General features: G+C 33.3%; 4 protein-coding genes across 4 annotated transcripts; all 4 read left to right on the forward strand.

The window, feature by feature from the left end:
- The first annotated feature begins 12382 nt into the window (after positions 1-12382).
- Positions 12383-14359, forward strand: LOC142238954 (cytochrome P450 6g1-like). The gene is made up of 2 exons (XM_075310718.1): positions 12383-13675; positions 14028-14359. Exons 1-2 carry the CDS (start codon positions 12434-12436, stop codon positions 14325-14327), a joined length of 1542 nt encoding a protein of 513 aa, XP_075166833.1. The 5' UTR covers positions 12383-12433; the 3' UTR covers positions 14328-14359.
- A 13031-nt stretch (positions 14360-27390) lies between these two features.
- LOC142239972 (uncharacterized) lies at positions 27391-38352 on the forward strand. Its single transcript, XM_075311700.1, has 4 exons — positions 27391-28693; positions 28771-29065; positions 35582-36867; positions 38023-38352. The coding sequence occupies exons 1-4, from the start codon at positions 27437-27439 to the stop codon at positions 38323-38325; spliced, it is 3141 nt and encodes a 1046-aa protein (XP_075167815.1). The 5' UTR covers positions 27391-27436; the 3' UTR covers positions 38326-38352.
- Positions 38353-41506: 3154 nt separating this feature from the next.
- On the forward strand, positions 41507-52015 carry LOC142240819 (cytochrome P450 6g1-like). Its single transcript, XM_075312560.1, has 2 exons — positions 41507-42775; positions 51687-52015. Exons 1-2 carry the CDS (start codon positions 41522-41524, stop codon positions 51987-51989), a joined length of 1557 nt encoding a protein of 518 aa, XP_075168675.1. The 5' UTR covers positions 41507-41521; the 3' UTR covers positions 51990-52015.
- Positions 52016-52633: 618 nt separating this feature from the next.
- LOC142239973 (cytochrome P450 6g1-like) lies at positions 52634-54264 on the forward strand. The gene is made up of 2 exons (XM_075311701.1): positions 52634-53881; positions 53956-54264. Exons 1-2 carry the CDS (start codon positions 52634-52636, stop codon positions 54262-54264), a joined length of 1557 nt encoding a protein of 518 aa, XP_075167816.1.
- Positions 54265-71726: the final 17462 nt, after the last annotated feature.

Below are 71726 nucleotides of genomic sequence, written 5' to 3' on the forward strand. Positions count from 1 at the left end.
AATAATGAAATTTTAATGAAAATAAAGTATATATATTCTTGATCAGGGAGAAATTCTAAGACGATATAAGACGGACATGTCTTTCTGTCTGTTGTAATCACGTTACAGCCTTCAATAATGGAGCTATCGTCCTGAAATTTGGCACAGATTCGTTTTTTCTTTGCAGGCAGGTCAAGTTCGAAGATGGACTATATCGGTCCAAGTTTTGATATAGTCCCCACATAAACCGATTTCCCAATTTGGGGTCTTGGGCTTATAAAAACCGTAATTTTCATCCAATTTGCCTAAAATTAAAAATCTAGAGGTAATTGAGGACCATAAAAAGTGTGCCGAAAATGCTCCGTATCGGTCCATGGTTTTGTATAGCTCCCATATAGACCGATCTCCCGATTTTGCTTCTTGTTCGTCTAGAAACTGTATTTTTCTGAAATTGAAAATCTTGAGTTATTTTAGGACCATGGTTTGGTATAACCCCATCAAGACCGATCTCCAGATTTTGCTTCTTGGGCGTCTACACTCAAAACAAAAGAGTTTACTTGGGTCCAAAGATTTTGACCTTCCTTTAAGGATTTTGGTATTGATTCTGAGCCAAAGATGCGGCTTCTTTAAAATAAAGACATTTTTTAGGAACCTACCTGGCTTTAAATCTAGGATCGATGAAATTAAAATTTGATACAGATCTCATTCATCGTATTTTTATTCTCTGTTTATGATATATTAATAAAGGTATTCATGTAGAAACAAATTCCAGTTTCAAAATCCAAATTATGCCAAGTACTTTAAAGTAAAAACTGTTTTCTTAATGCTAAAAAATTTAAACCAAAGATTCAAATCCTTAAAATAAGTCTTAGCCTACATTTGAAGCATTTTTATCTTAAATTTAAATATTCAATATGTCAGTTGAGTTAAAGACGATTTCTTTAAATTAAAAATGTTTTTCTTTATTTTAAGGAATATTTGCCTTACTTCAAAGATCTACAACTTCAACAGAGGAACGCAAAATTTCGAGATTTGGGTCCTAAATTTAATGAAAAAAAAATTGAAGCAGGGAATATAAACATTCTTTTAATTAAAATTTCATTATTTTAAAGAATTTTGTCCTTAGCATTGCGTAAATTTCGAGTCCTAAAATTTAAGTTGCATAATCTTCGATATTAGGTCAATATTTTTTTCAGTGTAGAAACTGTATTTATTACCCGATTTGCCTGAAATTGGAAATCTAGAGGTATTTTGTAACCCCAAATAATTTGGAGGTGTATCGGTCAATTTTTTGGTATAACCCCCATATAGATCGATCTCTCGATTTTACTTCTTGGGCGTCTAGAGACTATATTTTCTAGCCGATTTGCTTAAAATTAAAAATCTAGAGGTATTTTTAGATCACAAATATGTGTTTCGCAAATGGTGCCTATTGTTCCATATTTTGGTATGGCCCCCATATAGACCGATCTACCGACTTTGTTTATTGGGCTTCTAGAATCCGTAGTTTTTATCCAATTTGCCGGAAATAAGAAATATAGACGTATCTGAGGACCATAAAGAGGTGTGTCGAAAATAGTCTGTATCGGTCCATGTTTTGATATAGCCCCTATATAGACTGATCTCCCGTTTTTATTTCTTGGGCTTCTAGAATTCGTAGTTTTCACCCAATTCGTCTGAATGTGGAATTCTAGAGGTATTTGAGGAACATTAAGAGATGGTGAGTTTTGGTACATGTTTTGTTCCATATTTTGGTATGGCCCCCATATAGACCTAACTCCCGAATTTATTTCTAGGACTTCTGGAATCTGGCTGACCACAAATAGGTCAGCCGAATATGGTGTGTGTCGACCCATGTTTTAGTATAGCCTCCACATAGACCGATTTCCAGATTTAACTCTTTGGGCTTCTAGAAACCATCCATTTGGCAAGGCCTGCATATAGATCGATTTAACTTCTTGAGGGTACACCCAAAGAAAAAATATTTTCCTCCGGAATGAAATTTTAGACAAACGAAATTCCCCTTTCATATAAAGTATTTTCGTTTAGAGCAAACTAATCCGAATTTTTGATAAGCGATTCAACTTGCTTGCCTAAAAATTAAACTTTGCTTGCCTAAAATTTCGTTCCTCAGAAAAGAAACCACTTCTTTCAGGGTATAGCAGGCGCACTGACCATGAAAATTGAATTGAAACTGAAAGTAAAATTTCCAGATTTTGCTCATCGTATTCATTTAAATAATGGCGGAAAAATCTACAGATTTAAGATTTCAAATCAAGGCGTTATTTTATCATATACACGATATGTCTATGATTTCTCTAAAACTCAAACAAAATTGGTTCTCATAAATCCACAATCTGATCTGGTCTTCATAGGTAGAATCTTTAAATTTTTTCTTTGGGAAGCGTACTGGTTTAACTGATTTGCTTGGGAGAAGATTTGTATTCAAACCCCCAAAATGCTATATATTATCAAGTAACCCGCTACGACGAAGAGTTTTCAAAGTAAACTATTATATTTGATTCATTGTGGTGGGTATTCAAGATTCGGCCCCGCCGATCTTACTGCTGTATATACTTTTTATACCCTGCTCCACACTGTGGAACAGGGTATTATAAGTTAGTGCATATGTTTGCAACACCCAGAAGGAGACGAGATAGACACATGGTGTCTTTGACAAAAATGCTCAGGGTGGTCTCTTGAGTCGATATAGCGATGTCCGTCTGTCCGTCTGTCCGTCTGTCCGTGAACACATTTTTGTAATCAAAGTCTAGGTCGCAGTTTTAGTCCAATCGACTTCAAATTTGGCACAAGTATGTGTTTTTGCTCAGAATAGATCCCTATTGATTTTGGAAGAAATCGGTTCAGATTTAGATATAGCTCCCATATATATGTCGCCCGATATGGAATTATATGGCTCCAGAAGCCAGAGTTTTACCCTAATTTGCTTAAAATTTTGCACAAGAGGAACAATTAGTACTATAGTCAAGTGTGCCAAATTTTATTGAAATCGGTTCAGATTTAGATATAGCTCCCATATATATCTTTCGCCCGATATGGACTAATACGGTCCCAGAAGTAAGAGTTTTACCCCAATTTGGTCGAAATTTTGCACAGGGAGTAGATATAGCATTGTAGCTATGCGTGCCAAATTTGGTTGAAATCGGTTCAGATTTAGATATAGCTCCCATATATAGCTTTCGCCCGATTTACATTCATATGACCACAGAGGCCAATTTTTTGCTCCGATTTAGTTGAAATTTTGCACAGGGAGTAGAATTAGCATTGTTGCTATGCGTGCCAAATTTGGTTGAAATCGGTTCAGATTTAGATATAGCTCCCATATATAGCTTTCGCCCGATTTACACTCATATGACCACAGAGGCCAATTTTTTGCTCCGATTTAGCTGAAATTTTGCACAGGGAGTAGAATTAGCATTGTTGCTATGCGTGCCAAATTTGGTTGAAATCGGTTCAGATTTAGATATAGCTCCCATATATAGCTTTCGCCCGATTTACATTCATATGACCACAGAGGCCAATTTTTTGCTCCGATTTAGTTGAAATTTTGCACAGGGAGTAGAATTAGCATTGTTGCTATGCGTGCCAAATTTGGTTGAAATCGGTTCAGATTTAGATATAGCTCCCATATATATGTTTTTCTGATATCGACAAAAATGGTCAAAATACCAACATTTTCCTTGTAAAATTGCCACTGCTTAGTCGAAAAGTTGTAAAAATGACTCTAATTTTCCTATACTTCTAATACATATATATCGAGCGATAAATCATAAATAAACTTTTTCGAAGTTTCCTTAAAATTGCTTCAGATTTAAACGTTTCCCATATTTTTTTACTAACATTGTGTTCCACCCTAGTGCATTAGCCTACTTAAATTTTGAGTCTATATATTTTGTAGAAGTCTATCAAATTCTTCCAGATCGAGTGATATTTAAATGTATGTATTTGGGATAAACCTTTATATATAGCCTCCAACACATTTGACGGATGTGATATGGTATCGAAAATTTAGATCTACAAAGTGGTGCAGGGTATAATATAGTCGGCACCGCCCGACTTTAGACTTTCTTACTTGTTTTCATTACATTTAGGACACAAATTTTGTAAATTTGCGTCCCTCCGTTAAAGTCGCATGTCTTTGAACTAAGGCTAATTTTCCTTATAGTAAATAAACACATGTTTGATTTAAAGATTTTGTCCTTAAATTAACTGATATATTGAAACTTTAGATTTAAGACAAAAACGCTTCAAAAATAGGCCAAGATTTATTTTGAGGATTTAGTGTCTTTGGTTTAAAGTTTTTTTTTTTTTGAGTTAAGAAAACCTATTTTACTTTGAAATATCCTTTATAATTTGGATTTTTAAACTTTCATTTCTTTGTACGAGAGTACCTTTATCCTAATTTTAATTTTATTGGACTTAGATTTAAATCCAGATAGGTCGCTAAAAAATTTCTTTATTTTAAAGAAGCCGCATCTTTGGCTCGGAATCAATACCAATATCCTTAAGGGAAGGTCAAATTCTTTGGATCCAAGTAAACTTTTTTTGGGTGTGGGGGCTATTGTCACAGCCTAGACCTACGGTGACACACATAAGTATTGGTAAAGCACCTTAAACCACATAGTTGTCAAGGTATCTGCGAAAAAATATGCCTACTAGAAATATTGATTTTAAGTTCCGTAAAATATAAACCGATCCAATTATGTTAGAATTACCTCCTGAGTCGATCTAGCCCATATTGTCCGTTCGTCCGTCCTTCATATATTTGGTCTTCACAGTATTCCGGCTGCATTTATTAAGCGATTTTGATGAAATTTGGTACACTGTCAAATCTGATCAAATTTAGATATAGCTCCCATATACATTGGGTTTCTTAACTAACCGATCGTCGCCAAATTTGACACAAAGTAATCTAATTTAACACCTTTTTAGTGTGTAAAATGTCATCGAAATTAGTTCAGATTTAGATATAGCTTTCATAAACGAGTATATGTATTGCCCGAATTTGTCTATAATAGCCTTATTTAGTAATCGCCAACCTTACTCAAAGTTAGCTCAGGGTAATGTATTACAATATTACCCTAATAACCTTATTCTTGACCATAATGCTTTCATTTATTAACAGATTTTACTCAAATATTACTAAATTTTGTCGGTAATGGATCAGTCCCCGCCCACAGTGACGCAATGGTTACAATGCCCGGGCTACCACTATACCTAACCTAACTGCGACACTGGCTTCATCCAATGGTCGAGGGTATAAAAACGTAAGAGATTTGTTCTCATCGCTCTCTAAAATTATTGTAATAAATATAAAAAAAGTTTAAGCTCGTGAATTGCATTATCAAGTTTTCTGATTTAAATGATCATTGACACCAAACTTTTTGAATAACAAGTATATGCAGCAATAAGTTCGGCCGGGCAGAATCTTAAATACCCACCATCATGAATCAAATGAAATTGTTTCCCCTGGTGGTAGCGAGTTATTTGGATCAAACCATGGACCGATACGAATTCAAGGTTGCCACAGTTGGTAGAATTCTAGCAAAATGATAGATATTTTACTGTTTGGTAGATTGGTAGAATTTTTGATGTTTTGCAAAATATTCCTCTCCAACTAAGAGGTACTTAAATTTTCTATAGAATTAAAATTTCGGCAGAATTTTCTATAGAAATAAAATTTTGACAAAATTCTTATGGAAATAAAATTTTTGAGAAAATTTTCTGTACAAATAAAATTTTCACAAAATTTTCTATAAAAAAAATTTCACAAATTTTTCAATAGAAATAACATTTTGACAAAATTTTCTATAGAAATAAAATCTTGACAAAATTTTCTAGAGAAATAAAATTTTGGAGAAAATTTTCTGTAGAAATAAAATGTTTACAAAATTTTCTATACACCCAGAGAAGGAATATGATCACCTCAAACATGTTTTAAGAGCAAAATGTTATTTTTGGGTGGTGACCATGTAACATGGTTTTCGCAACCATGTTATTTTCTCGGAAATCATGTATCTGATTTCGGCAAGCAGGTTATATTTGACGATAAAATAATATTTTAGTGACAAACATGTTACATGGTCACCATACAAAAATAACATTTTGCTCTTGAAACATGTTTGAGGTGATCATATTCCTTCTCTGCGTGTAGGAATACAATTTTGACAAAATTTTCTATGGAAATAAAATTTTCTATGGAAATAAAATTTTATATAGAAATAAAATTTTGACAAAGTTTTCTATAGGAATACAATTTTGACAACATTTTCTATGGAAATAAAATTTTCTATCGAAATAAAATTTTAACAAAATATTCTATAGAAATAAAATTTTGACAAAATTTTATATAGAAATAAAATTTTTACAAAATTTTATATAGAAATAAAATTTTAACAAAATTTTATATAGAAATAAAATTTTGACAAAATTTTCTATAAGAATACAATTTTGACAAAATTTTCTATCGAAATAAAATTTAAACAAAATTTTCTATAGAAATAAAATCTAGACAAAATTTTCTATAGAAATAAAATTTTGACAAAGTTTTCTAAAGGAATAAAAATAAACTTTTATATAGAAATAAAATTTTGACAAAATTATCTATGGAAATAAAATTTTAACAAAATTTTCTATAGAAATAAAATCGACAAAATTTTCTAGAGAAATAAAATTTTTGAAAAAATTTTTTGTAGAAATAAAATTTTTACAAAATTTTCTATAGAAATAAAATTTTGACGAAGTTTTCTATAGGAATACAATTTTGACAAAATTTTCTATGGAAATAAAATTTTGACAAAATTTTATATAAAAATAAAAATTTGACGAAGTTTTCTATAGTAATACAATTTTGACAACATTTTCTATGGAAATAAAACTTTCTATCGAAATAAAATTTTAACAAAATATTCTATAGAAATAAAATTTTGACAAAACTTAAAATAGAAATAAAATTTTGACAAAATTTTATATAGAAATAAAATTTTGACAAAGTTTTCTATAGGAATACAATTTTGACAAAATTTTCTACGGAAATAAAATTTTCTATCGAAATAAAATTTTAACAAAATTTTCTATAGAAATAAAATCTTGACAAAATTTTTTATAGAAATAAAATTTTGACAAAGTTTTCTGTAGGAATATAATTTTGACAAAATTTTCTATGAAAATAAAATTTTGACAAAATTTTCTATACAAATAACATTTTGACAAAATTTTATATAGAAATAATATTTTGAAGAAATTTTCTATAGAAATAAAATCTTGACAAAATTTTATATAGAAATAAAATTTTGACAAAATTTTATAAGGAAATAAAATTTTGAAAAAATTTGCTATAGAAATAAAATCTTGACAAAATTTTCTATAGAAATAAAATTTTGACAAAATTTTATATAGAAATAAAATGTTCACAGCGTTTTCTATAGGAATACAATTTTGACAAAATTTTTTGTGCAAATAAAATTTTCTATCGAAATAAAATTTTAACAAAATATTCTATAGAAATAAAATTTTAACAAAATTTTATATAGAAATAAAATTTTGACAACATTTTCTATAGAAATAAAATTGTCTATCGAAATAAAATTTTAACAAAATTTTCTATAGAAATAAAATCTTGACAAAACTTTCTATAGAAATAAAATTTTGACAAAATTTTCTATAGGAATACAATTTTGACAAATTTTTCCATGGAAATAAAATTTTCTATAGAAATAAAATTTTGACTAAATTTTCTATAGAAATAAAATCTTGACAAATAAAATTTTGACAAAGATTAGTATAGGAATACAATTTTTCCATTCGTTTTGTTTTGTTATTGTTGGTTTTGTTCTTTAAGCATTGTTGTTGTTTTTTTAAGCTGAAATAAAAAAAAAACAACAGGAATACAATTGTGACAAAATTTTCTATGGAAATAAAATTTTGACAAAATTTTCTATGGAAATACAATTTTCTATATAAATAAAATTGTAACAAAATGTTCTATAGAAGTAAAATTTTGACAAAATTTTCTATAGATATAAAATTTTTACAAAGTTTTCTAAAGGAATACAATTTGGCAAAATTTTCGATGGAAATACAATTTTCTATAGAAATAAAATTTTAAGAAAATTTTCTATAGAAATAAAATTTTGACAAAGTTTTCTAAAGGAATAAAAATAAAATTTTATATAGAAATAAAATTTTGACAAAATTATCTATGGAAATAAAATTTTAACAAAATTTTCTATAGAAATAAAATCGACAAAATTTTCTAGAGAAATAAAATTTTTGAAAAAATTTTTTGTAGAAATAAAATTTTTACAAAATTTTCTATAGAAATAAAATTTTGACGAAGTTTTCTATAGGAATACAATTTTGACAAAATTTTCTATGGAAATAAAATTTTGACAAAATTTTATATAAAAATAAAAATTTGACGAAGTTTTCTATAGTAATACAATTTTGACATTTTCTATGGAAATAAAACTTTCTATCGAAATAAAATTTTAACAAAATATTCTATAGAAATAAAATTTTGACAAAACTTAAAATAGAAATAAAATTTTGACAAAATTTTATATAGAAATAAAATTTTGACAAAGTTTTCTATAGGAATACAATTTTGACAAAATTTTCTACGGAAATAAAATTTTCTATCGAAATAAAATTTTAACAAAATTTTCTATAGAAATAAAATCTTGACACAATTTTTTATAGAAATAAAATTTTGACAAAGTTTTCTGTAGGAATATAATTTTGACAAAATTTTCTATGAAAATAAAATTTTGACAAAATTTTCTATACAAATAACATTTTGACAAAATTTTATATAGAAATAATATTTTGAAGAAATTTTCTATAGAAATAAAATCTTGACAAAATTTTATATAGAAATAAAATCTTGACAAAATTTTATAAAGAAATAAAATTTTGAAAAAATTTGCTATAGAAATAAAATCTTGACAAAATTTTCTATAGAAATAAAATTTTGACAAAATTTTATATAGAAATAAAATGTTATATAGAAATAAAATGTTCACAACGTTTTCTATAGGAATACAATTTTGACAAAATTTTTTGTGCAAATAAAATTTTCTATCGAAATAAAATTTTAACAAAATATTCTATAGAAATAAAATTTTAACAAAATTTTATATAGAAATAAAATTTTGACAACATTTTCTATTGAAATAAAATTGTCTATCGAAATAAAATTTTAACAAAATTTTCTATAGAAATAAAATCTTGACAAAACTTTCTATAGAAATAAAATTTTGACAAAATTTTCTATAGGAATACAATTTTGACAAATTTTTCCATGGAAATAAAATTTTCTATAGAAATAAAATTTTGACTAAATTTTCTATAGAAATAAAATCTTGACAAATAAAATTTTGACAAAGATTAGTATAGGAATACAATTTTTCCATTCGTTTTGTTTTGTTATTGTTGGTTTTGTTCTTTAAGCATTGTTGTTGTTTTTTTAAGCTGAAATAAAAAAAAAACAACAGGAATACAATTGTGACAAAATTTTCTATGGAAATAAAATTTTGACAAAATTTTCTATGGAAATACAATTTTCTATATAAATAAAATTGTAACTAAATGTTCTATAGAAGTAAAATTTTGACAAAATTTTCTATAGAAATAAAATTTTTACAAAGTTTTCTAAAGGAATACAATTTGGCAAAATTTTCGATGGAAATACAATTTTCTATAGAAATAAAATTTTAACAAAATTTTCTATAGAAATAAAATTTTGACAAAGTTTTCTAAAGGAATAAAAATAAAATTTTATATAGAAATAAAATTTTGACAAAATTATCTATGGAAATAAAATTTTAACAAAATTTTCTATAGAAATAAAATCGACAAAATTTTCTAGAGAAATAAAATTTTTGAAAAAATTTTTTGTTGAAATAAAATTTTTACAAAATTTTCTATAGAAATAAAATTTTGACGAAGTTTTCTATAGGAATACAATTTTGACAAAATTTTCTATGGAAATAAAATTTTGACAACATTTTCTATTGAAATAAAATTGTCTATCGAAATAAAATTTTAACAAAATTTTCTATAGAAATAAAATCTTGACAAAACTTTCTATAGAAATAAAATTTTGACAAAATTTTCTATAGGAATACAATTTTGACAAATTTTTCCATGGAAATAAAATTTTCTATAGAAATAAAATTTTGACTAAATTTTCTATAGAAATAAAATCTTGACAAGTAAAATTTTGACAAAGTTTAGTATAGGAATACAATTTTTCCATTCGTTTTGTTTTGTTATTGTTGGTTTTGTTCTTTAAGCATTGTTGTTGTTTTTTTAAGCTGAAATAAAAAAAAACAACAGGAATACAATTGTGACAAAATTTTCTATGGAAATAAAATTTTGACAAAATTTTCTATGGAAATACAATTTTCTATATAAATAAAATTGTAACTAAATGTTCTATAGAAGTAAAATTTTGACAAAATTTTCTATAGAAATAAAATTTTTACAAAGTTTTCTAAAGGAATACAATTTGGCAACATTTTCGATGGAAATACAATTTTCTATAGAAATAAAATTTTAACAAAATTTTCTATAGAAATAAAATTTTGACAAAGTTTTCTAAAGGAATAAAAATAAAATTTTATATAGAAATAAAATTTTGACAAAATTATCTATGGAAATAAAATTTTAACAAAATTTTCTATAGAAATAAAATCGACAAAATTTTCTAGAGAAATAAAATTTTTGAAAAAATTTTTTGTAGAAATAAAATTTTTACAAAATTTTCTATAGAAATAAAATTTTGACGAAGTTTTCTATAGGAATACAATTTTGACAAAATTTTCTATGGAAATAAAATTTTGACAACATTTTCTATTGAAATAAAATTGTCTATCGAAATAAAATTTTAACAAAATTTTCTATAGAAATAAAATCTTGACAAAACTTTCTATAGAAATAAAATTTTGACAAAATTTTCTATAGGAATACAATTTTGACAAATTTTTCCATGGAAATAAAATTTTCTATAGAAATAAAATTTTGACTAAATTTTCTATAGAAATAAAATCTTGACAAATAAAATTTTGACAAAGTTTAGTATAGGAATACAATTTTTCCATTCGTTTTGTTTTGTTATTGTTGGTTTTGTTCTTTAAGCATTGTTGTTGTTTTTTTAAGCTGAAATAAAAAAAAAACAAAAGGAATACAATTGTGACAAAATTATCTATGGAAATAAAATTTTGACAAAATTTTCTATGGAAATACAATTTTCTATATAAATAAAATTGTAACAAAATGTTCTATAGAAGTAAAATTTTGACAAAATTTTCTATAGAAATAAAATTTTTACAAAGTTTTCTAAAGGAATACAATTTGGAAAAATTTTCGATGGAAATACAATTTTCTATAGAAATAAAATTTTAACAAAATTTTCTATAAAAATAAAATTTTTGAGAAAATTTTCTGTAGAAATAAAATTTTGACATAATTTTCTATAAAAAGAATTCACAAACTTTTCGATAGAAAGAAAATTTCACAAAATTTTCTATAGAAATAATTAACAAAATTTTATATAGAGATAAAATTTTTACAAAAATTTCTTGTAGAAATAAAAATTTATACACAATTTTTTATAGAAATATAATTTTGAAAAACTCTTCTATAGAAATAAATTTTTTTACAAAAATGAAATTCTGACAATATTTGCTAAAATTTTCTATAGAAAAAAAAATAGACAAAATTTTATATAGAAATAAAATCTTGACAGAATTTTATACAGAAATAAAAATTTGACAAATTTGTATATACAAATAAAATTTTGAAAATTTTTTTATAGAAATAAATATTTGTCAAATTTTTTAAAATTTTGAGAAAAGTTTTCATAGAAATAAAATTTTGAGAAAAATGTGCATAATAATAAAATTTTGACAAAATAATTTACAAAACTAAAATTTTCATAAAATTTGCAATAGAAATAAATTTTTGACAAAATTGTGTATAGAAATAAAATTTTGACAAAATTGTCTACAGAAATAAATTTTTGACAACATTGTCTATAACATAGAAGTAAAATGTTGACAAAATTTTCTATGGAAATAAAACTTTGACAAAGTTTTCCTATAGAAATAAAATTGTAACAAAATTTTCTATAGAAATAAAATGTTGACAACATTTTGACCTATCTGCAAACAAAACATGAATCTGTGCCAATTTCGCGTTATTACGATAGACAGACAGATTCACATGGTTATATCGTCGTAGAATTTCTCCCTGATCAAAAATATATACTTTATATAGTTCGAAATTGTTGATATATTACAAACGGAATGACAAGCTTATTATACCCCCATCAACATTCCATGGTGATGGGTATAAAAAGCTTGGGCGAGTTGAATACGATTTCCAGTATTCGTTGCTTGTTTTTCTAGACTATATCAAACGCTTTTTAACAATGTTGCTTTGCTTGACGTTAGTGTTATTTCTAGCGTGTTACGTACTTTTCAAGCACCATTACAATTATTGGAATCAATACAAAGAGATTCCTAATGTTCCGGGTAAAATATTTAGTGGTAATTTTCGAGATTTCTTATCGTTCAAAACAAATTTTGCCTATCACCTGAAGACCATCTATGATGATCCAAAGTTCGACACAGCTGCTGTGGTGGGTGTGTATGGCCTGTATAAGCCAAGTTTATTGATAAAAGATCCGGGTATCATAAAATCGGTGCTTATTAAAGATTTCGATTGTTTTCACAATCGTTTTGCTAAAATGGATGAAATTCACGATCCCTTGGGTACTAAAATGATGTTCTTTTCCCAGTATCCCTTATGGAAGGAAATGCGAAGTAAATTTAGTTCAACATTTTCCAGTGCGAAAATGAAGCTCACCTATCCATTGATACAGAAAGTTGGCGAAAATATTTCAGCTTTTTTGGATAAGCAAGGTCCCGTGTATCGTACTGAAATGAAGGAGTTTTGTTCCCGCTATACCTCTGATGTTTTAGCCAGCACTATTTTTGGCGTTGAATCCAATTCATTGACAAATCCTGAGGATGAGATTATGAGAGAAATTAGTTTGCTAACCTATTTCACTATGAGAAGGGCTTTTGATTTGTTAATCGTTTGTTTTGCATCGAAACTAAGCCGGTTTTTTGGATCCAAGATCATGTTTGATAGAACGGAGTCATTTCTTAGAGCCTTTGTCACCCAAACTGTCAGCGAAAGGGAATGCAGTGGATTGAAACGTAATGATATCATTGACATTTTTGTTAAACTCAAAAAAGAAGCCCACCAAAATGGAGACAATATTCCTAAGCTAATGGAATGTTTGGAGGCTCAGGCGGGAATTTTTATGGCCGGTGGTTTTGATACTTCTTCAACCACAATGTCCAATTGCCTCTTAGAGATGGCCAAGGCTCCAGAGTTACAAAAACGATTGCGGCAGGAAATATGTGATGCTTTTGCAGCGGAAAATGGTCAAATCTCTTATGAATCCATTGATAAACTAACTTACCTAGATATGGTGGTAAATGAGACCATACGTATGTATCCAGTTTTTCCAGTATTGGAGCGTCAATATTCAAAGCCAGATGGACGAGATAAACCCTATACCTTAGAACCATATTGCAATTTCTCTCTGCCTGAAGGGATGCCTGTTTTTATTTCTACCTATGGCCTACACTATGATCCAAAGGTAATTTGATTGAACATTTTTGGGAAGAAGACTTTGCGCGTTTAAGACGAATTTTGCTGTCGACAAAAAATGTTATTTATTATTATTTTAAATCTCAAGCAAATTGGATGACAATTTCTGCTTTCATAAGATCAAGAAGTCAAACCGGGAGATCAGTTTATAAGGGGGTTATATCAAATCATGGACCTATATATACCAAATTACGCACAGCTCATTCGGCACACTAATTTATGGACCTAAAATACTTTTAGATTTTGAGGCAAATCTGGCAAAATTTGGGGGTGTTTCGTATTATATATCATTAAATTTCGCACCTTATTTATTATAATCGGTATTGGTTTTTTTCTTTCAGTATTGGCACAATCCAACCACTTTTAATCCTGAACGTTTTTCCGAGGAAAACAAACATTCCATAAATCCCATGGTATATTTACCCTTTGGAAATGGCCCCAGAAACTGTATTGGTGTACGCCTGGGTATGTTGCAGGTGAAAACGGGTCTTCTTTACTTTCTGCGAGATCACTATGTGCGTGTGTATGAAGAAACTGTTATAGAACCCGAATTCGATCCAAAGGCAACCATATTACAAATCAAAGGTGGAATTTATTTAGAAATAGTTAGAGATAAAATGAAAGATATGTTAAATAAATAATACAGTAACTAAATATGTTCTTGGTAAACTAAGATTGCAAATTTCAATGGAAACCCACAAGGCAATTATAAATCTAAAATTCTTTACGAACATCAGTTCGATTTAGCCGTATTGTATATAATCGCCAATTTTATATGAAATTCTTCTCAAGAAGAGGAAATTAAAATAAAAAAAAAAAAAAACAAGTAAGGAAAGTCTAAAGTCGGCCGGGGCCGACTATATTATACCCTGCACCACTTTGTAGATCTAAATTTTCGATACCATATCACATCCGTCAAATGTGTTGGGGGCTATATATAAAGGTTTGTCCCAAATACATAGATTTAAATATTACTCGAATTGGACAGAATTTGATAGACTTTTACAAAATCTATAGACTCAAAATTTAAATCTGAAGCAATTTTAAGGAAACTTCGCAAAAGTTTTTTTATGATTTATCGCTCGATATATATGTATTCGAAGCTTAGGAAAATTAGAGTCAATTTTACAACTTTTCGACTGAGCAGTGGCGCTTTAACAAGGAAAATGTTGGTATTTTGACAATTTTTGTCGAAATCAGAAAACATATATATGGGGGCTATATCTAAATCTGAACCGATTTCAATCAAATTTGGCACACATGACTATATTACTAATTGTACTCCCAGTGCAAAATTTCAAGCTAATCGGGATAAAAATCTGGCTTCTGGGGCCATATAAGTCCATATCGGGCGAAAAATATATATGGAAGCTATATCTAAATCTGAACCAATTTCAATCAAATTTGGCACACATGACTATACTACCAATTGTACTCCTTGTGCAAAATTTCAAGCTAATCGGGATAAAAATCTGGCTTCTGGGGCCATGTAAGTCCATATCGGGCGAAAGATATATATGGGAGCTATATCTAAATCTGAACCGATTTCAATCAAATTTTGCACAATTGAGTATACGACTAAGTGTTATGTTTGTACAAAATTTCAAGAAAATCGGTATTAAACTCTGGCTGCTGGGTCCATATTAGCGCATATCGGGCGAAAGATATATATGGGAGCTATATCTAACTCTGAACCGATTTCTTCCAAAATCAATAGGGTTCTATTCTGACCAAAATTAGGAACATGTGCCAAATTTGAAGACGATTGGACTTAAATTGCGACCTAGACTTTGATCACAAAAATGTGTTCACAGACAGACAGACGGACGGACGGACAGGGGGACATGGTTATATCGACTCAGGGACCCACCCTGAGCATTATTGGCAAAGACACCATGTGTCTATCTCGTCTCCTTCTGGGTGATACAAACATATGCACTAACTTATAATACCCTGTTCCACAGTGTGGCGCAATATGGGAAACATTTAAGTCTGAAGCAATTTTAAGGAAACTTCGCAAAAGTTTATTTATGATTTATCGCTCGATATATATCTATTTGAAGTTTAGGAAAATAAGAGTCATTTTTACAACTTTTCGACTAAGCAGTGGCGATTTAACTAGGAAAATGTTGGTATTTTGACCATTTTTGTCGAAATCAGAAAAACATATATATGGGAGCTATATCTAAATCTGAACCGATTTCAATTAAATTTGGCACAAATTACTATATTACTAATTGTACTCCTAGTGCAAAAATTCAACCAAATTGGGCCAAAACTCTGGCTTCTGGGGCCATATAAGTCCATATCGGGCGAAAAATATATATGGAAGCTATATCTAAATCTCAACCGATTTCAATCGAATTTGGCGCACATGACTATACTAAAGGATGATACGGTCAAAATTTGGTCAAGGGAAAACGCGTGTAAATCGGTGAAATCGTTTATTTAAAAAATCAAATTAAATTTCTTTTTCACGTACAATTAGTATAAAATTCAGGAAAAATATTCAGTTAGGCTTTCGCTTTTCCAAATCCGAATTGCCGGGCCTCACGCTTGACACCTGCCATCAGATTTTGTACAGCCACCTTCTTCGCCGAAGAAAGCCAGTTTGCCTTGAACTGCTGCCATTAGCGTAGCTAGACAATTTTCCTAGGGGGTGCCATAGCCCCCCTATCTAAAAATTTATAGACTGAACTTATAGGTTCAATTATTGTTTTACTTCATAAACAAGAATACAAAAATAGACATCAAAATAATATATAATAAAGCAACTAAAAGTAGTTCCACACTTTTCCCAGCAAAAAATTGGGATTTGTTTTAAAGGCACAACTTTAAAAACACTTCCAAAAATGTCCTCACAATGAAGTTAATTATATTAACTACACAGGAAGTTTTTTCCTTCAGTTTTTTTCATATTTTAATGCGTAATTTTTGTTTTCTTTTTTCAAGTAGTTTAAAAAAGAATAAGAATAAATAAAATGGTAAAAATTATTAAAATTTTGCCACAAAAATGCTAAATCCATTATAGAAAAATCGATAATTTTTGAAAATATTCAAACAATCGTTAGAATGCATTAAAAATCATAAAAAAATATAAAATTCTAACAAAAGGTCGACCAAAAATCAAATAAAAAACGAATAAATAAAAATTATTTATTTGGGAAAATATCACACAATTTTTTAATTCGTAAGAACGGCTGTTGAAACGGTGGACATTCGTTCTATGACGAGTTCCTATTACATTCATCGCTTCTCCGCCAATTTTTGCACCACTTTCGGACCCAAAAAGAACATTTTCACTTCTTTTTTGGCGACGCTTTTTTGCAGCATTATTAAGATATTAATTTATGATAGAATAGTTTTAATAACAATTACTATTATTTAATTAAGATGACTAAACCAGACTAAACATATAATAAAGGAGCTTTACAGCCTGTTTCTGTATGTCGAATGAGCTCTGTGGATCGACTAAAATTTATAACCAAAAAAACAGCTGTTTCTATGCATTTCAGTCGATCGATTGAAATCGTTCGACATACAGAAACAAGCTGTTAATTATTCAACTAAACCATAAGTTCAATCACAGCTCTATTTCATAAATATCAGACTTCAAACATTGCCATCGGCAACTGCTACCACAACCCAAGTAATTCGATTGTGCATGAAAGTCTTTAGCGGAACTTTGTGCGGTTGTATATACTTGTTTAATTTTTATAAAAATGTAAAATCGTAAATAGGTTTTCAAATTCTGGGGGGGGGGCTAAATTTTTTCTGGGGGTCTAAGCCCCCTCCCCAGAGGCCTTCCTACGCTTATGACTGCTGCTCGTCCTTAGCAGTTTTTTGGTCTTCTTTAGGTTCCGTTTGACAATAGCCCAGTATTTCTCAATTGGGCGAAGCTCTGGCGTGTTGGGAGGGTTCTTGTCCTTGGGAACCACCTGCACGTTGTTGGCGGCGTACCACTCCATGGCCTTTTTACCGTAATGGCAAGATGCCAAATCCGGCCAAAACAGTACGGAACAACCGTGTTTCTTCAGGAAAGGCAGCAGACGTTTATTCAAACACTCTTTCACGTAAATTTCTTGGTTGACAGTCCCGGAAGCTATGAAAATGCTGCTTTTCAAGCCACATGTGCAGATGGCTTGCCAAACCAGATATTTCTTTGCGAACTTTGACAGTTTTATGTGCTTAAAAATATCTGCTACCTTTCCCCTTCCTTTTGCCGTATAAAACTCCTGTCTCGGAAGCTGCTTGTAGTCGGCTTTGTCGTAGGTTTCGTCGTCCATTACCACGCAGTCAAACTTCGTCAACATCGTCGTGTACAGCCTCCGGGATCGCGCTTTGGCCGTCGTATTTTGTTTATCATCGCGATTTGGAGTCACTACCTTCTTGTAAATCGATAGTCCGGCTCGTTTTTTGGCTCGATGCACGGTTGTAGACGATACACCCAGCTTATTTGCGGCATCTCGGAAAAAGAGGTTAGGGTTTCGCTTGAAACTACCGGCAACTCTCTTTGTTGTCTCAGCGTCTTCCGGTTTTCGATTTCCCCCCGATCCAGACTTCCTGGCTGTCGACAAACGTTCCCCAAACACTTTCGTTACATTTGTAATGGTTGATTTGGCAACTTTTAACGATTTTGCCAGCTTTGCGTGCGAGTAGCCCGGATTTTCGCGATGCGCCAGCAAAATTTTGATACGCTGCTCTTCTTGCTTGGACGGCATTTTGACAACTGAAGAGTGAATTCCAAAATCAAAATAAGAGCAACATTCTACACACACACACCTTCAAAATGAGGGGTGTTCAGGTTTCTTAAATGCAAAATTGAAAGAAATACGTCAAGTTTATATTGACCAAATTTTAACCGTATCACCCTTTACCAATTGTACTCCTTGTACACAATTTCAAGGTAATCGGGATAAAACTCTGGCTTCTGGGTCCATATAAGTGCATACCGGGCGAAAGATATATATGGGAGCTGTATCTAAATCTGAATCGATTTCAACCAAATTTGGCACGCATAGCTACAATGCTAAATATACTCCCCGTGCAAAATTTCAACCAAATTGGGCCAAAACTCTGGCTTTTAGGACCATATTAGTCCATATCGGGCGAAAGATATATACGGGAGCTATATATAAATCTGAACCGATTTCAATCAAATTTTGCACACTTGACTATACGACTAACGGCCATTTTCATGTAGCTCCGTTAGGCTATAACTGCCAGTTAACAGAAAGTAAATTGCAAATATTTTCTCTCCGGTTAACTTTAAATGAAAAATTTTCATCAGTTAAGTTCCTAACTGGCCTGTGGAATATATACGCAAGATGGCAGATATGTAGATATCACGGTTTAAAAGTTCGTTAGCTAACGTAGCACTAACGGAGCTTCATGAAAATGGGGGTAAGTGTTATGTTTGTACAAAATTTCAAGCAAATCGGTATTAAACTCTGGCTGCTGGGTCCATATTAGTGCATATCAGGCGAAAGATATATATGGGAGCTATATCTAAATCTGAACCGATTTCTTCCGAAATCAATAGGGTTCTATTCTGACCCAAATTAGGAACGTGTGCCAAATTTGAAGGCGATTGGACTTAAATTGCGACCTAGACTTTAATCACAAAAATGTGTTCACAGACAGACGGACTGACGGACATAGCTATATCGACTCAGGAGCCCAACCTGAGCATTTTTGCCGAAGACACCATGTGTCTATCTCGTCTCCTTCTGGGTGTTGCAAACATATGCACTAAGTTATAATACCCTGTTCCACGGTGTGGCGCAGGGTAGAACAAGTATATACGGCCGTAAGTTCGGCCAGGCCGAATCTTATGTACCCTCCACCATGGATTGCGTAGAAACTTCTACTAAAGACTGTCATCCACAAATAAATAGTAGTAAATATAGTAGACAAACGAAAGGTCTATTAAATACATATATATTCAATTCTTGACCGGTATATATATTGGGAAGAAATAATTACGAACCGCTATGAACTTTTGTGCGGTAATTATAGAGCCAGAATTGCAATATGGGTGTCGCTTTATATGGGGGCTATATACAATTATGAACACGAGTCTACCAAAAATGACAGATTTTTTACTGTTTGGTAGATTGGTAGAATTCTTGATGTTTTGGGAGATTTTTCAAAATATTCCTCTCCAACTATGAAATGTTTCATAAATTTTCTATAGAAATTACATTTTGACAAAATTTTCTACAGAAATAAAATTCTGACAAAATTGTCTATAGAAATAAAATTTTGACAAGATTTTCTATAGAAATAAATTTTTAACAAAATTTTCTATAGAAATTATATTTTGACAAAATTTTCTATAGAAATTAAATTTTGACAAAATTTTCTAGAGAAATATAAAATGTTGACAAAATTTTCTATGGCAATAAAATTTTGGTAGATTATTTTTGGCTCGAGTGTCAATCGTGATTTTTCTGTGATTGGGGATCGGTTTATTTGGGAGCTACATATAATATAGATCGATACGGACCAATTTTGGCATGGACAGTGGACTGAATTGTCTAAGTGAGCCTGAATCTTAATCTGGCTGCCACTTTAACCTAAACTATCGGCCATACTCTAGAGAAATGTACCAAATTTCAACCGGATCGGATGAATTTTGCTCCTTCAAGAGGCTCCGGATGTCAAATCTGGGGATTGGTTTATATGGGGGCTATATATAACTATCAACCGATATAGACCAATTTGCTTCTCTTAGAGGCTCCTCAAGCTAAATCTGGGGAACGGTTTGTATGGGGGTTATATATAATTATGAACCGATATGGACCAATGTTTTCATGGTTGTTAGAGACTGTATACCAACACTATGTTTCAATTGTCAGCCGGATCGGATGAAATTTGCTTCTCTTAGAAGCTCCGCAAGCCAAATTTGGTAATCGGTTTATATGCTATAGGGGCTAGATTTAATTATGGACCGATGTGGACCAATTATTGCGTGATTGTTAGAGACCATATACCAACACCATGTACCAATTTGCAGCTGGATCGGATGAAATGTGCTTCTCTTTGAGGCTACGCAAGCCAAATCTGGGGATCGGTTTATATGGGGGCTATGAATAATTATTGACCGATGTGGACCAATTTTTGCATGGTTGTTAGAGACCATATACCAATACCATGTACCAAATTTCAGTCAGATCGGATGAAATATGCTTCTCTTAGAGGCTCCGCAAGCCAAATCTGTGGGTCAAAGGGCTAACATATACTTAAAAGTGGTCCCAAATGGCCCATTTGTAATACCATCCGACCGACATCAATAACAACTGCTTATGCCAAGTTTCAAGTCGATAGCTTGTTTCGTCCGGTAGTTAGCGTGATTTCAACAGACGGACAATCTTAGTTCATTCATAAACTGTTAGTTTGACTAGATCGAATCAAACTTGTCGTCTCTAGAAGCTCAAGAAGTCAAATAGGAGGATCGGTGTACTTGGCGGCTATACCAAATTAAAGGGTGGTTAAATTGTAAGGGCCGATGTTGAATGTGAACCACACCTAAACGCCAAGTTTTTTTCCGAATTTTATTTGACATTTCTTATTTCAGACTTTATCAATTTGAACCATGGACGTCGTGAATGGGCAGAATGGTTCCAAGAAATGGCAACAGTGGATGAGCAATTTTCGAAGAAAATCATCTTCAGTGATCACCTCAGCACATTTTCACCTCAGTGGATTCGTCAATAAACAGAATTGTCGCATTTGGGCGAATGAGAATCCAAGAGTGATTGTCGAAAAACCAATGCACCCACAAAGAGTGACTGTTTGGGGCGGTTTATGGGCTGTCGTCATCATCGGGCCGTATTTTTTCCAAAATGAGGCTGGTCAGGCAGTTACTGTGAATGGTGTTCGCTATCGTGAGATGATAACGAACTTTTTATGGCCCGAATTGGAAGATATGGATGTGGACGATATGTGGTTTCAGCAGGACGGTGCCACTTGCCACACAGCTAACGAAACAATGGCTCTTTTGCGCAACAAATTCAATGCACGCTCACAAAAAATCGCTTCTGTAACATATACTCCCAAACATATTTTGCTTCAAGCATATATATTTTTGGGTATTGCCCAAACATTTATATGTTTGATCTCTTCCAATATATAATATGTTTGAAAGCATATTGGTCTAAACAATATATGTTTGGGTAGTCTAAGTTCCAAACATTTTGTATTTTTGCATCCAAATTCAATAATGTTGTCTTCCAAAAAACAATATGTTATTATGTGAACATATAATATGTTTGGAAGCATTTTGCACCCAAAAATATTATATGCTTAAAAAAAATTCTCCCAAACAATATTGTTCTCAAAATGTTATTTATTTATTTATATATTTAAAATCATAATGAACTATGAAAATAAACAGGTAATATAGGTGCTAACAACATAGGTTTTCGACCTGAATGCTCAAAATTTTGTTTCTGCCCAATTGTATATTGCCCCACATCTTTCTCACTTCCACGAGATTTTTTAGTTCTTAGCACCTTTTTCTGTAATACAAACATTGTAGAAGAAATTATTCAATTGTATGATTTTTTTATTTTAATTTTACCTTTTGCCGGACGGGGATTCGAACAGCGGACCGCACAGTTTATAAGGATCAAAGAAGTAGCTGATCAATTGCCCAAGGAAAAATAAAATGTTAATTTTGTAATAACAAGCAAAAACCACCAACTTAATTCAATATCGCTCCCTGTTAAATAGCGCTCCAAGCTACTAAACACATATATTTTTATAGGCTATTTCTAAATTAATATATGTTTGCATCCAAGCATATTATATTTACAAACATTTTATGTCGCAAACATAATATGTTCTAACATATTAACATATATGTCCCAAACATGTTATGCTAGTTTATGAACATTATATGCTTGCACTCAAAAATATTGTGTTTAAAAATTTGTGTTCCAAACATATAATGTTTATAGCCAAACATATGAAAAACAGTCTTTTTCATCCGTGTGGCCGTGTTATCTCACGTAATGGCGATGTCAATTGGCCGCCAAGATCATGTGATTTGACACCGTTGGACTTTTTTCTTTGGGGTTATTTGAAAGAAAAGGTGTACGTCGATAAGCCAGCAACAATTCAAGAGCTAAAGGATGAGATAATTCGGCACATTAAACAGTGGCTCTTTTGCGCAACAAATTCAATGGCCGTGTTATCTCACGTAATGGCGATGTCAATTGGCCGCCAAGATCATGTGATTTGAGACCGTTGGACTTTCCTCTTTGGGGTTATTTGAAAGAAAAGGTGTACGTCGATAAGCCAGCAACAATTCAAGAGCTAAAGGATGAGATAATTCGGCACATTAACGGCATAGAACATCCATTATGCCTCAGCGTCATCGAAAATTTGGACCATCGGATGAAGGTGTGCCACCGAGGTCGCGGCCCCCATTTGGCCGATATTTTGTTCCATACATAATTGAGTAATACCAATATATCACAATAAAATTAAATTACAATAATTTCCTAAATAGTTTGTATTTTATTCAAAATCAACATCGGCCCATTAAATTTTAACCACCCTTTATAACAAAAACATATTCGACATACCTGCAACTTCGAATAAGTTCGATGGGGCGGATGTGATGGAAGCTATATATACTCGTATATTAGAGGTGTGCACGTGAGTAATATTTTGCTGACGCACACTCACGACGGAGAAATCTTATTCACGCATACTCACGCACGCTCACGAAAAGAAAATTTGTAGTCACGCACGAAAATATTTTAAATGTTGTGTCTCACGAAAAATGTCGTGACTCACGAAAAATGTCGTAACTCACGAAAAACCTCGTGACTCACAAATAATTTTATGAGTGATTTACCTATGGAACCTGATTGAAAACATGAGTATTGTTAAAATCTAGTGCGTTATACTCAAAAACAAGTTTACTTGGATCCAAAGATTTTGACCTTCGTTTAAGGATTTTGGTATTGATTCCGAGCCAAAGATGCGATTTCTTTAAAACAGAGAATTTTTTTAGCGACCCATCTGGCTTTATATCTAGGACCAATAAAATTAAAATTAGGATACAGATCTTATTTATTAAATTTTCATTGTATTTTCGCGGTTTATTAATAAAGGTACTCACGTACAAACAAATGCCAGCTTAAAAATTCAAATTCAAAGTAAAAAATGTTTTCTTAATTCCACAAAAACCTTAAGCCAAAGACGCTGAATCCTCAAAATAAGTCTTAGCCTATATTTGAAGCGTTTCTATCTTAAATCTAAAGTTTCAATATTTCAGTTAATTTAAGAACAATTTATCTAAATCAAAAATATGTTTCTTTACTTTAAGGAAAATTAGCCTTAGTTCAAAGACATGTGACTTTAACGATGCAAATTTACAAAATTTGTGTTCTAAATTTAATGAAAAAAGTTTTTAAAGCAAAGATTACAAACTTTATTTTAACCCTGGAAAGTCATCCTTATTTTTTGTACACTAACGTCATCCTTCGTCATTTTGACTACGGCTTTTTTCAAAACGCAATAATTTGTATCGTGAGCAAAAATGAGAACCAAAATTGAGTTAATTTCCTTATTCAATTTGTTTTTAATTAGTATGAGACAAAAATTCATGAAATTGTTGTTTTGGTATAACTTAAATTTTTCATTTCCCAATCGACCAAAATGCATTTTAAATCGAAAATGAAATTATGCGTCGTCATTTTGACGAAGGATGACGGTCCAGGGTTAATTAAAATTTCATTATTTTAAAGTAATTTGTCCTTAATATATTGTAAATTTCGCTTCCTAAAATTTAGGTTGCGTAATCTTTAATATCACGTAAATATTTTTTTCAGTGTAGGATGTCGCTAAAATTATAAATGAATTCAACTCGTAAGCATTTTATGTTCGTAAGTGGGATTATTTTCGTGGCACTGTTTTTCCGAAATTCGATACTCACGCAAACTCACGAGGATATTATTTTCGTGACTCACGCTCACGCATGAAATTTGATTGGTTAATCACGCTCTCGTACACTCACGACGTTGCGGTCAGCGTGACGCACGACTCACGCGTAAGTCACGACAATTTCTTGATTTTGACAAAATTTCCTATAGAAATAAAATTGTGACAAAATTTTTTATGAAAAAAATTGTTAACAAAATTTTCTATAGAAATAAAATTGTGACAAAATTTTTTATGGAAAAAATTTGTAACAAAATTTTCTATAGAAATAAAATTTTAAAAAAATTGTCTATAGAAATAAAATTTTGCGAAAATTCTTTATAGAAATAAAATTTTGACAAAATGTTGTGTAAAAATAACATTTTTACAAAATTTTCCATAGAAATAAAATTTTGAGGAAATTTTCTATAGAAACAAAATTTTGAAAAAAATGTGAATAGAAATAAATTTTTGAAAATATTCTATATTCAAATAAAATTTTGACAAAATTTTCTATAAAAATAAAATTTTAAAAATTTTTTTCTATAGAAATAAAATTTTGGGTACATTTTTTATAGAAATAAAATTTTGAGAAAATTTTCTATAGAAATACAATTTTGAGAAATTTTTCTATAGAAATAAAATTTAGACAAAATTTTCTATAAATCGTATTCAAAATTGACAGAATGTAATCTTATAGGGTACTATAGACCATAATAGAGTTTGAAAAAAATGTGTAGATGTAAATTTTTGAAGAAATTTTCTATAGAAATCGAATATTGACAACATTTTCTATATTTAATCGATTCGATTTTGAGAAAATTTTATATAGAAATAAAATTTTGACAAAATTTTTTAAACAAATACAATTTCGAGAAAATTTTCCATAGAAATAAAATTTTGACAAAATTTTCTATAGAAATACCAAAATGGTAAATTGCTTACTGTTTGGTAGATTGGTAGAATTCTTGATGTTGTGATAGATTTTACTAAATATTCCTCTCTAATTAAAATTTTGACAAAATTTCCTATAGAAATAAAATTGTGACAACATTTTTTATGAAAAAAAAAATTTTAACAACATTTTCTATAGAAATAAAATTTAAAAAAAATTTCTATAGAAACAAATTTTAAGAAAAATTTTTATAGAAATAAAAATTTGACAAAATTGTCTATAGAAATAAAATTTTGACAAAAATTTTCTAAACAAATACATTTTCGAGAAAATTTTCAATAGAAATAAAATTTTGAGAAAATTTTTTATAGAAAGAAAATTTTGACAAAATTTTCTATAGAAAGTAAATTTTGAAAAAATTTTCTATAGAAATAAAATTTTGCCAAAATTTTCTAAAGAAATACAATTTTGACAAAATTTTCCATAAAAATAAAATTTTGACAAAATTGTTCTATAGAAATAAAATTTTGCCAAAATATTCTATAGAAATAAAATATTGACAAAATTTTCTATAGAAATAAAATTTTGACAAATATTTCTATAGAAATACCAAAATGGTAAATTGTTTACTGTTTGGTACATTGGTAGAATTCTTGATGTTGTGATAGATTTTACTAAATATTCCTCTCCAATTAAAATTTTGACGAAATTTCCTATAGAAATAAAATTGTGAGAAATTTTTTTATGAAAAACATTTTTAATAAAATTTTCTATAGAAATAAAATTTTAAAACAATTCTCTATAGAAATAAAATTTTGACAAAATTGTCTATAGAACTAAAATTTTGACAAAATGTTCTATAGGAACAAGTTTTGAAAAAAAAATTGTATAGAAATAAAATTTTAAAAAAATTTTCTATAGAAATAAAATTTTGAAAAAAAATTGTATGGAAATAAAATTTTGAAAAAATATTGTATAGAAATAAATTAAAAAAAAAAACAAAAATTCTATATAAAAATAAAATCTTGACAAAATTGTCTATAAAAATAAAATTTAAAAAAAAAATTTTCTTTAGAAATAAAATTTTGGGAAATTTTTTTATAGAAATAAAATTTTGAGAAACTTTTCTATAGAAATACAATTTTGAGAAATTTTTCTATAGAAATAAAATTTAGACAAAATTTACTATAGAAATAAAATTTTGAGAAAATTTTCTATAGAAATAAATTTTTGACAAAATATTGTATAAAAATAACATTTTTAAAAAATTTCTAAAGAAATAAATTTTGATAATATTTTCTATAGGAACAAAATTTTGAAAAAATTTTGTATTGAAATAAATTTTTGAAAAATTCTCTATTGAAATAAAAGTTTGACATTTTCTCTTAAAATAAAATTTTAACAACTTTTTCCATAGAAATGAAATTTTGAGAAAATGTTTTATAGAAATAAAATTTTGAGAAAATTTTATAATAATAAATTTTTTTAATAAAATTTTGAGAACATTTTCTATAGAAATAAAATTTTGACAAAATTTTCTATAGAAATAACATTTTGATAAAATTTTCTATAGAAATTAAATTTTGACAAAATTTTCTATAGATTGTACTCAAAATTGGCAGAATGTAATCTTATAGGGTACTATAAGACCATAATAGAGGGTGCATAAGCTTCGACCTGATATAACAAACTTATCTTGACAATCTTGTTTCATTGTTTTGAAAGACGGCTACTGAAATGCCCAATTTTTTTTTTTTTTTTTTTGATTATTATGAGAAAGTTAAAACAAGCAACTAGCCTTATCTCTAATGCTAATTCAAAATTCTTTATTAGCTTTTTGTCTTTTGTTTAGCATTCTTTAGGAAACTCTTAAGCGGTGAACGCTACAAACTCGCATATCAGTTTTCGTTGAATGCAAAAATGATTTCGATATTATGTCAAATTCTATTGACAGCTGTATTTGTGGCATTTTATGTGTGGTACAAGCAAAATTTCGGATTCTGGTTGAAATACCGGAAAATAGTGGCAAGTGTATCGGGACGAATTTTTAGTGGCAATTTAATAGATTTTCTAAGTCTCAAAACTAACGTCGGTATTAACCTCAAGACTATTTACGATGATCCAAAGTTTGCCAAGGAGCCTGTGGTGGGAATATATGGCATGTACAAGCCCAGTTTGTTAATAAGAGAGCCGGAGCTGATCAAAAACATTTTGATCAAGGATTTCGATTGTTTTTGTGAACGTTTCGCCAGAGCTGATCCCCACCATGATCGAATTGGATCCTTCAATATGTTCTTTGCTCGTTACAAAATGTGGAAAGAGGTTCGTTCGAAGTTAACTCCAGTCTTTTCAAGTGGCAAACTCAAATACATGTATCCTCTATTGCAACAAGTAGGGGCAAATCTACAAGCGTATATTCAAAAGCAAGGATCGGTGTTCCGTATTGAAGTTAAAGATTTATGTGCTCGCTATACCACCGATACTACGGCCACTACCATGTTTGGTATTGCCTCCAATTCATTGGAAAATCCAGAAGAACACATAAATATTCTAACCCGCAAATTAGGAACTTTTGATTGGAGGCGGGCCTTTAACATAATGATTATATTTTTTGCCCCTAGACTAACTGGTTTATTGAGGGCCAAATTTTGGAATAAAGATCCGGTGGACTTCCTTTCGAAAACCCTACATCATGTGATTCCAGAACGGGAACAAACAGGAGAAAAACGAAATGATCTCATTGATATTATGGTGAAACTTAAAAGGGAAGCCACAGCTAATGGTGAAAATATTGAGGATTTCATGGAATTGATGATCTCTCAGGGCACTATATTATTAGCAGGTGGTTATGAGACTTCATCGAGTACCATATCCAATACATTATTCGAATTGGCAAAGAATACAGATATCCAGCAGAAATTGCGTAACGAAATTCGCTTGGCCGTTGAAGAAGAAGAGGGTACAGTTTCCTATGAAAACCTCTGTAGAATGGAGTACATGGAAATGGTAATAAAAGAAACTCTCAGATTGTATCCCGTATTGCCAGTTCTGGAGCGAAAATATGGCAAAGCTTCTGGCCCCATGGAATCTTATTCATTAAGACCTTATTGCGATTACGATATACCAGAAGGAATGCCTGTTTACATATCGGCCTATGGATTACACTACGATCCCCAGGCAAGAATAAGAAATTTACTTAAACCTAGATACATTAAATTAAAGAATAATTAAATTATTGTTAATTTCCCTTTCAGCACTGGCCAAATCCAACTAAATACGATCCTGAACGTTTTTCTCCAGAAAATAAATCCTCCATAAATCCCATGGTTTATTTACCTTTTGGCAATGGTCCCCATAATTGCATTGGTGGACGTTTGGGAATGTTGCAAGTAAAGTGTGGCCTCTTACATCTACTGGAAAATCACTATGTACGAGTATGCGAAGAAACTAACCTGCAACCAGAAATTGATCCTAAGGCGTTTATATTCCAAATGAAAGGTGGAATACGTTTAGAATTTGTACGAGATGATATGTGTAAGAATTTATTTAGCAAATAAAACTAAATAAATCGGGCTAACGTCGAGTTGTTAATATCACGAAATCATTCCGCACTTCGCCAAAAAAATATATATAAGCTTAATATTCAGATGATTTGGTTAAAATATGGTACGTAATGTTAGAGTATTCCCTCTAAGAACCATGTAAAAACAAGTATAAACGGCCGTAAGTTCGGCCAGGCCGAATCTTATGTACCCTCCACCATGGATTGCGTAGAAACTTCTACGAAAGACTGTCAGCCACAATCGAATTACTTGGGTTGTGATAGCTTAAATAGTTTCTAAATTGTGTGTTAGTCCATACGTGGTATACGTTAGGCAAAAAAAAGTATGTGTAGGTAAGTCTACAAATAATTACGAATCGATATGGACTTTTGCACGGTACGTAGGGAGCCAGAATTGAAATATCTGGGTCGCTTATATGGGGGCTATATACAAATATTGATATGGACCAATTTTTGTGTGATTGGGGATCGATTTATCTGAGGGCTATATATAACTATAGACTGATATGGATCTAGTTAGGCATGGTTGTTAACGGCCATATACTAGCACAATGTACTAAATTTCAACTGACTCGGACGAAATTTGCTCCTCCAAGAGGCTCCAAAACCAAATCTCGGGATCGGTTTATATGGGGGCTATATATGATTATGGACTGATATGGACCACTTTTGGCATGGTTGTTAAATATAATGTACTAACCACGTACAAAATTTCAACCAGATCGGATGAATTTTGCTTCTCCAAAAGGCACCGGAGGTCAACTCTGGGGAACGGTTTATATGGGTGCTATATATAATTATGGACTGATATGAATCAATTCCTGCATGGTTGTTGAATACCATATACTAACATCACGTACCAAATTTCAACCGAATCGGATGAATTTTGCTCTTCCAAGGGGCTCCGGACGTCAAATCTGGGGATCGGTTTATATGGGGGCTATATATAACTATGGACCGATTTCGACCAATTTTTGCATGGGAGTTTTAGGCCATATATTAACACCACGTACCAAATTTCAACTGAATCAGATGAATTTTGGTCTTCCAAGAGGCTCCGGAGGTCAAATCTGGTGATCTATATATAATTATGGACCGATGTGGACCAACTTTTGCATGGTTGTTAGAGACCATATACTAACACCATGTACCTAATTTCAGCCGGATCGGATGAAATGTGCTTCTCTTAGAGGCTCCGAAAGCCAAATCGGGGGATCGGTTTATATGGGGGCTATATATAATTATGGACCGATGTGGACCAATTTTTGCATGGTTGTTAGAGACCATATACTAACACCATGTACCAAATTTCAGCCGAATCGGATGAAGTTTGCATCTTTTAGAGGCCTCGCAAGCCAAATCGGGGGATCGGTTTATATGGGGGCTATATATAATTATGGACCGATGTGGACCAATTTTTGCACGGTTGTTAGAGATCATATACTAACACCATGTACCAAATTTCAGCCGGATCGGATGAAATTTGCTTCTCTTAGAGGCTTCGCAAGCCAAATTTGGGGGTCCGTTTATATGGGGGCTATACGTAAAAGTGGACCGATATGGCCCATTTGCAATACCATCCGACCTACATCAATAACAACTACTTGTGCCAAGTTTCAAGTCGATAGCTTGTTTAGTTCGGAAGTTAGCGTGACATCAACAGACGGACGGACGGACATGCTCAGATCGACTCAGAATTTCACCACGACCCAGAATATATATACTTTATGGGGTCTTAGAGCAATATTTCGATGTGTTACAAACGGAATGACAAAGTTAATATACCCCCCATCCTATGGTGGAGGGTATAAAAATTATGTAGAGCCCTCATATAAACCCATTACGAGATTTGACTTTCGGAGCCTCTTGGAAGAGTAAATGTCATTAGCCAGTAAACAGACAACGAAATTGTTTGTAGCCTATTTAACTTTATTTTAAAGGGTGATACGGTTAAAATTTGGTCAAGGGAAAACGCGTGTAAATCGGTGAAATCGTTTATTTAAAAAATCAAATTAAATTTCTTTTTCAAGTTCAATTAGTATAAAATTCAGGAAAAATATTCAGTTAGGCTTTCGCTTTTCCAAATCCGAATTGCCGGGCCTCACGCTTGACACCTGTCATCAGATTTTGTACAGCCACCTTGTCCACCTTCTTCGCCGCAGAAAGCCAGTTTGCCGTGAACTGCTGCTCGTCCTTAGCAGTTTTTTGGTCTTCTTAAGGTTCCGCTTGACAATAGCCCAGTATTTCTCAATTGGGCGGAGCTCTGGCGTGTTGGGAGGGTTCTTGTCCTGGGGAACCACCTGCACGTTGTTGGCGGCGTACCACTCCATGGCCTTTTTACTGTAATGGCAAGATGCCAAATCCGGCCAAAACAGTACGGAACAACCGTGTTTCTTCAGGAAAGGCAGCAGACGTTTATTCAAACACTCTTTCACGTAAATTTCTTGGTTGACAGTCCCGGAAGCTATGAAAAGGCGGCTTTTCAAGCCACAGGTACAGATGCCTTGCCAAACCAGATATTTCTTTGCGAACTTTGACAGTTTTATGTGCTTGAAAATATCTGCTACCTTTCCCCTTCCTTTTGTCGTATAAAACTCCTGTCCCGTAAGCTGCTTGTAGTCGCCTTTGACGTAGGTTTCGTCGTCCATTACCACGCAGTCAAACTTCGTCAGCATCGTCGTGTACAGCCTCCGGGATCGCGCTTTGGCCGTCGTATTTTGTTTATGATCGCGATTTGGAGTCACTACGTTCTTGTAAGTCGATAGTCCGGCTCGTTTTTTGGCTCGATGCACGGTTGTAGAAGATACACCCAGCTTATTTGCGGCATCTCGGAGAGAGGTTAGGGTTTCGCTTGAAACTACCGGCAACTCTCTTTGTCGTCTCAGCGGCTTCCGGTTTTCGATTTCTCCCCGATCCAGACTTCCTGGCTGTCGACAAACGTTCCCCAAACACTTTAATTACATTTGTAACGGTTGATTTGGCAACTTTTAGCGATTTTGCCAGCTTTGCGTGCGAGTAGCTTGGATTTTCGCGATGCGCGAGCAAAATTTTGATACGCTGCTCTTCTTGCTTGGACGGCATTTTGACAACTGAAGAGTGAATTCCAAAATCAAAATAAGAACAACGTTCTACACACACACACCTTCAAAATGAGGGGTGTTCAGGTTTTTTAAATGCAAAATTGAATGAAATACGTCAAGTCTATATTGACCAAATTTTGACCGTATCACCCTTTACTGTGGTCATATGAGTGTAAATCGGGCGAAAGCTATATATGGGAGCTATATCTAAATCTGAAACGATTTCAACCAAATTTGGCACGCATAGCTACAATGCTAATTCTACTCCCTGTGCAAAATTTCAATTAAATCGGAGTAAACGATTGGCTACTGTGGTCATATGAGTGTAAATCGGGCGAACGATATATATGGGAGCTATATCTAAATCTGAACCGATTTCAATAAAATTTGGCACACTTTACTACACTACTTATTGTACTCCTAGTGCAAAATTTCAACCAAATTGGGGTAAAACTCTGGCTTCGGGGACCGTATTAGTCCATATCGGGCGAAAGATATATATGGGAGCTATATCTAAATCTGAACCGATTTCAATAAAATTTGGCACACTTGACTACACTAGCAATTGTACTCCTAGAGCAAAATTTCAACCAAATTGGGGTAAAACTCTGGCTTCTAATTGTTCTTCTTGTGCAAAATTTTAAGCAAATTAGGGTAAAACTCTGGCATCTAGGGCCATATAAGTCCATATCGGACGGAATATATATATGGGAGCTAGATCTAAATCTGAACCGATTTCTTCCAAAATCAATAGGATTCTATTCTGCCAAATTTGAAGTCGATTGGACTAAAACTGCGACCTAGACTTTGATTACAAAATGTGTTCACGGACAGACGGACATGGCTATATCGACTCAGGACTATCTATCTCGTCTCATTCTGGGTGTTGCAAACATATGCACTAACTTATAATACCCTGTTCCACAGTGTGGCGCAGGGTATCAAAAGTTGTCGTGAACTCGTTTTTAAAGGACTTTGATAGCATATGAAGAAAAAAAGCATAAAAAAACGAAAAATTTTAAGTTGCTTCCTGGAAGCAAGTACACAAAACCCAAATTTAAAATAGAATTGTGTCTTAAAAGTATCCGTACTTGTATTCTCCGCTTCTTTGGCTCGGAATCAATACCAAAATTTTTGAAGTAAAGACAAAATCTTTGGAACCGGGCATGCTTTTTTTCAGTGTATGGACCGATATGGACCACGTTTGGAATGGTTGTTAGCGACCATATACTAACACAACGTACCAAATTTGAGCCAAATCGGATGAAATTTGCGCCTCCAAGAAATTTGGTCTTCCAAGAGGCTCCCTAGGTGATCCGAGGGGATCGGTTTATGAACCAATTTTTGCATGGTTGTTAAAGGCCATATACTAATATCATGTACAAAATTTTAACCGAATCAGACGAAATTTGCTCCTCCAAGAGGCTCCGGAGGTCAAATCTGGGGATCGGTTTATATGGGGGCAATACATAATTATGAACCGATATGGATACATTTTTGCGTGGTTGTTAGTGGCCATATACTTACACAACATAGAAAATTTCAACCGAATCGGAGAAACTTCCTGCAAGAGGCTCCGAAAGCCAAATCTGGAGATCGGTTTATATAGGGGCTATATATGATTATGGACCGATATTGACCAATTTTTGCATGGTTGTTAGAGACCATATACTAATATAAGGTACAACATTTTAACCGAATTGGACCAAATTTGCTCCTCCAAGAGGCTTCGGAGGCCAAATCTGGGGATCGGTTTATAAGAGGACTATATATAACTATGGACCTATATGGACCAATTTTTGCATGGTTGTTAGAGACCATATACTAACACCACATAAATTTCAAGCCACAGGTATAGATGGCTTGCCAAACCAGATATTTCTTTGCGAACTTTGACAGTTTTATGTGCTTGAAAATATCTGCTACCTTTCCCCTTCCTTTTGAAGTATAAAACTCCTGTCTCGGAAGCTGCTTGTAGTCGGCTTTGACGTAGGTTTCGTCGTCCATTACCACGCAGTCAAACTTCGTCAGCATCGTCGTGTACAGCCTCCGGGATCGCGCTTTGGACGTCGTATTTTGTTTAACATCGCGATTTGGAGTCACTACCTTCTTGTAAGTCGATAGTCCGGCTCGCTTTTGGGTTGGTGCACGGTTGTAGACGATACACCCAGCTTTTTTGCGGCATCTCTTGAAACTACCGGCGCTTGAAACTACCGGCAACTCTCCTTGTCGTCTCAGCGGCTTCCGGTTTTCGATTTCCCCCCAATCCAGACTTCCTGGCTGTCGACAAACGTTCCCCAAACACTTTAATTACATTTGTAACGGTTGATTTGGCAACTTTTAGCGATTTTGCCAGCTTTGCGTGCGAGTAGCTTGGATTTTCGCGATGCGCGAGCAAAATTTTGATACGCTGCTCTTCTTGCTTGGACGGCATTTTGACAACTGAAGAGTGAATTCCAAAATAGGAGCAACATTCTACACACACACACACCTTCAAAATGAGGGGTGTTCAGGTTTTTTAAATGCAAAATTGAATGAAATACGTCAAGTTTATATTGACCAAATGTTGACCGTATCACACTTTAAAACACGTCTTTAAAATAAAATGTTGAAAAACATGTTCTGTTTTTAAACGATTTTTTGCTTTGTAGTCAAGATGCAAATTGACAAAAAATTTAAAGACAATTTCATTAATTTTAAAGAAATTTTCCGAATTTTAATTCAAATCACTTTATTATAAGGACAATAGGACTTTATTGAAAAGTTTATCGACTTTTGGACATGGAAAAAAACTTTATATTAGAGAAATGCGTCTTCTATTCTAAGCAAAATTTGCATTTGTATTTTAAAGACATGAAATCTTTGATGTCACGACAATATTGTTTTCAGTGTGGTGCAGGGTATTTAAGATTCGATCTGTTCCAACCTACGATCGTATACACTGGTTATGCATCACATTTATCGGATGCGGCCGAGATCATAAAATACTTTACGGATGGTTTCAGAAAATATTTTTAGCTTGCAAAATGTTCTGATAACCCGAGTTTAGTGATCTTATTGTAATTTCAAAACGAAATGAAAACCATAGCTACACGCAAAGAAAAATTACTTTGCTCCGGAATGAAATGAAATTTTCCTTTTTTCTGGAAATATTTGGTCTTTAATAGCTTTTCTTTGCTTTTAAAGGATATTTATTAGAATTTCATTGGTCTAAAATTTCATTGTTCCCCAGAAAAGAACTCTTCTTTCAGTGTTGTCGCTGATACCGAATAAATAAAATTTGACAATTCTTACACACTGAAATAGAAGCTGGCATTATGTTGAATCTGAATTCATTACATGTAGTGAATTATTTTTAAATATCATTCCCTAACAAGCTCTTAAGAGGTGAACTCAAATAAATCGCTTATATTTTGTGTTTGCTTTTAGTCATCTATCCTAAAATGATTGAGTTGTTTTACCAAATACTGGTGGCAAATGTAATTGCAGCAAGTTTGTGTTTATGTTTATGGTATAGAAATAATTTTCGATTCTGGTTGAAATATAAAAAATCGGTGGCCAGTGTTCCAGGTCGAATATTTAGTGGAAATTTATATGAAATTATTAAATTTAAAACCAATTTGGGCTTTATCTTAAAAACCATATACGATGATCCTAAGTTTGCCAAACAAGCCGTAGTGGGTGTATATGGACTATATAAGCCTAGCCTGCTAATAAGAGAACCAGAGCTGATCAAAAGAATATTGATTAAGGATTTTGAGAGTTTTTGTGATCGTTTTGCCAGAGCTGATCCGCATCATGATCGCATTGCATCTTTCAATTTATTTTTTGCTCGTTACAAAATGTGGAAAGTGATTCGTTCTAAGTTATCGCCAGTCTTTTCAATTGGAAAACTCAAATACATGTATCCCCTCTTGCAAGGAGTGGGGGAGAATCTACAAGAATATCTTCAAAGTCAAGGATCACAATTCCGTATTGAAGTTAAGGATTTATGTGCTCGCTATACCACCGATACCATTGGCACTACCATACTTGGTTTTGCCTCCAATTCATTGGAAAATCCAGAAGAACGCTTTAATATACTAACCCGAAAATTAGGTACCTTCGATTGGAAACGAGCCATCAATACAATGCTGGCATTCTTTGCTCCCAAGCTATGTACAATAGTTAGATCAAAATTTTGGAACAAAGAAACTGTGGATTTTCTTACGACAACCCTTTGCCAAGTGATCTCAGAAAGAGAACGCTCAGCAGAAAAACGAAATGATTTCATTGATATTATAGTGAAGCTTAAAAAAGAAGTCGAAGCAAATGGTGAAGATATTGATAAATTTATGGAATTAATGATTTCCCAGGCGACTATATTATTGGCTGCTGGTTATGAAACTTCATCGAGCACCTTAGTCCACATATTACTAGAATTAGCCAAAAATCCAAATATCCAGAAGAAGTTGCGTAAAGAAATTCAATTGGCTCTTGATAAAGGCAGTGATTTAGTGTCATATGAAAATTTCTCTCGTTTGGAGTATATGGAAATGGTAATAAATGAAACTCTGAGATTGTATCCTGTTTTACCCATGATAGATCGTATGTATGGTAAAGCATCTGGTTCATCGGAATCTTATTCATTAAGACCGTATTGCGATTTCGATATACCCAAAGGCATGCCAGTCTATATTTCGGTCTATGGATTGCACTACGATCCACAGGTAAATATGAAATACGTCACCTACTTCAAATTGATACTTGCACAAAATTTAGGCAACAAATTCTCATACCCTATTTATTGGCCGATTAAAGTGATGTCTAGTACTAGGGTTAATATCACACAGGTGAATATGATCAAAGCAATCATTTAATGCTTATCGGGAGCATTTAATATTCTGGGTTGTGGTGAAATTCTGAGTCGATCCAGCGATGTTCGTTGGTACGTCTGGTGAAATCACGGTACATCCAGAGAAGCAATATGATCATCTCAACCATGATGAACATCATGTTACTTTTTCACAGGCAACAGACATAATATTTTTTTGCCAACCATTTTACATGTTTCCGGTGAAAAAGAATGTTGTCAAAATTTTAATTCTATTGAAAACTTTGTCAATTTTATTTCTATAGAAAATTTTGTCAAAATGTTATTTCTATAGAAATTTTTATCAAAATTTTATTTCTATTTATTATTTATTTCCATTTATTTCTAAACCCCCCACCCAAAATTTTATTTCTGGAGATTCATGGAGGAACGAATTTCATCCGATGCCGTTGAAATTTGGCTCTCTAATAGCCAGAGCCATTCATAAGAGTGCCTTGTCATCGGTAACTATGACTACAACCCAAGGTTCATCCTGGTCGAACTTTCGGCCGTATTTACTTTTTTATTTTTTTGGGTTATTCCATTATTTGTGAAATTTGGTACATTTTGAAGCCAAAAAATTAATTGTCAAAGTGAGTCTGAAATATCGGCGTTTCAAACGAAATGAAATAGTCACTATACCCTAAAAAACACAAATTAATTTGGATCTATTAATTACGTGATTGAATGTTTGTTTTTTGTGTGTACACTCAAAAAAATTTACTTGGATCCAAAGATTTTGACCTTTTCTTAAAGATTTTGATTCCGAGCCAAAGATGCAACTTCTTTAAAATAAAGACATTTGTAGCGACCTATCTGGCCTTAAATCTAGAATCAATAAAATTAAGATTAGGAATCAGATGTCATTTATCGAATCTTAAAATTTAGGTTGCATAATCTTAAATATCACGTAAATTTTTTTTCATTGTAGGATTGATATTTTATTAACTGTAGTTTTGTTTTTTTTTTTGTTTTTTCTTTTAATTGTCTGTATTTTTGTTTTCTTTTCCAGTATTGGCCTAATCCAACCAAATATGATCCAGAACGTTTCTCTGCAGAAAATAAGATATCCATAAATCCCATGACTTATTTACCATTCGGAAACGGTCCCCATAATTGTATTGGTGGTCGCTTGGCAATGTTACAAGTTAAATGTGGCCTCTTTTATCTTCTCAAGAATCACTATGTACGAGTGTGCGATGGAACGATGCGCCAACCAGAATTTGATCCTAAAGCGTTTGTATTTCAATTGAAAGGTGGAATACATTTAGAATTTATTAAAGATGACATGTGTGATAAATTGGTTACCAAATAAAAATATAAGACACAATATACTTTGTAATTTCATTCCTTTATAATTTTTCGGGCGATACTTATGTATTAGAGGTATCTCTAACAACTATGCAAAAATTGGTATATATCGGACCATAATTATATATAGCCCCCATATAAATCCATCCCCAGATTTGACCTCCGGAACCTCTTGGAGGAGCAAAATTCATCCGATCCGTTTGAAATTTGGTAGGTGGTGTTTGTATGTGGTCTGTACCAACCATGCAAAAATTGGTATATATCGATCCATAATTATATATAGCCTCCATATAAATCGATCCCCAGATTTGAACTCCGGAGCCTCTTAGACAAGAAAAGTTCATCCGATCCGGTTGAAATTTTGTAGGTAGTGTTTGTATATGATCTCTAACAACCATGCAAAAATTGGTATATATCGGACCATAATTATATATAGCCCCCTATAAATCGATCCCCAGATTTGACCTCCGGAACCTCTTGGAGTAGCAAAATTCATCCGATTCGGTTGAAATTTGGTACGTCGTGTTAATATATGGTCTCCAACAACCATGCAAAAATTGCTCCATATCGGTCTATAGTTATATATAGCCAATCCCCAATCACACAAAAAAAATCTACCAAAATTTTATTTCTATAGAACATTTCTATAGAAAATTTTGTCAAAATTTTATTTCTATAGAAAATTTTCTCAATTTGTATACCCTAAACCACATAGTGGTTAGGGTATAATAAGTTTGATTGGCCAAAAAATGTGCCTACCAGAAATATTGATTTTAGACCCCATAAAATATATACCGATCCACTCGGAATCACCTCCTGAGTCGATCTAGCGCTTGGTGTCCGTCCGTCCGTCCGTCTGTCCATGTATTTGTTGTTCACAGGATTCCGGTCGCAATTATTAACCGATTTTGATGAAATTTGGTACAGGGAGTTTTTTTTTGGCACAAGGACGAATGCTATTGAATTTGGAAGAAATCGGATCAAATTTAGATATAGCTCCCATATATATGTATCGCCCGATTTCGACAAATGGGGTCTCGTTGCGCGTTTTTTCAAACGGATTGTCACCAAATTTGGCAAAAGGTAATCTCTTCCATCGCCCTTCAAGTCAGCAAAATTTCATCGAAATCGGTTAAGATTTAGCTATAGCTCCCATATATATGTACCGCCCGATTTTTCTAAATTTGGCCATAAAACTCTTATTTATCAACCGATCTTACTCAAATTTGGCTAAATGTAATCTTCTATAGAACTAACTATATGTGCAAAAATCATCGAAATCGGTTCAGATTTAGATATAGCTCCCATATATATGTATACCCCGATTATCCCAAATTTGGCCATAGAACCCTTATTTATTAACCGATCTTACTAAAAGTTGGCTAGATCCAGTCCTCTATAGCTCTCTATACTAACTATATGTGCAAAATTTCATCGATATCGGTTCAGATGTAGATATAGCTCCCATATATGTATCACCCGATTTTGAAAAATTCGCCCCTAATAACCTTATGTTTGACCATACAGGCCTCATTTCTTAACTGATCTTACTCAAATCTTGCACAAGGTAACCTTTTGTGGTATTAATCAAACCCGCAAAATATTATGCAAATTGGTTCAGATTTAGATATAGCTTCCATATATATGTATCGCTCGATTTTCCCAAATTTGGCCATAGTACTCTTATTTATTAACCAATGTTACTCAAATTTCAAAATATGATGTACTAGCCGATAGTACTTATACGTACTTGTAGCTCTTACATAAGAATATTACCCGATTTTTACAAATTTGTATTTATTACCCACACTAATTTAACGATTTTCTCTTTTTTAATAATGGGCTCAATATTAGTGGCATACTAACTTCGTAGGTGCAATATCAACACAGCCAGTGTTGCTAGAAGTAGGGGAAATTCCCTAAATGTAGGGTTTTTCTAATATTTAGCGTCTTGTAGGGACGTAGGGCCACAATGTAGGACATTTTCACTCAACACAATTTGTAATAATTTTTACATTTTGGTGGCTCTAGAGGAGGAAATTAGATGCCGGCAAGGCTTGATCTGTGGTAAACTTTATTCCTGTAGAAAATTTTGTCAACATTTTATTTCTATAGAACATTTTGTCAAAATTGTATTTCTATAGAAATTTTTTCAAAATATTATAAATTTTCTCAAAATTTTATTTCTGTGGAATTTTTTCTCAAAAATTTATTTCTATAGAATTTATTGTCAAAATTTTATTTCTATAGAAAAATTTCTCACAAAAATTTGTTTATAGAAACTTTTTCCAAAATTTTATTTTTTATAGAGATTTAACAAAAAAGATTACTAATTTGGGTAGAATTCTACCAAATGTGGCAACCGTGGTGGTAATACAAATTTATATTCTAAGTTATATACTTTTCATATTCATGTTTTAAGGTAATAAAGGACTTAGAACCATTTTTGTTTTGTAAAATTTTTTAAATTTAACGAAAAATATAGTAGGGAAAATTGTTTGGGAATGTATGGGAAAGTAGGGAACTTTTTTTGTCCTTGTAGGGTAAACCGAGCATTTTCCCTGGCAACATTGACTATGAGCTATAGTCAGATTGACACAAAGCACCCATAGACATGTACCCCTTAATTTTCTTAAATATGCAACTGCGGTTTATCTCCCAGACCTATATGTTACCCCACAAATGCTTATGATTACTAATTCTGTAATGGTGGTTTAGGGTATGATATAGTCGGCCCCGCCCGACTTTCTACTTTACTTACTTGTTTTTCAATGATTTGTACTTTTCCGGCTGAAAAGGGTCACTGTAAAGCAGGAATTTTTGAAAATTTACCATTTTTGCATAGATATTTTTTGAATCACTTAACTTATCACATATTCGTTTATACACGATTATTAAATATTCGATTATTTCAAAAATTACTTAGCTATCAAAATAAACTGTCAAATAACCAGTTACCCTAGTATTTTTTTCAAGTGAAAAGCAATAAGAGATAATAGCTTTTTGCCGAACATGTGGATTTCTGTCCATTTAAGACTCACTGATCACCACTAATGTTCTCACTCTCTGTATAACTTTCTCTGATATACTTCTATAGATTTCTAACGAAATATTTTCGGGTCTCTTATGGCGCATTGCAAAATCTAGTTTGAGTTAGTTTTCAAAGATAGCGTGTAAACGACACATCGTTTATTTGCGAAATGTTTTTAAATTTGTTTATAGCATTGTTGACATTTCTAATAGTCTACATAATTCGATGGTATCAACGCAACTTCAACTATTGGTTACGCTTTAAACCATTGCCTAGTGTTCCGGGAAGAATATTTAGTGGAAATATTCTTGATTTTCTAACACTTAAAACACATTTCGGTTTGCATTTAAAAACAATCTATGATGATCCCATATTTGCCAACGCGGCTGCTATTGGGGTATACAGTCTGTATAAACCAACTTTGTTGATACGTGATCCGGAGTTATTAAAATCGATTTTTATTCGAGATTTTGATTGTTTCTCGAATCGTTATGCCCAACCCGATTTGGTCAGTGATCCCATAGGTAGTCTTATGTTGATATTTTCTAAAAATCCCTTTTGGAAGAAGATGCGAGCGAATTTGACACCGTTTTTCTCCAGTGCAAATTTGAAAAAAATGTATCCTTTAATCCAACAAGTCGGTCACAATCTGGATGACCATCTTAAGAGTAGAGGTAAACGTTTTGTGGCTGAAATTAAGGACATATGCCTGCTCTATACAATCGACGTCTCCTCTACAACTATTTTTGGTCTTCATACGAATTCTCTGGAAAATCCCAAAGAACAAATTAATCTAGAGGCAAGACGTTTAGTGGAATTTTCTGCCTCTAGGGCTTTGAATCATATGTGTGTATTTTTCACGCCTCATTTGTGTGGATCGCTTGGAATACGTTCATTCTTCAAGGATACCGAGATATTTCTAAAAGCGACCATAGATCAAGTTTTACAATCCCGAGAGAAGACGGGAATACAACGTAATGATTTAATCGATATATTTCTAAAATTGAAACAAGAAGCTCTGGCCAGTGGCAATGATATGAAGGCTTTTATGAATGAAATTTATGCTCAGGCTGCCTTATTTTGGATAGGCGGATTCGAGACATCTTCATCGGCCATATCTCATGGCCTTATGGAATTGGCCATGAAACCAAAGCTTCAGGAAAGACTAAGAGCTGAAATTCTCCATGCTTTCGAAGAGGGCAATGGTGATATTTCCTATGAAGCTATAGGGAAACTGGAATACCTCGATATGGTGGTTCACGAGGTAATGCGTTTGTATCCTCTGTTTACATTTCTGGAGAGAAAATACGAAAAACCCCCACATAGGCAGAAGTCATTTACTTTGGAACCATTTTATGATATTGAACTTCCGGAAGGAACTCCCATATATATCTCAGTTTATGGTTTACATTATGATGAGAAGGTAAGTTGAACGAAGTTCTAAATATGAAAGGGCACTTTGTGAATTTGGCTTCTTTAAAATAAAGAAATTTTTTAGCGACCTTTCTGGCTTTAAATCTAGGACCAAAAAAAAATTAAAATTAAAATTAGGATACATATCTCATTTATGAAATTTTCATTCTCTTTTCGCGGTTTATTAATAAAGTTACTCACGTACAAACAAATGCCAGTTTAAAAATCCAAATTATAACGGATACTTCAAAGAAAAAAATGTTTTGTTAATTCCAAAAAAAAAACTTTAAACCAAAGACGCTAAATCCTCAAAATAAGTCTCAGCCTATATTTGAAGCATTTTTATCTTAAATCTAAAATTTCAATATTTTAGTTAATTTAAGGACAATTTCTTTAAATCAAAAATGTGTTTCTGTACTTTAAGGAAAATTAGCCTTAGTGCAAAGACATGGGACTTTAACGGAGGGACGAAAATTTATAAAATTTGTGTCCTAAATTTAATGAATAAAATTTTGAAGCAAAGATTATAAAATTTATTTTAATTAAAATTTCATTATTTTAAAGAAATTTGTCCTTAATATTTTAAATTTCGCATCCCAAAATTTAGGTTGCGTAATCTTTAATATCACGTAAATATTTTTTCAGTGTATCTTAAAATCTAACCTCTATAAAATTAAAATTAGTATACAGATTTCATTTACTGAATTCTTATCATTTTGCAATATATTACCAAAGTGTGTATAAATAAAAGTCAGTTTAAAAATCAAAATAATCAAAAATACTTGAAAGTGAAAAGGGGTTTCTTGAAGAAATCTTAGCCCAAATTTAATGAAAATAAGGTACGAAAGTCTAAAGTCGACTCGCCCTTTATTATACCCTGGACCATTATGTACACTCAAAAAAGTGAACCCTCTATTTCACTAAAGCTAATTAAACTTTATTTTAGTTCATAGAATTATTATGTTTAGAGAAAATTTTCTTTGCTCCAATAATTTGTTGCGTAAAGGGTGATACGGTCAAAATTTGTTCAAGGGAAAACGCGTGTAAATCGGTGAAATCGTTTATTTAAAAAATCAAATTAAATTTCTTTTTCAAGTTCAATTAGTATAAAATTCAGGAAAAATATTCAGTTAGGCTTTCGCTTTTCCAAATCCGAATTGCCGGGCCTCACGCTTGACACCTGCCATCAGATTTTGTACAGCCACCTTGTCCACCTTCTTCGCCGCAGAAAGCCAGTTTGCCTTGAACTGCTGCTCGTCCATAGCAATTTTTTGGTCTTCTTTAGGTTCCGTTTGACAATAGCCCAGTATTTCTCAATTGGGCGGAGCTCTGGCGTGTTGGGAGGGTTCTTGTCCTTGGGAACCACCTGCACGTTGTTGGCGGCGTACCACTCCATGGCCTTTTTACCGTAATGGCAAGATGCCTAATTCCGGCCAAAACAGTACGGAACAACCGTGTTTCTTCAGGAAAGGCAGCAGACGTTTATTCAAACACTCTTTCACGTAAATTTCTTGGTTGACAGTCCCGGAAGCTATGAAAATGCTTTTCAAGCCACAGGAAAATGCTTTTCAAGCCACAGGTATAGATGGCTTGCCAAACCAGATATTTCTTTGCGAACTTTGACAGTTTTATGTGCTTGAAAATATCTGCTACCTTTCCCCTTCCTTTTGCCGTATAAAACCCCTGTCCCGGAAGCTGCTTGTAGTCGGCTTTGACGTAGGTTTCGTCGTCCATTACCACGCAGTCAAACTTCGTCAGCATCGTCGTGTATAGCCTCCGGGATCGCGCTTTGGCCGTCGTATTTTGTTTATCATCGCGATTTGGAGTCACTACCTTCTTGTAAGTCGATAGTCCGGCTCGTTTTTTGGCTCGATGCACGGTTGTAGACGATACACCCAGCTTATTTGCGGCATCTCGGAGAGAGAGGTTACGGTTTCGCTTGAAACTACCAGCAACTCTCTTTGTCGTCTCAGCGGCTTCCGGTTTTCGATTTCCCCCGGATCCAAACTTCCGACAAACGTTCCCCAAACACTTTAATTACATTTGTAACGGTTGATTTGGCAACTTTTAGCGATTTTGCCAGCTTTGCGTGCGATCATCCTGAACTTCGTATGGCATTAAAGACAGTCTTGCAATTTAGAACTTTTTCCTTCAAACAAATTTTCTTGAATTTGTGGAAAAATATTGACTTATTTTTGTGATATCGGCGTGATGTCAGCGTATGTAATATTGCTTAGTTACAATTTTCTATAAATAATTTAAATTTTCTAAATTTAACAAAAAAAATTTCCTCCTGGTGGGTTCTCTGTTTTTTAGTGTAGATCTTTTTTTATACCCACCACCATAGAATGTTGACGGGGGTATAAAAAGTTTGTCATTCCGTTTGTAACACATCGATTTCCGACTATATAAAGTATATATATTCTTGATCAGGGAGAAATTCTAAGACGATATAACGATGTCCGTCTGTCTGTCTGGCTGTCTGTGGTAATCACGCTACAGTCTTCAATAATGAAGCAATCGTGCTGAAATTTTGCACAAACTCGTCTTCTGCCGCAGGCAGATCAAGTTCGAAGATGGGCTATATCGGTCCAGGTTTTGATATAGTCCTCATATAAACCGACCTCCCGATTTGGGGTCTTGGGCTTATAGAAATTGTAGTTTTTTTATACCCTCCACCATACGATGGGGGTATATTAACTTTGTCATTCCGTTTGTAACACATCGAAATATTGCTCTAAGACCCCATAAAGTATATATATTCTGGGTCGTGGTGAAATTCTGAGTCGATCTAAGCATGTCCGTCCGTCCGTCCGTCTGTCCGGCTGTCCGTCCGTCTGTGGAAATCACGCTAACTTCCGAACGAAACTAGCTATCGACTTGAAACTTGGCACAAGTAGTTGTTATTGATGTAGGTCAGATGGCATTGAAAATGGGCCATATCGGCCCACGTTTACGTATAGCCCCCATATAAACCGATCCACAAATTTGGCTTACTTACGTGGTCTAAGTATACGGTCTCTAACAACCATGCAAAAATTGGTCCATATCGGTCCATAATTATATATAGCCCCCATATAAACCGATCCCCAGATTTGACCTCCGGAGCCTCTTGGAGGAGCAAACTTCATCCTACCCGATTGAAATTTGGTACGTGGTGTTAGTATATGGTCTCTAACAACCATGCAAAAACTGGTCCATATCGGTCCATAATTATATATAGCTCCCATATAAACCGATCCCCAGATTTGACCTCCGGAGCCTCTTGGAGGGGCAAAATTCATCCGAACCGTTTGAAATTGGGTACCTGATGTTAGTATACGGTCTCTAACAAGCATGCAAAAATTGGTCCATATCGGTCCATAATTATATATAGCTCCCATATAAACCGATCCCCAGATTTGAACTCTGGAGCCTGTTGGATGAGCAAAATTCATCCGATCAAATTGAAATTTAGTACGTGGTGTTAGTATATGGTCTCTAACAACCATGCAAAAATTGGTCCATATCGGTCCATAATTATATATAGCTCCCATATAAACCGATGCCCAGATTTGACCTCCGGAGGCTCTTGGAGGAGCAAAAGTCATCCGATGCGGTTGAAATTTGGTACATTTCGTTAGTATATGGCCTCTAACAGCCATGTAAAAATTGTCAAATTTTATTACTATAGAAAGTTTTGTCAAAATTTCATTTCTATAGAAAGATTTGTAAAAAGTTTATTTCTATAGCAATGTTTGTCAACATTTTATTTCCATAGAAAATTTTGTCAAAATGTTATTTCTATAGAAAATTTTGTAAAAAATTTATTTCTGTAGAAAATTTTGTCAACATTTTATTTCTATAGACCATTTTGTCAACATTTTATTTCTATAGATCATTTTGTCAACATTTTATTTCTATAGAAAATTTTGTCAACATTTTATATCTATAGAAAATTTTGTCAAAATTTTATTGCTATAGAAAATATTGTCAACATTTTACTTCCATAGAAAATTTTGTCAACATTTTATTTCTATAGAAAATTTTGTCAAGTTTTTATTTCTATAGAAAATTTTGTCAAAATTTTATTTCTATAGAAAATTTTGTCAAACTGAATTATATACGTATTTAATCGGCCTTTTTTTGTTTAATATATACCCCTTATGGACTAACTTACAATTTAGAAGACAGTGTTAAAAAGTTTTACGATACCTTGCCATCGGCAAGTGTTATCGCAACCCAAGTAATTCGATTGTGGATGACAGCCTTTAGTAGAAGTTCCTACGCAATCCATGGTGGAGGGTACATAAGATTCGGCCAGGCCGAACTTACGGCCGTATATACTTGTTTTCAATTTGCCTTAAATTTTAAATCTAGAGCTATTTTATGACCATAAAGAGGTGTGCCAAAAATGGTGAGTATCGGTCCATGTTTTGGTATAGCCCCCATATAGACCGATCTCCCGATTTTACTTCTTGGGCTTATAGAAACCGCAGTTTTTATCCAATTTGTCTGAAATTGGAAATCTAGAGGTATTTTAGGTCCATAAAGAGGTGTGGCAAAAATGGTGAGTATCGGTCCATATTTTGGTATAGCCCCCATATAGACCGATTGCCCGATTTTACTTCTTGTAATGGCCTCTGTTTTTGGGATGTGCATGGAATAATTTTTATCGATTATCTTGAGAAGGGACAAACCATCAACAGTGACTATTATATGGTGTTATTGGAGCGTTTGAGGTCGATATCGCGGCAAAACGGCGTATCGGTCCATGTTTTGGTATGGTCCCCATATAAAACGACCTCCCGATTTGGGGTATTGGGCTTATAGAAACCGTAGTTTTTTATCAAATTTGTCTGAAATTGGAAATCTAGAGGTATTTTTGGACCATAAAGAGGTGTGCCGTGTATCGGATTAAGTTTTTATCGGTCAATTTGGTAACGCCTCCATATAGACCGACTTCACTTCTTGAGGGTGTAGAAGGCGCACTGATCATGAAAATTGCTTGAAACTCAATGTAAAATTTCTAAATTTTACTTCTACAGATTTAAGATTTCCAATCAAGACGTTATTTTATAATTTTCTTGCACACTTACAAGAGATGTTAATGATTCCTCTAAAACTCAAACAAAAATGGTTCTTATAAATCCAGAATCTGATATAGTCCTCATAGGTGAAATCTTTAAATTTATCTTCGGGAAGTGTCCTCAAGTCCTCAAGCCCTCCTGAAATTTCAAAGGAAACCCTAATATTTGGTTCATGGTGGTGGGTATTTAAGATTCGGCTAGGCCGAGCTTACTGCTGTATATACTTGTTTTTTTTTTTTTTTAGTGTAGATCTGGGAGCCACCGTGGTGCAATGGTTAGCATGCCCGCCTTGCATACACAAGGAACACAATGTGGAACGCCGTTCGGACTCGGCTATAAAAAGGAGGTCCCTTGTCATTGAGCTTAACATGGAATCGGGCAGCACTCAGTGATAAGTTCACCAATGTGGTATCACAATGGACTGAATAGTCTAAGTGAGCCTGATACATCGGGCTGCCACCTAACCTAACCTAGTGTAGATCTACATTTTCGGTTCCATTAGGTTAGGTTAGGTTGTATAGGATGACATCAATTTTTGTGTTGAAATTGATGTCCACTTAGATCAGTATAGGTCCATTGTGATTCCTCGATGTGATCTTTCCATCTCCTTCCATCCGATGCGGTCCGCTTTGTCCCAGAGCTTCCTCCTGCTCGTTCTCTTTGAAAGAAATCTCAGAACAACCAACCAGAGGCCCTGATGAATGCAAGTATGTTCCTTAAGCTGCACTCCCGCAGATCAATGAGAGCCTGAAAGAAAAAGGAGCCCAGTATCTTGTTTCTTCTAAACGATAAAGCTGGACAATGGTACAGGAAGTGGTACGAGTCCTCCGTAACTTCCGGGTCCAAGCACCATCTACAGATATCATCGTCATTCAGTCCTATTCTTACCATACGTTTCCCAAGTGTGTTATGTTCTGTTATGATACCAATGAGTGGCCGCAATTCTTCTCTGTTCATCGTCATCAAAATTTCGCAGTTCCTACGTTTCTTTTCGTCCCATATCAACTTGGTTTGCTCGCGACCATCCGAAGAAACCCAGCGTCTTCGCTGGGTCATATTAGACCTCTATCATGTAATGATAAGAAGATAGTGGAGGAAAAACGTCGGCTAGGACATTATTACTTCCACGAGCGCCTTCCTTAGCCAGAACAACCGCTTCCTCATTTCGTATTATCTCATAGTGCCCAGGTAACCAGCACAGAGTTAAATTATGCTGTTCAGTGAGAACCTTGAGTACTCTACGACAGCGGCTGACTACCTTAGACCTTATGTCAGCACTGCACAGTGCCTTTATAGCTGCCTGACTGTCGATGAAGAAGCTGATATCGCTTTTGAATACAGGCCTCATCAACAGCGACTCAGCAGCCTTTGTGATCGCAGAAATCTCTGCCAGAAAAATACTGCAATCACTATCCAGCGTGTAAGACTCCCTTATTTCTAGTTCACTGCAATAGATTCCGTTGCCCGTTCCTTCCTCCATCTTTGACCCGTCCGTATACATGTTCAGGGTTCCGAAGGGAATCCTCCTGTCTATCCACTCCTCTATACTTGGTATAATGTATGTCGGTTTGTTACGATAAACATGTTCCGTGGCCATAGGGTCCGTCTCTCTATACTGCCCGGCTAGAATCTCAGTATGGCTGTCCTCTCCAGCGTGTTCAAGCTCTTAAGTCTCAGTTCCGCCGTCTTCCTTACCTGTAAATCGAGTGGGATAACTCCCCAAAGCGGCAGTGGCTGTGGTCCTCATAGCGCCTGTCATATAAATAAGTGCTATTAAGTGCCTATTTATTCTCGACATATGATTTTGGGGTTCACGATTGTCCACCAAGCATGACAACCACATGTGGCCACCTTGCTGATTTCGAGAGGGTCAGCTTCGTGCCCTGGAATTCAGGCGACTTGTAACCGAAAACCTCTCTCCTCCTGGTGAACAGTACAGGGTACCAGGGTTCCACTCCGAAAGATACTGCAAAGACCGGCTCAGCACATTCGATATAGGGTCCAGGAATTTCCCCCAGTAGCCATAGCTAGCGGTCCTAGCCCTCCTTGTGGAGTTCGCTAGATCGACCACCATGTCCCTGCTTAGCAGCATCACCTCGATCCACTTTATAACGAATTTCTCGACACCATTCTTCTCTAATGCTGTGATACTTTATCAATTTTCGTATAATTAAAAGCACCTTCAATGTCCAGAAACGCCGCCAATGTATATTCGACATATGTCATGGATCTTTCCATATGATGCACCACTGAGTGCAGGGCAGATTCTACAGATCTACCCTTAAGCCTAGCTGGTTCCTTATATGATCGTCCAGTATCCTCTCCATCGTCTTTAGCAAGAAGGATGATAAGCTTATTGGTCTAAAATCCTTCGCCGTTCCATGTGATATCTTCCCCGCTTTAGGAATGAAGATTACTTTAACCTTCCGCCAAGCCATTGGTATATATCCAAGACGCAATGAGGCTCTCATCAACTCCACATAAGATTTACCCAAGAGATCGAAAGACTCCTGAAGCCTACATGGGTATACCCCGTCCAAAGCCTGGAGATTTATATCAATATCAATCGCCCATTTAACGCGCTTCATGTTTTTTTAACTCGTCATTCCGTTTGTAACACAGCTAAACATTGGTCTAAGAACCCATAAAGTATATATATTCTCGGTCGTGGTGAAATTCTGAGTCGATCTAACTATGTCCGTCCGTCTGTCCGGCTGTCCGTTCGTCTGTGGAAATCACACTAGGTTAGGTTAGGTTAGGTGGCAGTCGGATGTATCAGGCTCACTTAGACTATTCAGTCCATTGTGATACCACATTGGTGAACTTCTCTCTTATCACTGAGTGCTGCCCGATTCCATGTTAAGCTCAATGACAAGGGACCTCCTTTTTATAGCCGAGTCCGAACGGCGTTCCACATTGCAGTGAAACCACTTAGAGAAGCTTTGAAACCCTCAGAAATGTCACCAGCATTACTGAGGTGGGATAATCCACCGCTGAAAAACTTTTTGGTGTTCGTTCGAAACAGGAATCGAACCCACGACCTTGTGTATGCAAGGCGGGCATGCTAACCATTGCACCACGGTGGCTCCAATCACGCTAACTTCCGAACGAAAGAAGCGTTCGACTTGGCACAAATAGGTGTTATTGATGTAGGTCGGATGGTATTGCAAATGGGCTATACCGAAACACTTTTAGGTATAGCCCTCATATAAACAGATTTGTTTTCCGGACGCTCTTGGAAGAGCAAATTATATCCGATCCGGTTGAAATTTGGTACATGATGTTAGTATTTGTCCCCTAATAACCATGCAAAAATTGTTCCATATCGGTTCATAATTATATATAGCCCCATTTTATAAACCGACTCCAGATTTGACCTCCGGAGCCCCTTGGATAAGAAAAATTCATGCAATCCTGTTGAAACTTGGTACGTGGTGTAAGTATATGGTGTCTAGCAACCATATAAAAATTGATCCATATCGGTTCATAATTATATATAACACACATATAAAGCGGTCTCCAGATTTAACCTCTTGACCCTCTTTGAGGAGCAAATTTCAATCGATTTAGTTGAAATTTGGTACATTGCAATATTATATGGCAGACCTACATTGCAATATATAACAGCCATGCCATAATTGGTCCATATCGGTCTATAGTTACATGTAGCCCCCAGATAAACCGATCCCTAATCACACGAAAATTGGTCCATATCGGTTCATAATTGTATATAGCCCCTTTGATTGGAAGTGTACGAAATACATTTAACATATCATAGTTGATGATGATTTATATATTAGATTGCATTATTTATTTAAATTATTTATTTATTTTTTTTTTTCTTTCTTTAAGTATTGGCCCAATCCTAAGAAATTTGATCCAGAGCGTTTTGCATCCCCAAATCGAGAGAAAATCCATCCCATGGTTTATATACCTTTTGGTGCAGGACCTCGCAATTGTGTTGGTGCTCGTCTGGGTATGATTCAAGTCAAAATTGGATTGATGCAATTTTTGAAAAATCACTATGTCAAAGTTTGCCCACAAACTCAAACTAATCCAGAATTTGATCCCAAAGCTGCTATAGTACAAATCAAGGGCGGAATTTATTTAGAAGTTATTGGAGATAATATGTGTGATAATAGATTAAGAAAATAGTTGAAATAAATATGAATTTGCTTGAAGTGAGTTTTAATATAATAGGTGGTTTCAGACAAAAGTGGATAAGGAAATTTACCACTGGGCAAAATGTGAAAAGGCTGCATTTTAATTTTTTTCTTAATTTGAAGATATATAGTCATATTTTCCATTTTGCTATTGGACATCTGGGAGAAATTTGTATGTAGTGTGAATAAATGGCCTCATTATGTGATGGTACTTATGTTGCTTGTATCATTAAAACGATTTTTGGTGACATATTCAAATTTAGTGCAAATTTGAATTTGTGTTGCATTCGCGTTGCGTCTTGGGCTCAAAATCTTTTGATCCAAGTCGATTTTTTGTTTAGCAAACGCTAATCTTTCGATGTACTGCAAATATTCTCCTTGCGTGATACGGTATAAAATTTAACGATCGAATTATGCCTATGAAATACAGATAGTATGCGCCGAAATGTATTTTGATATATGAACGACTTTCTTTGCCTTCACGTGCAGGTCGTTGCCGTTTTTGTATCTGAAAACTTGATTACATTCTAAAAATAAGCTAAATTCCAATTTCAAAAAATAGTCACATTTGATCAACAATCGAAAGAAGACGGTTTAATTTGAATTTGTTTTGTTTTTTTTTTTTGATTTTACGAAATGTTTCTCAATTTATTGCTAGTGTTACTGGGAATACTGGTATTTAACGCATATTTATGGTACCGACGAAACTTTAGCTATTGGCTACGATTCAAAAATTTACCCCGTGCTCGAGGAAGTATTTTCAGTGGAAACGTAATGGATTTTCTTACATTGAAGACTCATTTCGGCTTTCATATGAAGACCATTTATGACGATCCAAAATTTCGCGATGAAGCGGCCGTAGGTATTTATGGCCTCTATAAGCCCACATTGCTTGTACGTGATCCACAACTATTGAAATCGATATTTATACGTGATTTTAATTGTTTCACCAATCGTTTTGCCCGACCAGCTGTGAAAAGTGATCCCACATCCAGTAATATGTTATTCTTCCTAAGGAATTCCGAATGGAAAGATTTACGCTCAAGACTTACCGTATTTTTCTCTGGGGCTAAACTAAGGCAGATGCTTCCTTTAATACGTCAAGTGGGCGAGAATTTAGATGGTCATTTAAAGAGAAAAGGTCAACGATTTGTGGGCGAAATTAAGGATATTTGCCTGCTCTACACCATCGATATTAGTTCTACTACAATCTTTGGAGCCCTTAGTAATTCGCTGGCAAATCCTAAGGAAGGAATCAATATCGAATCAAGGTTACTTACAGAGTTTAACTGGAGTAGGGCTTTAAATCTTATGTGTGTATTTTTTCTACCACATCTCTGTGAGTTATTGGGTGCTAGAGGTATTTACAAACGCACTGAGGATTTTGTAAAATCTACCATCGATCAGGTTATAGAGCACCGAGAAAGATCGGGAGAAAAGCGTAACGATTTGATAGATATATTTCTGCAACTGAGACAAGAAGCAAGAACCAGTGGTAAAGATATGAAGGAGTTTATGGAAGTTCTATATGCCCAGGCTGCCATATTCCTTTTAGGAGGTTTTGAGACCTCATCGTCAGCCATGGCCCATGGCCTTTTCGAATTGGCCAAAAATCCTGAATTACAAGAAAAACTCAGAATTGAAATCCTTGAAACGTTCGCCGAAGGTGAGTTATCCTATGAATCCTTGGCAAATATGGAATATCTCGATATGGTGGTGCATGAGATTATGCGTTTGTATCCTCTGTTAACATATTTGGAAAGAAAATATGAAAAACCCTTTAGCAGGGCTGAACCTTATACACTACAGCCATTCTATGATGTGACATTAGACGAGGGAATTGCCATCTATATATCGGTCTATGGATTGCATTATGATGAGAAAGTATGTTCAATATTTTAATTTAATTTTTTATCTGGACTAACTTGTTTCCTCTTTTTCCTTTGTGGTATTTTAAGTACTGGCCCAATCCTACACAGTTTGATCCAGAACGTTTTTCATCCACAAATCGCGATTGTATCGATCCCATGGTCTATTTACCATTTGGCACAGGTCCCCGTAACTGCATTGGTGCTCGTCTTGGGATGATTCAAGTCAAAATGGGATTAATACATTTTTTGAAGAATCACTATGTTCGAATTTGTGAAAAGACTGAATTGAATCCTGGTTTTGATCCAAAAGCCCCCATAATACAGATAAAAGGTGGAATTTATTTAGAAATTATGTGTGATTCTATGTGTGATAAAATTGCCCGTGAAAAGATGTAAACGAAATTGATTAAACTTTATATTTTCATTAAACATTACAAATCGAAATTATAATGGACACTTTAATGTAAAACAAGTCGATTGCGAAGAAAGTTCTATTAAAGAATTACTTGGGTTGTTGTCAAACTGGCCGAGCAAGGTCTTTCAAGGTCTTTTTGATTTCAGCTTAAAACCATACATTGACTAAACTACAAGTGTAGCTTAACCAACAGAGGAAAAGAATATTTGTCAAATTTATTTGGGCAAAGCCCTATAGACTGCGTTCATCCAACCATCTTGCAGTCTATAGGGCTTTGCCCAAATAAATTTGACAAATATTCTTTTCCTCTGTTGGTTAAGCTACACTTGTAGTTTAGTCAATATATTGTTTTAAGCTGAAATAAAAAAAAAACAACAACAATGAAATACAATTTGGCAAAAATTTTCTATAGAAATAAAATTTTGTATAGAAATACAATTTTGCAAATTTTTTTATAGAAATACAATTTTTCAAAAATTTTCTATAGATTAACATTTTGCAAATATTTTCTATAGAAATAATAATTTTGAAAAAAAAAAAAAATATTAAAGGAACAAAAGAAATAAAATAAGAAATAAAAATAACAAAATTTTCTATGGAAATAAAATTTTGCATAGAAATACAATTTTTCACAAATGTTCTATAGAAATACAATTTTGCAAATATTTTCTATAGAAATAATAATTTTGAAAAAAAAAAAATTAGTAAAGGAAAAAAATGTTGGCAAAATTTTCTATAGAAATACAATTTTGACAAAATTTCTATATAAACAAAATTGTGCAAAACTTTCTATAAACAAGTATATACAGCACTAAGTTCGGCAGGGCCGAATCTTAAATACCCACCACCATGAACCAAATATTAGGGTTTCCTTTGAAATTTCAGGAGGGCTTGAGGACTTGAGGACACTTCCCGAAGATAAATTTAAAGATTTCACCTATGAGGACTATATCACATTCTGGATTTATAAAGGGTGATTTGTTAAGAGCTTGATAACTTTTAAAAAAAAAAAAACGCATAAAATTTGCAAAATCTCATCGGTTCTTTATTTGAAACGTTAGATTGGTCCATGACATTTACTTTTTGAAGATAATTTCATTTAAATGTTGACCGCGGCTGCGTCTTAGGTGGTCCATTCGGAAAGTCCAATTTTGGGCAACTTTTTCGAGCATTTCGGCCGGAATAGCCCGAATTTCTTCGGAAATGTTGTCTTCCAAAGCTGGAATAGTTGCTGGCTTATTTCTGTAGACTTTAGACTTGACGTAGCCCCACAAAAAATAGTCTAAAGGCGTCAAATCGCATGATCTTGGTGGCCAACTTACCGGTCCATTTCTTGAGATGAATTGTTCTCCGAAGTTTTCCCTCAAAATGGCCATAGAATCGCGAGCTGTGTGGCATGTAGCGCCATCTTGTTGAAACCACATGTCAACCAAGTTCAGTTCTTCCATTTTTGGCAACAAAAAGTTTGTTAGCATCGAACGATAGCGATCGCCATTCACCGTAACGTTGCGTCCAACAGCATCTTTGAAAAAATACGGTCCAATGATTCCACCAGCGTACAAACCACACCAAACAGTGCATTTTTCGGGATGCATGGGCAGTTCTTGAACGGCTTCTGGTTGCTCTTCACTCCAAATGCGGCAATTTTGCTTATTTACGTAGCCATTCAACCAGAAATGAGCCTCATCGCTGAACAAAATTTGTCGATAAAAAAGCGGATTTTCTGCCAACTTTTCTAGGGCCCATTCACTGAAAATTCGACGTTGTGGCAGATCGTAAGTCTATTCATGATGAAATGTCAAAGCATACTGAGCATCTTTCTCTTTGACACCATGTCTGAAATCCCACGTGATCTGTCAAATACTAATGCATGAAAATCCTAACCTCAAAAGAATCACCCTTTAAGAACCATTTTTGTTTGAGTTTTAGAGGAATCATTAACATATGGACCGATACTCACCAAATGGACCGATAAAAACTTAATCCGATACACGTTTTTGTGGGCCTAAACTACCAGAATATTTACAATTTCAGGCAAATCAGATAAAAACTACGGTTTCTAGAAACCCAAGGAGTTAAATCGGGAGATCGTTCTTATGGGGGCTATACTAAAATATGGACCGATACTCACCATTTTCGGCACACCTCTTTATGATCCTAAAATACCTCTAGATTTCTAATTTCAGACAAATTGGATAAAAACTACGGTTTCTATAAGCCCAAGACCCCAAATCGGGAGATCGTTTTATCACAATTTTTGGCACACGTATTTGTGGTCCTACAATACCTCTAGATTTCCAATTTCAGGTAAATTGAATAAAAACTGCGGTTTCTATAAGCCCAAGAAGTAAAATCGGGAAATCGGTCTATATGGGGGCTATACAAAAATATGGACCGATACTCACAATTTTTGGCACACGTATTTGTGGTCCTACAATACCTCTAGATTTCCAATTTCAGGTAAATTGAATAAAAACTGCGGTTTCTTTAAGCCCAAGAAGTAAAATCGGGAGATCGGTCTATATGGGGACTATACCAAAATATGGACCGATACTCACCATTTTCGGCACACCTCTTTATGGTCGTAAAATACCTCTAGATTTCCAATTTCAGACAAATTGGATAAAAACTACGGTTTATATAAGCCCAAGACCCCAAATCGGGAGGTCGTTTTGTATGGGGACCATACCAAAACATGGACCGATACTCACAATTTTTGGGACACGTATTTGTGGTCTTACAATACCTCTAGATTTCCAATTTCAGGTAAATTGAATAAAAACTGCGGTTTCTATAAGCCCAAGAAGTAAAATCGGGAAATCGGTCTATATGGGGGCTATACAAAAATATGGACCGTTAATCACAATTTTTGGCACACGTATTTGTGGTCCTACAATACCTCTAGATTTCCAATTTCAGGTAAATTGAATAAAAACTGCGGTTTCTATAAGCCCAAGAAGTAAAATCGGAAAATCGGTATATATGGGGGCTATACCAAAACATGGACCGATACTCACCATTTTTGGCACACCTCTTTATGGTCATAAAATACCTCTAGATTTCAAATTTCAGGCAAATTGGATAAAAACTACGATTTCTATAAGCCCAAGACCCCAAATCGTGAGGTCGGTTTATAGGGGTACTATATCAAAACCTGGACCGATATAGCCCATCTTCGAACTTGACCTGCCTGCAGACAAAAGACGAGTTTATGCAAAATTTCAGCACGATTGCTTCATTATTGAAGACTGTAGCGTGATTACAACAGACAGACAGACGGACGTCGTTATATCGTCTTAGAATTTCTCCCTGATCAAGAATATATATATATACTTTATATAGCCGGAAATCGATATTTCGATGTGTTACAAACGGAATGACAAACTTATTATACCCCCGTCACCATTATATGGTGGTGGGTATAAAAGCAAAAATTGACAAAATTTTGTATAGAAATAAAATTTTGCAAAAAAACAGAAGTAAAAATTTTGAAAAAATTTATTTAAGGAAAAAATTTTGACAAAATTTTCTATAGAAATAATATTTTGACAAAATTTTCTATAGACATAAGATTTTGTCAAAATTTTCTATAGAAGTAAAATTTTGACAAAATTTTCTATAGAAATAAAATTGTCTATAGAAGTAAAATTTTGACAAAATTTTCTATAGAAATAAAATTTTGACAAAATTTTTTATAAAAATAAAATTTTGTTAAAATTTTCTATAGGAATAAAATTTTGACAAAATGTTCTATAGAAACAAAATTTTGCATAGAAATAAAATTTTTCACAAACTTTATATAGAAATAATAATTTTGAAAAAAAAATTATTAAAGGAACAAAATTTTGACAAAATTTTCTATAGAAATACAATATTGACAAAATTTCTATATAAACAAAATTTTGAAAACTTCTTATAGAATACAAAAATTGACAAAATTTTGTATATAAAATAAGAAATAAAAATAACAAAATTTTCTATAGAAATAAAATTTTGCATAGAAATACAATTTTTCACAAATTTTCTATAGAACTAAAATTTTGCAACTATTTTCTATAGAACTAAAAATTTTGAAAAAAAAAACAAAATATTAAAGGAACAAAATTTTGGCAAAATTTTCTATAGAAATAAAATTTCGACAAAATTTCTATATAAACAAAATTTTGCAAAACTTTCTATAGAAAACAAAAATTGACAAAATTTGGTATAGAAATAAAATTTTGCAAAAAAAAAAAAAGAAATAAAAATTTTGAAAAAATTTATTAAAGGAAAAAATTTTCACAAAATTTTCTATAGAAATAATATTTTGACACAATTTTCTATAGACATAAGATTTTGACAAAATTTTCTATAGAAATAAAATTTTGACAAAATTTTCTATAGAAATAAAATTTTGACAAAATTTTCTATAGAAATAAAATTTTGACAAAATTTTCTATAGAAATAAAGTTTTGACAAAATTTTCTATAGAAATAAAATTTTGACAAAATTTTCTATAGAAATAAAATTTTGACAAAATTTTCTATAGAAATAAAATTTTGACAAAATTTTCTATACAAATAAAATTTTGACAAAATTTTCTATAGAAATAAAATTTTGACAAAATTTTCTATAGAAATAAAATTTTGACAAAATTTTCTATAGAAATAAAATTTTGACAAAATTTTCTATAGAAATAAAGTTTTGACAAAATTTTCTATAGAAATAAAATTTTGACAAAATTTTCTATAGAAATAAAATTTTGACAAAATTTTCTATAGAAATAAAATTTTGACAAAATTTTCTATAGAAATAAAATTTTGACAAAATTTTCTATAGAAATAAAATTTTGACAAAATTTTCTATAGAAATAAAATTTTGACAAAATTTTCTATAGAAATAAAATTTTGACAAAATTTTTTATAGAAATAAAATTTTGTTAAAATTTTCTATAAAAATAAAATTTTGTTAAAAATTTTCTATAGGAATAAAATTTTGACAAAATATCCTATAGAAATAAATTTTTGACAAAATGTTCTATAGAAATAAAATTTTGTTAAAATTTTCTATAAAAATAAAATTTTGTTAAAATTTTCTATAGGAATAAAATTTTGACAAAATATCCTATAGAAATAAATTTTGACAAAATGTTCTATAGAGATAAAATTTTGATAGAATTTTCTACAGAAATACAGTGAAACTTCTCTACAGTAAGCTTCTAAACAATGAAGCTTTTTCCTTCCCATTTTCTTGTATTCTCCTATAATTTATGTATAATGAAATTTCTATATAATGAATTAATTTTCAAGTCCCGTAGATTCTTTATAAAAATTTTCTGTAGAAATAAATTTTTGTTAACATTTTCTATAGATATAAAATGTTGACAAAATTTTCTATAGAAATAAAATTTTAACAAAATTTTCTATAGAAAAAAAAAACTTGACAAAATTGTTTATACAAAAAAAAAAATTACAAAATTTATCAAAAAATGAAATGTTGACCAAATTTCTTATATGAAAAACCAAATTTCCCAAATTTGGCCAAATCTCTTACATGAAAAATTTCTTTCAAAATAAGAGTTTTTAAATTTAGTGGATTTTGTGTAAAATTTTATTCAAATTTAGGTAAATTATTTTTGGCACGAGTGGCAACCGTGGTTGTAAACCCAGAGAAAGAATATGATCACACCAAATATGTTTCATGAGCATGATGTTTCTTCTTGGACGGAAACATGTAATATGTAAATATCTGCGGTGTAGATTTGAACTTATGTTGCATTCGCAAAATATGTTTATTTTAAAGGCATTGCACCTTGAGCCTGGAATCAATATTAAAATTTTTAATTGAAGATCAAAATTTTTTTCAATTCAATTTTTTATATAGCTAACGCCAATATTTCGATGCATTGCCAATATTCAAATATTCAACGATCGAATTATGCCTGTGAAACACAGGTAGCATGCGCCGACAAGTATTTGAATTTATGAACGACTTTCTTTGTCTACATGTGTAGGTCATTGGATTTTTAGTATCTGAAAAACTGATTACGTTCTAAAAATAAGCTAAATCGATGTAATAAAAGTTGTCGTTTAGCATTTGCTAAAAAGCAATAAAAAAGACAGATACTTTTAAAATTTGTTTGACTTTACGAAATTTTTATTTTTTTGATACAATTTCATTTTTATTTTCAATATGACTGGGTATACTGATGCTTATCGTATATTTATGATACCGGCTTTTGGAAGTATTTTTAGGGGAAAGGTAATTGAATTTCTTAAATTAACGATTCATTGTGGATTTCACATAAAGACCATTGGCGTAGCTGTTGGACTCCCTTCCCACAATATTTATTGATACATTTTTTGAGTCGTCATATTTTTGAATTTGAACATTTTTCAACATGTTATATAGCTTTATATATGCTAAGGCCTTTATTTGAGTTATAATAGATACAAAATCTTCGGTCATATGTAATTACTAAATTGCTCTTACATCGATTTTCTTTGGTCTAAAGTTTCGTTTGATAGAAATCTGCTTGTTTTTGAGTTCACAAAAAATAGTAGTTATGAAATTAATTCTAAATTTCTATTAAAAATTATGGATTTAACGGCCAATGATTGGGAGAGCCATAGCACCTAACAAACTCAAAAATCAAATCCGTTGGACTATGAGTTTTATCATAATTTGCTTGAAATTTTGCACCAGAAGAACAATAAGTACTATAGTTAGATGTGCCAAATTTGATTGAAATCGGTTCAGATTGAGATATAGCTCTCATATATATCTTTCGACCGATATAGACTTATATGGCCCCAGAAGCCAGAGTTTTAGTCCAATTTGGTTGAAATTTTGCGCTAGGAGTACAACTAGTAGTGTAGTCAAGTGTGCTAAAATTTATTGAAATTGGTTCAGATTGAGATATAGCTCTCATATATATCTGTCGCCCGATTTTTTGTCATATGACCACAGAGGTCAAAGTTGTAGTCCGACTTACGTGAAATTTTGCACAGGGAGTAGAATTAAAATACTAAGTATGCATGTCGAATTTGGTTGAAATCGGTTCAAATTTCTATATAGCTTCCATATATATGTTTTTCCGATTTGGGCAAAAATGGCCAAAATACCCACATTTTCCTTATAAAATCGCCACTGCCCAGCAAAAACTAGGTAACCATATCCCATTACAATTGACATTACCAGGAGTAAAGCTGTCATTACACGTTGCATTACATTGCGGCAAGTTATAATAAGTAACTTGTAATGACAAAAATAAATACTTCTCGGTAATTTTCGAATTGTTATTCTCAAATTTTTAGGCAGTTGTAGTTAACGAATTAATAAAATAGAATAAATGATGGTACCATTAGGTATAATTATTCACATAATCGAGCACTTACATAAAAAATCAAAAAGAATATGTAATGTAACGGTAATTCTGAAAATTTTTCCGTTAAGAAATTTTTATCACAAATATTTCATAATAATTGTGTTTAATGACATTGTCATATTATGTTTTAAGTAAATGCCTTCTATACCTCATTCACATTACACTTCCAAAATGCCTTATAAAAAGAGACTTAAAATCCACTTTTAGTAGATTCGAACCTTATGTGAATTGGCTATTGGATATATTATAACGTAATTCACGAATCCAACTCCCTTAAGCAATCTACATTTATTTCTATTTAAGTGTGAAATTAATTTGCGTGTAATCTTATTTGGATTATTTATTAGATTTTTTTGTTTATTTTTACAATATTCGTTTCTATTCAAGTAGTTCTCCTATTACAGCATCACTCGCCATATTTTGATCCATTGTAATCGGCGATAGAAATCAATATTTTCGAGATTTGGTTGGCTGAGACAATAAGTGACTATGTTGCAAACTTTGGTGTATCTACGAATAAGTCATTACATATTAGGTGATTATATGCTTTAAATGCACTACTTATTTTATGGCCGAAAGTATGCCTGGGGAGAAGTACTTTCCTTCTAGGACATGCGTATGTAAATGTAATCCGAAGCGATGCCAATTAATAAGTGGTTATTAATTTTTAAATAGGCTTACCTACAAGATTACCGGGTAATGAGAGTTTTTGCTGGGTGCTAGGTTAAGTTAGGTTAGGTTAAAGTGGCAGCCCGATTAAGATTCAGGCTCACTTAGACTATTCAGTCCATTGTGATACCACATTAACTAAAAGTACCTATTACATATGGGCACTTCTAGTTTTAACCGTTGAACCTTCTCGATTATTTTCTTCTGTTGAACCAACCAGATTGTTCCAAAAACATTAGCAGACTGCTTAAGTTAACGTTTTCCAGGTCCGCCAGTAATCTGAAGCTATATGCCCCTAAAATTTGCTTACGCCTTACACAAAATGCAGGACACTCACACAAGAGGTGTTTTATTGATTCCTTTTCCTCCGCATCATGACAGCTCATACAATAGTCATTATACTTCGCACCAATAGTTTTTGCAAAATCGCCTATCAGGCAGCGACCCGTTATAGCAGATATCAGGAGTGATATCTGGCGTCTCGAGAACACTAGCATATCTAGTGTGCGGTTTAAGTTTAAATGGGGCCATATTTGCTTGGTGTCGTTACAACACTTACAATTCTCCCATCGAACATTTGCCATCATGACAGCCTTCTCACGCAGTAAGAGCTTGCAGGTAGCCAGAGGCACACCAACAGATTCTAGTTCCCCTGGAATATGTAAGGTAGTTCCTAGCCTTGCTAGCTCATCTGCTTCGCCACTGCTAAGTCGAAAACTTGTAAAAGTGCTTCAAGTTTTCCTTTATTTCTAATACATATCTATTGACCGATAAATCATAAATACACTTTTGCGAAGATGCATCAAAAATGGTTCAGATTAAAATGTTTCCCATATTTTTATACCCTCCACCATAGGATGGGGGTATATTAACTTTGTCATTCCGTTTGTAACACATTGAAATATTGCTCTAAGACCCCATAAAGTATATATATTCTGGGTCGTGGTGAAATTCTTAGTCGATCTGAGCATGTCCGTCCATCCGTCCGTCCGTCTGTTGAAATCACGCTAACTTCCGAACGACATAAGCTATCGACGTGAAACTAGGCACAATTAGTTGTTATTAATGTAGGTCGGATGGTATTGCAAATGGGCCATATCGGTCCACTTTTACGTATAGCCCCCATATAAACGGACCCCCAAATTTGGCTTGCGATTGCTCTAAGAGAAGCAAATTTAATCCGATCCGGCTGAAATTTAGTACATGGTGTTAGTATATGGTCTCTAACAACCATGCAAAAATTGGTCCTTATCGGTCCATAATTATATATAGCCCCCATATAAACCGATACCCCGATTTGGTTTGTGGAGCCTCTAAGAGAAGCAAATTTCATCCGATCCGCCTGAAATTTGGTATATGGTCTTAGTATATGGTCTCTAACAACCACGCAAAAATTGGTCCACATCGGTCCATAATTATATATAGCCCCCATATAAACCGATCCCCCAATTTGGCTTGCGTAGCCTCTAAGAGAAGCAAATTTCATCCGATCCGGCTGAGATTTGGTACATGGTGTTGGTATAGGGTCTCTAACAACCATGCAAAAATTGGTCCACATCGGTCCATAATTATATATAGCCCCTATATAAACCGATCCAGATTTAGCTTGCGGAGCTTCTAAGAGAAGAAAATTTCATCCGATCCGGTTGAAATTAGGTACATGGTGTCAGCATATGATCTTTAACAACCATGCAAAAATTGGTCCACATCGGTCCATAATTATATATAGCCCCTATATAAACCGATCCAGATTTAGCTTGCGGAGCTTCTAAGAGAAGAAAATTTCATCCGATCCGGTTGAAATTAGGTACATGGTGTCAGCATTTGATCTCTAACAACCATGCAAAAAGTGGTCCATATCGGTCCATATTTACATATAGCCTCCATATAAACCGATCCCCCGATTTGGTTTGTGGAGCCTCTAAGAGAAGCAAATTTCATCCGATCCGGCTGAAATTTGGTACATGGTGTTAGTATATGGTCTCTAATGATCATGCAAAAATTAGTCCATATCGGTCCATAAGTATATACAGCCCCCATATAAACCGATACCAGATTTGACCTCCGGAGCCTCTTGGAAGACCAAAATTCATCTGATTCAAAATTTGGTACGTGGTGTTAATATATGGCCTCAAACACCAATGCAAAAATTGGTCGAAATCGGTCCATAATATAAACCGATCCCCAGATTTGACCTCCGGAGCCCCTTGGAAGAGCAAAATTCATCCGATTCGGTTGAAATTTTGTACGTGATGTTAGTATATGATATTTAACAACCATGCCAATAGTGGTCCATATCAGTCCATAATCATATATAGCCCCCATATAAACCGATCCCGAGATTTGGTTTTGGAGCTACTTGGAGGAGCAAATTTCATCCGAGTCAGTTGCAATTTGGTATATTGTGCTAGTATATGGCCGTTAACAACCATGCCTAACTAGCTCCATATCGCTCTATAGTTATATAGCCCTCAGATAAATAGATCCCCAATCACACAAAAATTGGTCCATATCAAGTTCATAATTGTATATAGCCCCCATATAAGCGACCCCCATATTTCAATTTCCATATCGATTCGTAATTATTATTAGACTTACCTTTTTGTCTAATATATACCACGTATGGACTAACTCACAATTTAGAAAACGATGTTAAGAAGTTTTAAGATACCACAACCCAAGTAATTCGATTGTGGATGACAGTCTTTCGTAGAAGTTTCTACGCAATCCTTGGTGGAGGGTACATAAGATTCGGTCTGGCCGAACTTACGGCCGTATATACTTTTTTTTTCGTTGCGTGTGTAGGCTATTTTTCTCACATATATAAAGGGTGGTTAAATTGTAAGGACCGATGTTGAATGTGAACCACACCTAAATGCCAAATTATTTCCGAATTTTATTTGACATTTCTTTATTTCAGACTTTCTCAATTTGAACCATGGAGAGATACACAAACCAACAACGTGTTAAAGTTATCCATATTTATTATGATGTGGTTGATCAATTTTCGAAGAAAATCATCTTCAGTGATGAGGCACATTTTCACCTCAGTGGATTCGTCAATAAACAGAATTGCCGCATTTGGGCGAATGAGAATCCAAGAGTGATTGTCGAAAAACCAATGCATCCACAAAGAGTGACTGTTTGGTGCGGTTTATGGGCTGGCGGCATCATCGGGCCGTATTTTTTTGCAAAATGAGGCCGGTCAGGCAGTTACTGTGAATGGTGTTCGCTATCGTGAGATGATAACGAACTTTTTATGGCCCGAATTGGAAGATATGGATGTGGACGATATGTGGTTTCAGCAGGACGGTGCCACTTGCCACACGCAAAAAAATAGTTCTTTCCTCCCAAACGAATTTTTAGACAAACAAAGTTCGTTTCTCATTTGCTTTTCGTTGAAACGAAGTGTATTTGGAAGAAAATTATATACTTTTTGTGATAAACGTTTAGACTAACTCAAAAAAATTTTATTCCTCGCTAATTGCGTTTTCCCTCACATCTTTCTCACTTCCACGAAGTTTTTTAGTTCTTAGCACCTTTTTCTGTAATACAAACAATGTAGAAGAAATTATACGATTTTATAAATTTTAATTTTTTTACCTTTCGCCTGGACAGAGAATCGAACCGCGGACCATGCAATTTTTAAGCCAACACACTATCCACTGAGCTATGAAGCTGTTATTGTCATCAATAGACAATTACCCATATAAGTTATATTTATATAGCATAGCTTGGGCGCCCACGAGCCGATTAAACAAAGTTTATTTAACAGAAAAATACATTTAGTTGGGCGCCGTGGAGCAGTGGTTGCTACGTCCGATTTGCATGCCAAGGGTCGTGGGTTCGATCCCTGCTTCGACCAAAGTTTTTTTTTATTACATATATTCCAGATATGGTCGGAAGATTCCGAAAAAATTATATTAAATTTTTACTATGAACTTTAAAATGTGTCTTATTAAAGACCTAAAGTCAGAAAAGAACAGTGTTAGAGATAAACGAAATGGGCTGTGTTTTTGGTTCAAAAATAACTTTTTTTATTGCAAAAATAAAAATTTTGTAACGAACGATTTTTTTTGGTGTATACTTTTCGAAGCAATTCAAAAAACTCTAACAAAAGAAAAACGTTTTCGGTACACGTTTTCCAAACGTTTTTTTTTTTTTGTGTGCACACAGCTAACGAAACAATGTCGCTTTTGCGCAACAAATTCAATGGCCGTGCTATCTCACGTAATGGCGATGTCAATTGGCCGCCAAGATCATGTGATTTGACACCGTTGGACTTTTTTCTTTGGGGTTATTTGAAAGAAAAGGTGTGCGTCGATAAGCCACCAACAATTCAAGGGCTAAAGGATTAGATAATTCGGCATATTAACGGCATAGAACCTCCATTATGCCTCAGCGTCATCGAAAATTTGGACCATCGGATGGAGGTGTGACACCGAGGTCGCGGCGCCCATTTGGCCGATATTTTGTTCCATACATAATTGAGTAATACCAATTTATCATAATAAAATAAAATTATAATAATTTCCTAAATAGTTTGTGGTTTATTCAAAATCAACATCCGCCCTTGAAATTGTAACCACCCTTTATATAGCCTCTAAGAGAAACAAATTTCATATGATCCGGTTGAAACTTGGTACGTGGTGTTAATATATGGTCTCTAACAACCATGCAAATATTGGTTCACATCGGTCCATAATTATATAAAGCCCCATATAAACCGATCCCCCGATTTGATTTGCGGAGCCTCTCAAAGAAGCAAATTTCATCCGATCCGATTGAAATTTGGTACATGGTGTTAGTATATGGTCACTAACAACCATGCAAAAATTGGTCCATACCGGTCTTTATTATATATAACCCCCATTTAAACCGATTCCCAGATGTGACCTCCGGAGCTTGGAGGAACTTGGAGGTGCAAATTTGGTACAGTGCGCTAGTATAGGGCCGCTAACAACCATGCCAAAATTGGTTCATATCGGTCTATAGTTATGTATAGCCGATCCCCAAAAATAATCTACTAAAATTTTATTTTTATAGAAAATTTTGTCAAATTTTTTTTACTATAGAAAATTTTGTCAAAATTTTATTTCTATAAAAAATTTTGTCAAAATTTTATTTCTATAGAAAATTTTGTCAAATTTTACTTCTATAGAAAATATTGTCAAAATTTTATTTCTATAGAAAATTTTGTCAAAATTTTATTTCTATATTTCTATGAATTAATACGTATTTAGTCAGCCTTTTTATACCCTTCGCCACTACTGTTGTACAGGGTGTAATAAGTTTGTGCATTTGTATGTAACGCCACGAAGGAAAAGTCTGAGACCCATAGTTTAGTATACCGATCGTCTTCGATTTAAATTCTGAATCGATTTAGCGATGTCCGTCTGTCTGTCTGTTTAAGTCCGATCGTCCTCAAATTTGGCACAAAGTTTTACATTGGCTCAAAGGCAATCGCTATTGATTTTGAAAAAAATCGGTTCAGATTTATTTGCCATATATATTTATCACCGATCTGGTCATAATTGACGTATTTATAAACGTATTTTCTCAAAATTTCTGGAAGCCAAATATTTTGGGGCTTTCGTAAGATATGTAAAATATCAGCCAAATCGGTTCAGATTTAGATATAGCTCCCATATATATTTTTCGTCCGATTTTAAAAAGGCCAGAGTTTTTTCCTGATTTGCTTCAAATTTTGCACAAGGAGTACGTTTAATAGTATTGTTAATTGTGCTAAATTTGGTTGAAATCGGTTCAGATTTAGATATAGCTCCCATATATATCTTTCGCCCGATTTAGACTCATATGGCCTCAAAAGCCAGAGTTTTGCTCTGATTTGCTTCAAATTTTGCACAAGGAGTACGTTTAAGAGTATCGTTCAGTGTGCTAAATTTGGTTAAAATCAGTTCAGATTTAGATATAGCTCCCATATATATCTTTCACCCGATTTACGCCCATATGACCACGGAGGCCAAAATTATTCTCCCATTTACGTTTTTTGCTGAGATAGCAGGATTATTATTTTAACTATGCATGGTAAATTTGGTCAAAATCGGTTCATATTTAGATATAGCTCCCATATATATGTACGCCAGAGCAGGGGAAATATGGTAGAATGCTTCATATTTTAGACCCATTTTCAATGGGAATTTCCTCCAATTGACTCGATAGTTTTCACAGAGAATACATGTAATATGCTATTTAAGTGTGTCATCTTGATCTAATATGGCAAAAAATACCCACATTTTACACGAAATTCTGTGATGATTTCCCTATATCGTAGTCATATTCTACACACTGTAATTCTAGCGATTTTATATAAGTACAAAAAAATTGACTCCAAATCGTTTCAGATATAAATATTAGTATATGGGAATATAATAACTGCCAACAAATTTGAAGGAGTTGAGATGGTAACACAAATTTTGGTCTACATAATGGTGAAGGGTATTATATAGTCGGCCCCGTCCGACTTTAGACTTTACATACTTGTTTTTGTTTAATATATACCCCGTATGGACTAACTTACAATTGAGAAGACGCACCCTCAAAAAAAAAAATCGCTTCTTTAACATATGTTCCAAACATATTTTGCAGGAAGCACATATATTATTGAATACTGCCGAAACATTAATATGTTTGTTTTATGTGAACATATTATATGTTTGGAAGCATTTTGAGCCCAAAAATATTATATGCTTGGAAGAATTTTTCCCAAAGACGATTGTGCTCATTCCCTTACATACTCGTAATTTTGACTTCCACGAAATATTTTAGTTCTTGGCACCTTTTTCTGTAATACAAATAAGATTGAAGAAATTATTCACTTTTATAAATTTTTTAAATTTTACCTTTCGCGTGCACGGAGAATCGAACCGAGGACCATACAGTTTGTAAGCCAACACACTATCCACTGGGCTACATAGCTGTTATAGTCACCAGTAGATAATTATCGTTATAAGTTACATTTATATTGCATAGTTTGCAGCGACCACGAGCCCATGCAAACATAACATTATTTAACAGAAACATACATTTGTTTGCCACGTGGAGCAGTGGTTAGCATGTCTGCCTTGCATGCAAAGAGTAGTGGGTTCAATCCCTACTCCGACCGAACACTTTTTTTTATACCCTTCACCACTACTGTGGTACAGGGTATAATAAGTTTGTGCATTTGTATGAAATGCCAAGAAGAAAAAGTCTGAGACCCATCGTTTAGTATACCGATCGCCTTAGAATTAAATTCTGAGTCGATTTAGCGATGTCCGTCTGTCTGTCTGTCTGTCCGTCTGTCTGTCTGTCTGTTGATGTATTTTTGTGTGCAAAGTACAGCTCGCAGTTTTAGTCCGATTGTCCCAAAATTTGGTATAGAGTCCTGTTTCAGCTCAAAGACGATCCCTATTGATTTTGGAAAAAATCGGTTCAGATTTAGATATAGCTGCCATATATATTGTTCACCGATCTGGCGTGTATATCAACCGATCTTCCTCAAATTCCGTACATCCGAATATTTTATGTGTCTCGAAAAACTTGCAAAATATCAGCCAAATCGGTTCAGATTTAGATATAGATCCCATATATAGCTTTCGCCCGATTTACACTCATTTGCCCACAGAGGCCAATTTTTTGCTCCGATTTAGTTGATATTTTGCACAGGGAGTAGAATTTTCATTGTAGCTATGCGTGTCAAATTTGGTTGAAATAGGTTCAGATTTAGATATAGCTCCCATATATAGCTTTCGCCCGATTTACACTCATATGACCGTAGAGGCCAATTTTTAACTCCGATTTAGTTGAAATTTTACACAGGGAGTAGAATTAGCATTGTAGCTATGCGTGCCAAATTTGGTTGAAATCGGTTCAGATTTAGATATAGCTCCCATATATATGTTTTTCTGATTTCGACAAAAATGGTCAAAATACCAACATTTTCCTTGTAAAATTGCCACTGCTTAGTCGAAAAGTTGTAAAAATTACTCAAATTTTCCTAAACTTCTAATACATATATATCGAGTGATAAATCATAAATAAACTTTTTCGAAGTTTCCTTAAAATTGCTTCAGATTTAAACGTTTCCCATATTTTTTTTTTTTTACTAACATTGTGTTCCACCCTAGTGCATTAGCCAACTTAAATTTTGAGTCTATAGAGTTTGTAAAAGTCTATATAGCCCCCAACACATTTGACGGATGTGATATGGTATCGAAAATTTAGATATACAAAGTGGTGCAGGGTATAATATAGTCGGCACCGCCCGATTTTAGACTTTCCTTACTTGTTTTTTTTTTTTAATTTACACATTTATCTTTATACTATATAAAATTTTTATAATGAAACTTCGAAATGTGGGTTATTAAAGATTTATAGTCATTAACAGTGCTTGATATAAACGAAATTGACTGATTTTTGGATAAAATATTTTTTTTTTTATTGCAAAAATAACAATTTTGTAATAAAAACTGTTTTTGGTACAAAACTTTAAAATTTGGAAGGAAATCAAAAATTAGGAAATCAAAAACTCTAACAAAAGAAGAACGTGGAGTCGAGTATAAACATACATAAATAATTTTATAATATAAACATAAATTTATTTAGGCGTGAACAGTTTTTTACTAGCATTTAACACCATCGCTCTAAAATGTCTTTTATTTTTCATTAATAATTCATTTTAAAGAAAATAAACTTTTTAAATTGTTTTAGCTGCAAAACTCGAACTTAATGCCCGCTTTTATATTTGAAGGTGTCCGTCAACTCCTCGTGGACTACTTATTAATAAGGAGGAACTAAACTTTGTTTTTATACATTTAACTGTGTTATCTTTCACTATTTCCTCCTTATTTCATTTTACTGTCTCAACTCTAAAATGAATATAGTGCCCTTTCGTTATTTTTATGAAGACCCCTGATTTCTTTTAACGAACCAAGAAAAAAATTGTGCCTATAATGCCAAAATGATAAACAAAACACATGTCCACACATACATAAAATGCTGTTCTCAAGACGAAAACATATGCTGTTTGTTTTTCAAATGTCTATTCTCTTGGTTCCGAATGTCAATTCTCTTTATTCAAATTAAATAATATTTAGACTTAAACATATCAAATTTTTGGCCTTATCATAAAACTGTTTTCCGAAACAACATACAAGCGGTTTCACAGAAATTGTTCTTTTTTGATTCTTTTTCTGTGTTATGTTGATATCTTTCGTCAACTCTCCCGGTTTCCATCTCTATTTCTTTCTCTATACTCTCTCTGTCGCTTTGAATAAAATATCACAAATAAAATATCGAAATTTGTAAATTTATATATGTTTGCATTCACACATATGATTTTTATGAAACATTCATGCCCCAAACATAATATATTCTAACATATTAACATAGATGTCCCAAACATTT

Source organism: Haematobia irritans, chromosome 5 (assembly GCF_050003625.1).
Source record: "Haematobia irritans isolate KBUSLIRL chromosome 5, ASM5000362v1, whole genome shotgun sequence".
In the NCBI taxonomy this organism is placed as follows: Eukaryota; Metazoa; Arthropoda; class Insecta; order Diptera; family Muscidae; genus Haematobia; species Haematobia irritans.

Bases quoted from the DNA above. Each gene is read 5' to 3' on its own strand.
- LOC142238954 (XM_075310718.1), top strand. From the start codon at position 12,434: ATGTTGCTTTGCTTGACGTTAGTGTTATTTCTAGCGTGTTACGTACTT. The intron at 13,676-14,027 runs GTAATTTGATTG...TTTTTCTTTCAG, and splicing joins GCCTACACTATGATCCAAAG to TATTGGCACAATCCAACCAC.
- LOC142239972 (XM_075311700.1), top strand. From the start codon at position 27,437: ATGATTTCGATATTATGTCAAATTCTATTGACAGCTGTATTTGTGGCA. The intron at 28,694-28,770 runs GCAAGAATAAGA...TTTCCCTTTCAG, and splicing joins GATTACACTACGATCCCCAG to CACTGGCCAAATCCAACTAA. The intron at 36,868-38,022 runs GTAAATATGAAA...TTTCTTTTCCAG, and splicing joins GATTGCACTACGATCCACAG to TATTGGCCTAATCCAACCAA.
- LOC142240819 (XM_075312560.1), top strand. From the start codon at position 41,522: ATGTTTTTAAATTTGTTTATAGCATTGTTGACATTTCTAATAGTCTAC. The intron at 42,776-51,686 runs GTAAGTTGAACG...TCTTTCTTTAAG, and splicing joins GTTTACATTATGATGAGAAG to TATTGGCCCAATCCTAAGAA.
- LOC142239973 (XM_075311701.1), top strand. From the start codon at position 52,634: ATGTTTCTCAATTTATTGCTAGTGTTACTGGGAATACTGGTATTTAAC. The intron at 53,882-53,955 runs GTATGTTCAATA...TGGTATTTTAAG, and splicing joins GATTGCATTATGATGAGAAA to TACTGGCCCAATCCTACACA.